Below are 72,089 nucleotides of genomic sequence, written 5' to 3' on the forward strand. Positions count from 1 at the left end.
CCGAAAAAAAAATGAATGTAACTTTTTCGTGAAGTTTTCTTAATGACGTGAACCGTTAAGGGTTCATGGTGTGAGACCCTTTCGTTCACGTGACCCAAAAAAAAAGTCAAATTTAACTTTTTCGTGAAGTTTCGCTTCATAACGTGAATTGTTAAGTATTCATGGCATGAGACCCTTTGTTCACGTGACCCAAATTTTTTTTAAATAAAATTTGTGATTTCCACTTCACGGCTTGAACTGCACCCTGCTTGTTCATGACGTGAAAGGGGGTCCGTCGGCCAAAAAAACGATGACTCTGAAAAATACCCCTGTTTAGAGGCCCGTATCTCCTAAACCGTATATCTGATGAAGGCGCTCTAGGGCTCATCGAAAAGTTCACATCGAGCTCTTCGACTTTGGACTTGGCTGTCTAAATTCAAAAACGATCATTTTGGCCTCCGACCAGTAGCCTCGAAATTTGACCCAAAAATCGAGGCAAAAAACAATCCTAAAACTACAAAAATCGTAAAAAACAGTGCAAAAACGACAATGTGCCATATTCGGGCTACTTTTTGAGAGACTAAACGACAAAATCACGGACGACTCAGAAAAACAAAGTTGTAGGACTCCAAAAATACTACAACTCTCTCATATAGAGTTTTTCAAATTTACTTTTGAAACACCCTCAAAAACATGCTGCGAAACAGGAAAAAAATTCTCGAAACATTTTGTCGTCTTAAGACAATGATGGAAAATAGGTTTTAGGACCTCCTCTTCCATCTGGAAATTATATCTAAGAGGTTGTTTGCGTGCATATACCACCTAGCTAATTAGGACGAACGGACACCCGTTTGACCCAACGACCGAGGAGAACACCAAGCCTCTTGAAGATGTAATGGGCTCTGAGAGAATATAAAAAGCAAAAAAAAAAACTATCTTCGCTCATTAAGGAGCATTTAGGCACTCCGCCATAGCAATGCTACAGGGATTATCAGGGATCACACAAGGACTGGACCCAATGGCTGACATCTTCAAGCCATTGAAGATCTATGCCGCAAATGCACCTCCCAATACCATTGGCCATGCCTATAACAAGCATGTTATTGGGTTTTACACCCCCTGTCACTTCGATGCCACCAGGCTTTGGTACCTTATCTAACATCCCCACAAATCCTATAGGTACCAACCCTTTCCTGGATGCCCACACCGTGGACATACTGACTGGTATAAGAAGGTGGGTAGCCCACGGACTCTGTGAGTCTCTCCCAACAAGAGCACTCACATACAACCTTAGTGACTCATACAGAAATACGACCATACATATTTTCAAAATGATAAGCAAATACGATGGAACAACAGACCCTGTTCAATTCATTCAAATATTTGAATAGAGATGTGAAGCCTTTGGAAATCCCACATGTCCCACCAAGGTACATGCATTGAACCTATGCTTAGAGAGAAAAGCTAGTCGATGGTTTATCATATTGATGCCTGCGATTAAGACCAACTTCAAAACCTTGAAAATAATCTTTATCCATGGTTTTTCAAGACAAAGTGATCGGTGGAGTGCAGCAAGAGAACTCTATTCAATTGAGCGTCAACCAAATGAATCCATTAGAGATAAACTCTTGGACTCACGATGTGAGTCATGGGAAAAATTAAACGATATTCAATTGAAGAGATGTTTCATGATGGGCTTGAAGAATAATAACTTACACAGCTTAATCATTGTATCCAATCCGAAAACATTTGATCAATACTGTAAAGAAGCATTATGTTTAGATGACAACATGCTAGAAGATGATCATGCTATGAGGTGTTCCTCATCTAAACCAAGTGAAGCAATGGCTAAAGAAAGATGGATATATCAAAATTGTCATTCCCTAAATTCTATGCAGCCTTGCTTAAAAGCTTTCAATCAACATCTCTAAGAGAGGATGATAACCTTCAAAACCAAACATCCTTAATGCCTCTATAAGTGAGGAACAAAATTCCTTGTGTTGAGTGCAATCACTACCACCATCCTAATCCTTATTATGTATACAAGGCACATATTTTTCCATACTGCATATATTGTAAAACCTTTGATCATGATACCAAAAAGTGTCCCACTTCATCCACAATTGACTCAAAACCTTCATCTCTCATGCACCAAACACAAACAGTCCAAAGGGTAGAAATTGCTCTGGAAGCAGTTAATCAAACACTTCAGTGTTTCTATTGTCATGGACCTCACAAAGTGGTAGAGTGCATAGTTTGGAATACTTTCATGCCCATAGTCACTGTGACACCTTGCAACCCATGTGTGAATGATGTGGCATTGATCACATGTTGCAAGATTGCCCAAGATGACTTGCTTTAATGCAACTTGTCTCACAAAATGCAACTCTTAACAAGTGTACAAAATAAGTAATTGTCCATGGTAGCCTTGAATGTGCCTACACGCTTACAAGCCAAGGTAGGAGAAACACTAAAAAAGAACACAAAAGATAATACCTCAATATGGGTAGAAGAACATGCTTTAAATTAGAACCCAAAAGAAAAAGCAAAACCTTCTAAACCTAAGAAAAACAAGGGACAACAAACTATCGAAACCAAGGTTGAAGTAAAGGACAGGGAAAGGAGCCTATGGAGGACCCAATAGAGCCAAAAGCTACACATGATACAGAAGCATCCACATCAAAGGCCACCACACAAACCACAAAACCCATGTGTGGGACATAGGGTACAAAAAACCCAAAAGAAAATTCGATCTCGTCGCATGGGCAAACATAATGAAAAACTGACGATCCAAAGAAAGTCCGAAGATGAACCAAGTTGTAGTACGTCACTTTTAGTGAGGATGAAACAAGTAGTACGTCACTTTTAGTGAGGATGAAACAAGTTGTAGTACGTCACTTTTAGTGAGGATGAAACAAGTTCTGACTCTTCACTCAGTGCACCTCATAGACAAATTAAGAAACTAGAACCCACCTAACTACCCCAAATTGATAATCATGATCATATGATATATGCGAAACGCAAAAAGCAATCTCAAGAGAGCATGCTTAGCTTGGTTGAATGTCTTACAGGATCACCACTTATGATTGAGCCTCATAATGCCAATCCTAAAAAAACAACCAAAATACAAAGCCCAGAGGAGTACTGCCTCCCCTTTCAAGAGGAAGACATACTCTCTACAGAAGAGTCATTTGAAACAAATTGAACAAATTATACGCTTGAGAAAGCACGTGAGGAATTTGATATTTTCCTTACAAAATTAAAGTAGTCTCTCAAAACCTCATTTCGAGGAATGCTCTTCTTTCATTGAATCCAGCATAACATCAGCACTTGCACCTTTAAGGGCTCAACATGAGTTATACCAAGACATAAAGAACTCCATAAAACATGATTGTGAGGATTCACAAGTTTGCAAACAAACCTCATTAAGAATTGTCAGAGGGCCAAGTGTGCCAGTGTACACACTCTTGAAAAAGCTAAGAGCCAAAAAGAGAATGAAAGTGAATGGGAATATGAAACAGAAATGGGATCTGAAGAGCTGACACAAAAACTAAAACATCTATGGTTGTAATGGAAGATTCTATCATGGTATGGTTGGATTTCCTTACAAGCAATGATGTTATGAACGCAAATTGATTAGCCCTCTTTCTAGTCATAACATCATGACAATAGACATGGGTGTCATTGGGACAACCTAAACTCATCCCTACAAACAATAGTCTTGCAAGAGGAGCCAATGGACAAAACATTGAAGTTCCAAGCTACTTTAGCTACACTACTTAAACAATTGGTGGAGATATGGAATCTACATTCCATGTTTCCCTAGATTCCTCTGAGTATATTGTCATCCTTGGTGGAACTTGGATAGATGAATCGTTGTATTCAATAGATAAATCCATTCAAACACTCACCTTGAACACTCGTGCAGGAATTATACAATTTCTTTTAATGGCGGGGAGAACGAGACCATAGAAGAGATGGAACTTCTAACATATCTGACTATGTCTCTATGTGTGTGTGTGTGTGTGTGTGTGTGTGTGTGTGTGAGAGAGAGAGAGAGAGAGAGAGAGAGAGAGAGAGAGAGAGAGAGAGAGAGAGTTAACATTTGAGAGAGTCTAAACGTTGTGTGTGTGTGTGTGTGTGAGAGAGAGAGAGAGAGAGAGAGAGAGAGAGAGAGAGAGAGTTTTAACATTTGAGAGAGTCTGTACACAGTGTGTGTGTGTGTGTGTGAGAGAGAGAGAGAGAGAGAGAGAGAGAGAGAGAGAGAGAGTGTGAGTGAGTGAGATGGGGGGAGGCCTGAGGAGGGTAGAGAGAGAGAGAGGGGGGGACAGGCCTAGAGGTGAGAGAGAGAGAGAGGGGGGGACAGGCCTAGAGGTGAGAGAGAGAGAGAGGGGGGGACAAGCCTAGGGGTGAGAGAGAAAGAGAGGAAGAGGGCAAAGAGAGACAGAGAGACAAAGAGAGAGAATATATAAGTAATTTTAATAAAAAATATTAATAATAATCAAATTAAATTATAATTATGTATGTGTGTGTGTGTATTTTAATTTACATTTATAAATACCCATATATATGTTATATGTGTGTGTGATACACCTATCTATACTATTTATTATGTGCAAGTTTTTAGAAGGGGAGATGACACGTGACAGTTGGAAGACGACCAAGTGTTAGGGTAGGGAAAAGAGAGAAGGGGATGTGATTGGGGAGGAGACGAGCCATGTGTTGGGAGAGAAGGGGGGAGGGGGGGGAAGTAGAAGCCACATATTAGGGAAGGGGAGAGAGAGAGAGAGAGAGAGAGAGAGAGAGAGAGAGAGGAGTGTAGAGGTATGTTGAGAGAAAAAAATTAAATAAATAATATAATAAAAAACATAAAGATATATAATAAATAAGTACAAAATATATATAGAATAAATATATATATAATAACAATATGTAAACATATAATAAGTAAGGATATTAAATAGATAGATATTAAATGTATACTATATATTATAATATATTATAAATATATCTAAATGATGTAATATAATATATAAATATACATAATAGTATAATATAAATATATAATTAATAAATAAAAATATATAAATGCATAATCCCTACTTTGCGGCATAATCCATGTATACACGTACAAGTATTCTCTTGGCATTATCCCTACTTTATAGCATCACATTCCCTCTACTAGTATGGCCAACTTCAATAACTTGTAACATACAAGGATAAATAGGTTAGAGAGACATTACTATTGCCTTAAAACAATTAGTGGCATATATAGATTAGATAACTAGATTACAATGGGGCTAGATAGAAGCCTGTCATTTATACGTAGACAATTATGTGACTCTAGCATCACATATAATGATTGGAGGTTAAACAAGGAAAGATACACATTTAGCTTTGACACTTAGGCTTTTTGATACAAAGGTGTTTTTGCTTCTTTCCTGAGAGCGTCATCTACTACATCACGATACTTGACCATGGCAAAATGCCTCTATCATCTCCTCCATTATGTCCTATGTGTGTATTGGCTCTTCTTGTAGCTCGCGGCTTTAGGTTAGTACTCCATATCTTCTAGATCATCATCAATGCTTGCAAGATCTGCATGTCATTTGGAATGAGATATCACAACTCTTTGATTTATAGTAAATGAAAGAGAAAGTAGTTTAGAGAGAGCATATGAAATTGTTAGAGAGAGATTAGAGATCGACAGGGATTGATACTGGTGTTCTAAGTTGTAATATAATAGAAGGGATGGGAGAGAGAGAGAGAGAGAGAGAGAGAGAGAGAGAGAGAGAGAGAGAGAGAGAGAGAGAGAGAGAGAGACTTAAAAAGGTTGCCAAATGATCAATCATGATAGAAATATCGACAAATCTTCCATGGACATGATGGATTGTTGCTCGACGCTCATAGAGATAAGCATGCTTGCATCTTTTGTAGGGACAAAGAATTGGATGCAGCTCAGTGCAGAAAGCTTTATAACATGCAACATGAAGGCTGAATGATTCCTAATCTCCCTCTAATGCATCAAGTATACAAACTACATGTCAAGTCACACAAGTAGTGTTGGCATCAATGCTCAAAGGTATAGAGCATTTCTTAACTTCCACTTATGAGATCGTTCATGCTTATCTCATAAGTAATATCTATAAGCCACCAAGACCCATGAGAATTGGGTAGTAAACTACAACGTCCTTTCAGCATATCTCACAGTGGCAAGGAACCAAACACTACAGAAGAAAATGATAATTACAGTAATGAACCCCCTTAAAGAGAAAGATATGGAGCTTCAAAAGGCAGCACAACCACAAACAACTGAAGTCCAAGCCCTCAAGGTAAGATTCAAGAGTTAAAAGAGGATAATAATCCAATAAGTGCCAAGTTTGCTTCAAGGGAAAAGAACATTGATGCTCAAAGAGCTCATATACAAGATATATAAGGCCGACTATAGAAAAAAGAAGAAAGAGAGCTTAAAAAACCCAAGTGAAATTCAAAAAAGACCTCACACTTGAATAGGGTAGATTGGATATGATGTAGAAACGGGAAGGGCAGAGTAGAGATCTATGATAAAAGATTCATGAAGCTAAAAACCCAGGTAACAAGCCTCACCCAATATGTATTGGAGCAAAAAAAAGCTAAGGGAAATACTACATAAGTGCCATGCTCATAAGGGCACTTCATGATAAGCTAGCATGGGCACAAGAAGAAAAAGAGCATATTCTTAAAAGCCACCAAAAGGTAAGACATCTGCAGAGTAGGAATAGATACAAGAAGTACATGTAAATGCTATAAAAACTCAAGTTCAACTCACAAAGGAAAAGGTGATAAAGTACACATCTACTGAGAAAGCCAAAGAGGCTAAGGGGGACAAGTATAAGGTGATAAAGTACACATCTACTGAGAAAGCCAAAGAGGCTAAGGGGGACAAGTATAAAGAACTCCAAGAGACAAGGTCTACAAGAGAGGTGACCACCACTAATTGGCTAAAGTTTACCTAGGATGACATTATTCAACTATAACAATAGCTTGCTCAACAAACTCGGTCACAACCGACAACAAAGGCAATCCAGCAATTTGTCAAACTCATTAAAAGGGCCTCCACACTAGAAATTCAGTTGACAGCTCGTAAGGGCCTCTCCTTAAAATTTTCCTTGTATTTTGCTACACTGACCTACTTGCTTCAATTTAGTGTTGACGTTGTTAAGGACCTAGCCCCGATGGTATATTCAATATAGCTCAATATAGATATATGTATGCTAAACCTACCATAGTCATGTCTACTCTTCTTCATATTGTGTTGTAGAGTGTTACAAAACTCCACCATTTTGGGCTCCGTACTTTTTTATACATGCATACATGCATGACACCCACTCCTTGCCAAAAAAAAAGGATTTAGCCAAACTTGCAAAGAATCCAAAATTTTAATTTCTCTATGATAAGTTGCACAAAGATTATGAATTAGCACATAACAAGTGGACCTAGGCAAAACCATATGTTAAAGTGGTAGTGTAGAGAGAAACTATAATGCTTAAAGTGAAGAAATTTTCATAACAGGCTACAATATTGTTTTTCCCAAGACATATAACCTTAACGAAAGGGATATTCATCAGTGGCTTAACAAGATCTTGACTGAAGAATGTGTGGATGGATTTTACAATGCAGCGAGATGATTCTCATAAATCTTTCTTAACTCAGTGTGGGCAAAGCAAAAATTGTTTGAGATTGCATCCTCTTTTACGCTAGGCAAATAGTGCATGTGTTGTGTTGGGTGCATACTAGGTGACTATCAAGGGTTGCTAAAACATCAATGCCCAATATGGGTTAGTGGTGGATTTTCCCACTAATGTACACGATGCACAACTGCATATAGCTCAGACATTGGGAAAAGTACTGTGTGCACCCAGAATCGTGGGCAATAGAAACAAATTCTGTGTGCCATGGGATAGGATCGAGAGTGCTCGTGTTCCCATGGGGGAAAGCCATATGAATTAGAATAGTCTAATTTTGTTGGGTCATGTTTTAAATGTCACACGTTTGGGCATTTTTCATCATCTACATCGCAATGCCCGACATTGAAATTGCAGCCTCCTTAGGACTCAATTCCTTCCCCACTGATGCATGAATAACCAAAACTTCTAGAACAAATACCAATGCAAATACAATGAGTGCAAGTGCAAAAACTAAATGGAAAGCAATGCAACAAGCACAAAACAAAAGCAATGTGCAAAATAGATAAGTCAACCCAAAAAAAGATGATGATGTTTAGATAACATCAAATGCTTGAAAAAAACCAACAAAAATATGATGATGATGATGATGTTTGGATAACAACAAATGCTTGAAAAACACCAACAAGCACAAAATAAAAGCAATTTACAAAACAAAAAAATCAAACCCCCCCAAAAAAAAGATGATGATGGTTTAACACCAAATGCTCAAAAAAATGGCCTCGAATAATAAGCCATTTATTGTAAGGCACTATGATAAAAGTCTATGACCTCTACCTCAAATAATAAGCCATTTATTTTATAAGGCACTATGATAAAAGTCTATGACCTCTACCTTGAGTGAATCAGCCACATGTACATCCATGAATTGGTTGAATGCAATGAAGGGAGGGAAAAAATACTTGCAACAAATGCATGGAGAGCTACAAAAAGATCTGGTATTAGCAGGGCATGAGAAGACTGGTTGTGGTTGACAAATGTATTTGTATTAGGAGACTTTAATAACTCTAGAGAATACTGGTTGTGGTTGACAAATGCATTTGTGTTAGGGGACTTTAATAACTCTATATCCATGCAAGATAACACATATGGGGATTCACACATGACTGCAACATAAAAAGTTGTTTGGCATACATTTATAAGAGACATTGTAGAAATGGATATGTGGAATGTGAATTGTCCGAACAAAAGAGGATGCACACTTCAACAAAATGCTAGATCATGGTGTGAGGCAAAGGCTTAACAACTGCTATATGTTAAATGTGCCAAATGGGGATCCGAACCCTACAAAGTAGGCTTGATAGATGTTATGTGTTAAATGTGCACAATGGGGATCCGAGCCCTTTGAAGGTATGGGTGGATTATGCATCACGATTACTGGATCATTATCCATTATGGGTGGGATGCATTTTAAAATAGCTATGGATAATGCAAGGCTACCATGTAAATGAATGTGCATAATTAACAACTCCTACCTATCACATGATACACATCAAGGAAAGGTGTACAGAATCATTGCATTACTTAGGGAAGATGCCTTCTATGACTTGAACTTATAATGCAGAAACTTTGTGAGAAGGATGCAATCCATTATTATATAATATGGTAGATGCTATATCGGGCAGCAAACAAAGAGAGTAAATAAACTGATGCAAAGTGTACAGAATCATTGCATTACTTAGGGAAGGTGCCTTCAATGAATTGAACTTATAATGTAGAAACTTTGTAAGAAGGATGCAATCTATTATTATAGAATATGGTAAATGGTATATGGGAAGTAAAGAGAGTAAATAAACTAATGCAAAGTGGATATGCAGGTATTGCATGAGGTTGCACAAACAAGGCAATTGAATCAAGAGGAGAAAGAAAAGCTATTAAATGCATGATATATGATAGATAACAATAATCAAATGAAATTGTCTTACTAGATAAAGGTTTCTCGTGAAAATAAATTTTCAAAAGCTTTTATGCTAAGAGATAAAATCAAAGCATACATCGTGTGTAGAAGGCTAATGTGGTTAGTGGACCAATCATGTAAATGAAATTAAAAGGGAATGCATGGCAAATTTCCAATCAACCATTGCTACACTAGGGCACTTCTCACTTTGGGAAGAGTTGAAAGAGAAAGCCAGGATGATTATAAATGTGACACCAATTCTTAATTAACAAGAAGCTATGCAGATGGAATCCCCTTTCACAAACATGGAATTACAAAATTCTCTTGCTAGACAAGGTAAGTGGAAGAAATGGGATGGATTGGTTGTGGAGTTCTTTCAACACTTTTAAGAGGACATTATATTGGGAATGATAAATGTTGCATGGTTATAAGGAGTGATGCCTACTTCTAGGCAAGAGGGCCTTGTGAAAATAGCTTTAAAAAGGGATGTATGCCTAAATTTGGCTAATTGGAGACCTATCACTATAATGCCAATGCTATACAAATTGGTGATAAAGATGATCCCCAATAGAATAGCTACAAAGGGTTGCATCCTGTCCAATATGGATTCATTCCTAGATGACAAATAATAGACAACATATGCAATGCTTATGTGGGAATGGAGTATACTAAATATAGTGGTCATGAGGTGTTGCTACTGTATTTTGGTCTGATTTGGGCTTCGCATGCAAGAGCTTTGATGTGATGGACATTTACGTGCAAGAATATGTAGCTTTGATGGGCTCCTTTTGGCTTCTTTTGTTATGCACCACAAATGAGAATATATTTTTTCATGTGTTTGGGGTAGACCTTAGGCGGATTATTTTTCAAGTTATATGTATGGGTTTTTGGTATTTTTGGAAGTCAGTTAGCTTTGGGATCTTGGAAGGTAGAGAGTCGTGGGAAGTCTATATAGCTGGAGCCGTTTTGTTTAGTGGTACACAAACATAGTTCTTGGTGGTTAGATAAGAAGATGGATGTTCTTGATACTAGGCGGATTTTCTATGTAGCTATGGGGGATTTCTGAATGCAAGATGCAGTTTGTCAGTCTATCTGTCTTATTCTTGTTTCCTGTACTTTGCATATTCAGTGTCTTGAGTGTAGATACAATGTAGTAGTGATCTGAGAGGAAGGTGTGTGTTTTGAAACTAAAGTTCTATGTGTGTGAGGATTTTCTTGGTCTGACAAGAGTAGGAGTCATCTAAAATGACAGTTCCTGTGTGACAATTTCCTGTGCAAAAATTGCTTGGCTGTGAGATTAAAGTAAACACTGGCGATCAGTGTCTTTTAAACACTGGCGATTCACGGTAGTTTCAACCACAATGGTTGATTAGGATGGAGCCTAGAATATGAGCATACAAAGCAAGTGCTATAGATTCAGGCACTGCTGCAGATTTAGGTGCTATTTCGAAATCAGATTCAGGAGGCGAAATCAGATTTAGGTGCTATTTCGAAATTAGAGTCAAGAGGCAAAATCAGATTCAGGAGGCGAAATCAGATTTAGGAGGCAAAATCTGATTCAGACAGGCTGTGCAAAAGATTGAAGAAGAATTAGTTTGTCTATTTTTAAGAAAGGGTGTAATTCGAATGACGGTGCTTATCAAGGGTGTTCATGGTCGAGTTTGCTTTCTTTTGTAAGAGGGATGAGTGCCAAGAAGATGCCGAGCAGCAATTATGGTGGCGGTTACAATGACAGTTATGGTTCTTGGAAGTCAGATGCTGAATGGTAATACATTCTGGAGAATTCACAATAGCCTTCATATTCCTATTTTGTAAGATCAGTAGTAAGGCGGCAAGGTTCATAGCAAGGAGGATCATGGCAGATTTTAGCAGTATGGTAGGTTTTGACAGTGCAGTTTGACAACATAGTTTGATAGTTTTTCTGATTTGCAGACTGAATCTGCTTTGCAGCCAGAAGGTAACTTTTTATGGCAAATTTTTCAAGGAGAAATCATAGTATTATCAATTTAAAATATTTCAATCAATTTTAAGCAGCCAATTAAATGAACTTTGCAGATCTCGGTATAGCATCCGTGGCTCTCCGTTTAGCAAATTTAATGGGTCTCGTGTGGTGCATCTTTCTTGAGGGCTGAATATGATTGTTGTATTTTAATTATGTGAGTGTGTCATGGGGGATAAGAAGAAGAAGAAAAAATGTAAGGTTTGCATGAGTCGGAAGCATGAGGTAGAGGATTGTCCATGTGCAATTGATGAGTGCTCAAATAAAGATGCATGTAGGAAATGGTGTATGATACCTATGCACAAAGTTTTAATAACATCATCCATAAAGTGCATAAAGCATCATCTTGGGAGGAAATGGAGACTGCATTTGAAAGGTTGGCAGATTTTGAGGATGATTAGCTGATCACAAAGGAGACAGGCGAAAGTCATGTTCAAGTAGGAAAAGCATTGGGAAGTTACAAAGAGCATGTGAGAAGTTGAGGGATGCACATGAGGATGAGTTCAATGGGGAATCGAGTGATGATGATGATGACAGATGGGTTGGCATGGAGATTGAAATCCATCAAGTGGGGATACCAAAGATGGAGGAGAAGGAGGTGCAAAAGGAGGTTGGCCAAGAGAGCCTAGAAGAGCCCCTAGATACCCCTAACCTACCACTAGAGTATGCTCATGGAGTGGAAGAGGAAGATTCATTGCTCAACATTAGGTTACATATGTCACTTGCATCTGAGGAATGTTGTGAGGAGAAGCAGATCATACATAGCAATGATGTTGTTCATGTCATTCAAAGCGCAATTAAGGAGGCGGATACCAAGATGAATGAAGAGGAGGATGTGATTCAGTTGTTTTTAGGTTCCATGGATGATGTGTGTGGAATTACAGATAAAGAATCAAATCAGGAGGAATTCCCTGAAATTAGATTTGCTGAAGAGGAATTTTTGCAAATATGTCAGTTCAAGAAGAATTTCCACCAAAAAGATCCGCACATGAGGATTTGCAGCCGATATTGTAGAATTGATATTTGAACCCTATAAACAGATTTTGCAGTGGGAGGAATTTCCAGCAAGCAGGTGTATTTCAGAGGAATATGGCAAAACAAGAGCAAAATCCGTTCTTGTACATCAAAGCATGGTTGTTGGCAGATAATTGTTGTGGTCACATTTTAGGTGCTACAGGAATACCAGAGGAGTTCCCAGATGCTAATTTTGATAGTTGACGAATTCAAGCGGATTTTTCGACTAATATAAGTGATATTGCGAATGATCAGGGAAATCAGAATTTTGACTCTGAACGTTTTGAAGCACATATTTTGATGTCACAGGTTGATATTCAGCAAGGAGATGTTTCAGTTGCAAAGAATTTGAATCAAATACAGGTTTTATTGATCAAATTGAGCAGGAGGATTGTCAAGAGCGAGTCACTGAAGAGTATAAAGTAGGTTTGACAAGTTTGGAGGATCAGCATATGATGTTTGACATGCAGGATGATGCAATTTCAAGCTTTAGCTCGATGGATGTGCATTCTGAACGAGATGTGGGACAGGTTGTTGTCAACCCAAACATACTTTTGTCAGAGGATGTGTGTTTTAAAGTTGAGCCAATAGAAGTGGATTCTTACAGAATGGGTTGTCAGATGTGGATGACAAATTCTAAAATACAGATGATGGCAGATTGTCAAAATTCAGATATTCATGTGTTGCATATTTTGGAGTTGCAAATTGGTCAAAGAGGAATGCATTATAGGATGCATAGTGATTAGTTTTTATGGTTTGTGGATCAGATCACATCTAAACAGGTTCAGAGGATTCCAGAGGATTATATGTGGATTATTTGCTTGATTTTTATGGAATTTTTAGATTTCAGAGCAAACTTGGTTTGTATACATCTCAGTAGGTTTCTTGCATATTCGTCACATTTTCATAGCAGATGGCCAAATAAACCTACACAAGTTGATTGAGACTGATTTTGATAGCTGTAGGATTCAAACAGAATGTCAAACTCTTATGAGGGAAGTTGCCAAAGTTTTCAAGGGCCAAAGTTTTGGTTTTGAAGTATCTGAATCTTTGATGTTAATGAGAAATGTTCAGTCTAACTTTCAAGATGTTTTCATTGTGAAGAAAGTTGGTGATCAAATTGACTATTTGGCAGATTTGGGTTCAGATTTATTTGAGAAAGGTTGTTTTGATAGCATTCAACTTGGAGGATGTCAAGTGCAGATATTTGATGGATGTGAAGCAAGTTTTACAAATCTGATTATGTCAAAAAAGGTGTGGAAGATTAGATCGGATTCAAGGCAGAATTATGTGGTGAAATTTTCAAGTGTTTCAGAAGTGTTGTCTAATTTGCCAATCAAGTTTCTTTCATTCTGTTTAACAAGGGAGTATGGTCGGATTTTCAAAATGCAAAGGAAGCAATATTTCAATGAACGGATAGGAAGTCAAATCAGCAAAAAGTCAGTAGTGTAGTAGATTAGTCAAAAATCAGTAGAGCATTATGTTTCAAATGGAAAGGCAGCGGATATGCAAAATTTCAAAGAGGAGGATGTTCTGATGGCGTTGTATGGGTTTTTGGTATTTTTGGAAGTCGGTTAGCTTTGGGATCTTGGAAGGTAGAGAGTCTGGGAAGTCTATATAGCTGGAGCCGTTTTGTTTAGTTGTACACAAACATAGTTCTTGGTGGTTAGATAAGAAGATGGACGTTCTTGATACTAGGTGGATTTTTTGTGTAGCTATGGGGGATTTCTGAATGCAAGATGCAGTTTGTGTCTATCTGTCTTATTCCTATTTCCTGTACTTTGCATATTCAGTGTCTTGAGTATAGATACAATGTAGTAGTGATCTGAGAGGAATGTGTGTGTTTTGAAACTGAAGTTCTGTGTGTGTGAAGATTTTCTTGGTCTGACAAGAGTAGGAGTCATCTAAAATGACAGTTCCTGTATGACAATTTCCTGTGCAAAAACTGCTTGGCTGTGAGTAAAGTAAACACTGGCGATCAATGTCTTTTAAACATCATGTATGTTGTAATTTTTATTTAGCTTTCTTGGGCTTACTTTTTAGGCAGGTATAAAATCTTTAATGGATAGAATTATCAAAAATTGGGTATCTTTATTTACATCTAGCTAAACTTATCAAGCAAGTGTAGGATGATAATGGGACTTACACAATGATGGATTGAATGTATGTCATTTTGTTATAATTTGTAAGTTCTCAACTATCATGTTTTGGGATTTCTTCTCATATAAAGTGGAGACCTCAAAAACACTTGATTGGGTTTGATTTAATTGACATATATTTTCATGGGGTTTATTTGGTTATTTTAGCATGACACACGACATGCTTTAAACATATGACATGCATTTAAATATAGTTTGTGTTTATGGTTGTGATGCTACCTAGTGATTTGTGAAATGTGAAACATGATGATATTTTTTTATGAGACTTTTGTGATGAGGAGTATGATCTCACCAAACGTCATTGGGGATAATTTCTTATGAGACTTTTGTGAGGAGGATGATCTCATCAAACATGATTGGGCCTATTTTCTTATGAAATTAGATCTATGAATGAAAAACTTTTAGCTTTGCTTATTGGGATTTATTTAAAATGGCATTCAACCATTCAATGGCATATGGTAAACATTTTAGTTGAGTTATTTTAGGATTTATTATAGTGTTTTGTGATAATTTCTTATGGTATGAGAACTATATATAGAGATGGATATTTACAAAAACATTATTTTGTATTGTATATTTAGACTTCCTAACATGATGAAAGTAAAACATATATGAGATGTGATAAGAGATCTAAACCTAGCTTTTATACAAAAGATTAAAATTTGAGTATATATAGTTTTGTCATTTCAAGGTCTTAACAAGAAATTCAATTCTCTTGTCTTCATTGTAAAGTTACTATTTTCATATACCTTATATTATGCTATTGTTGGTTTGTAAAAAGGTAATGTAATCAACCTATTTGGATGTGAAAGCTGAGAATGCAAACCCACATGTCAGGAATGGTTTTTAGTGTGCTCCTATGAATTTTCTTGTCTAAAACCAAACCATATTTTGATTTATACATTAGTAAGGAGTCACTAATATTTTGATTTATACATTAGTGTGTTCCTATGCCTAAAACCAAACCATATTTTGATTTATACATTAGTAAGGAGTCACTAAAGAAGGGCTTGTGTAGATTGGTTTTTCAAATTATCATGTAGGATACCAAGGCCTTTCTTGAGTCAATATACTATGCTTGGTTGATGGTATTGTAAGTATTACATATACAAATGTTTCTTTCAAGAAACTATAATTTTTCCATATAGCCTAATCACTCAAGCAAGAGGGAGAGAAGAAGCAAGAGGAAAACATGAGAGAATGAGCAATTAGCACTAATCATACCCAAACCCTAACCCTAAGCATACCACACATGCTAGATTAGAGTTTCGAGAGAGAGGGAGAGAAAACACTCCACTTCTATTGCATAAATGGGAAAATATGAGTTACAAACAAGAGAAATTGGCTTTTATAGTTCCAATTCTTTTCCCACTTGGCCGCCCAGGAATAAGTGACCTAAGGCACTCAGAACAAAGCTACAAGGATTTTATTTATGGTTTAGCCAACTAGCTGAGATCCTCGTCTGTCTTTTGAAGTTCAAAATTTGGGAGCATATTTAGGGAATTCCCCCATCAAATGACGAGACTTACAATATAGTGTGGGTGCTTAGAAATCTGTTAACCAAATGTGGTTAGCATACTCCCCTTCCTAAGCTCGATTGTATCCTTATGAGATCAATGAAGAAGTTGTTGAGTCATGTTGGAAAGTGTCGCACGTCCTCTTGTCTCTCTAGAAGTGAGAGGGGGTGGAGGGGTTAGTAAGATGGAAAGAAGTTAGTGGAGTACTAGCGAGATTGAGTATCCTATGGGCTCTTATGAAATCGTTTGCTTGTATGTGCCCAATAGTACTAATTATTTTGTTTTTGTTGTCTTATTTATTGCCTTTACGGCTTTAACATCCTCATAAGAGGAAGCAGAGTACTTGAAGGAGTAGACTAGCACAGAATACCTAATGACTAGTATCCAAGTGATAGTAGGTGGTGGTGGTGGTGATGAGGGGTTTGTAAAACAATGGTGTTAATAATCAAGTGGTGAGGTGGGAGTTAAAGAGGGACAAGGAGGTAACTTGCATGGAAACTTTTTACACTCTGAGATGCTATATTCAAGTGGCGATGTACATCTAGCATGAGCATCATCATCAAAAAACCATAATGGGCATCTTAAATCCCTTGGGTGTTGATCTTTTGGTGGGTGGTATTCTCTCTTTCTAATTTGGTGGTTTGTCTTCTTTTGTCATTGTTGTAGATCATGTGACTAGGATCCTGTGTTAATAAAAGTGGAAATTGAAGGTGAGGATTCATAGGGGTAGCTGCTTTTGATTATGAAAGTAGAAGTGACTTTGGATCATGATTGCAATATGCATATTGCAGTAAACTTTTGGCTTCCAAAGCTAAGTAGCATGAGAAAAAGTTGTAGGTAGGGTCCATGAGGCACGAAGAATAATTATTTGCTTGAAGAGAGGGTGATCAACAAGATCCAGGCAATGGGTCATACCATTAACTAGGCTTACGCCCACCAAGGTCCCCCCATCCAGAGATATACCCAGATCGCTGATGAAGTTGTTTGTGGTGTGTGCACAAATGATACAACCCATTGAGAATTGTAGGTGTTGTGCATGGGTGAGGGAAAAAGGTGTGCCCATCATCCTAAATCACCTAGACATTACTAATCACCTAGAGACGCTTGAGTTTTTTTTAAAAAATTGGGATTCTCTTGGGTGAGGACTTGAAGGTTGTTTATTGGTCAGCACCCCAAAACAGGGTTTGTATTGATTAGCCCATTTGGCTAGATTTTTGAGCTTGCCTTTGAGGTTGTCTTTAAGGGGTTGTATAAGCTCAAGCATTTGTGGCACTGCCCCTTGGTTTAGTGATGAAGTGAAGGAGCACGTTGGAGATTCATGGACAAGGGTCTTTTCTTGAAAGGATTGGGAAAATTAAGCTTGTTAGTGCCCATGCTTTGTCTATGGGAAAGTCCGTGGGATTTGGTTTGATGAAGGAGTGACTTGCTTCCTCCAGGGCCAACCAACTGCGTGGATTGGACAGGTACTTGCTTAGATGTTATGGATTGGGCCAACTTTTGAGGGTTTTTCTATTGGACCCAAATGATGAAGTGGCCATCATCAAAGCATTAGGCTTCTAAGAGATGCTTGGGCCTGGTGGACGAGGCTTCTTGGGTTTTTGTCGACGAGGCTTTGAGTGATGAGAGTAGGTTATCAAACAAGCTTTGGATGTGGGATTTGGGAGCCACAAATATGTGTTTCCTTCATGGAAGCCTTGAGCTTTGAGCATGTTGGTAGGTACCAATTGTTTTTGGCTTTTTTGTGCTTGGGATTGCCGGCCAACTATTCTCATAACTACAACCTTTAGAGCATCGTTACATGACACTTGTTATGCTATCTCTCATGTGTAATAGAGAGATGCTAGGTTAATCCCAAAATGGGGTTAACATCCCCCTTTCTGATGTAGATTCCATGCTTCAAATCATTGCTATAGGGCTTGTTGTCCCAAATTGCTTGTTGTCTCAATTATTCTTTGTAGCAACTCTTTTGTGTCTGTAGGACATGTACTTTATAGCACAAAAAATACAATGACCTCTAGAAGCTGGTGTCGATCATGAGGTCGAAGTGCATACCTTCCCTGTTATAGCTATGGATGTAGTGGTCATGAATGTCCATGAGAAGGATTATGAGCTTAAAAAAGAAGAATGGTGCTACAATGGCTGGATCGGGGATGACTTGATATGCATGGACTGTGGTGAGCATAAACTTGCACTGCAGCAGCTTATCAATGGAGAGATTGGTTGTGCCACACTTCGGGGCAAACACCCATCTAAATGGGTAGGGTCGAGGGTTCAGCATTTAGGCCATAACATTAGTTAATCAGAACAAAAAAAAAAGTTTTTTCCTCTGATCACCTTAAATACATAGCATGGTAAAGTGCTCTCCGAACCGAGCTGGATAGTCTCCTCTCACTCGGCCTAGCACACATGGTTTTTGTTCACAGAGGCTGATATCATGGCACCATCCTCCCCTCTTATTGCAACCATTATCAGATCATGGAGAAGCATGAGAACCTTCTTGCAACAATAAAAGCTTCCTAGGTCTTTGGATGAGGCTAATCAACAACCTATTATGTGGAATGAGTTCATTAGGGATGAGGCTGGTTGGCCACTTGGTGCATCTCATTACATGAAGTGGTTAGGATGGGAGAGATGTGCATACACAATTCTTTCTTGGAAGACCTTTAAGAGTCTTCCGGTAGATTGGAAAGCTGCATCCATTCAACATATTAGGGGCTCTCGCATACATATTGGTCAAATTGATGTAGCTATACCACATGAGTGACTGTGGGACCTTTCATGGAGATTATCATCTGAGTTGGCTAGGAGTCTTTTTGAGGATAGGCATACCTTTGCACATCATTGCTCTCCTGGTGTCTAGGAGGCTACATATTTCATCATCTATTCTATCATGCCTTGAAGGAACCCATCCCAATGAGCTCAAAAGAAGAGGCTGACACTATAGCCAAAAGGCACAAGATTGAAGAATCCCACAGCAGGAGGAGCCATACAAGCCTCTTTGCATGCAATTGTAAGAGATGCATGCCATAGCCAAGCAAGTGATTATGCATGAATTAGAAAAGGGAATGCTACATTGCTTGAAGCCAAAATATTCAAGTGTTGAAGAATACATGAAGTAGGGGGAATGTGAGGACTTTGAAATGGAGTCTTACGTTTTGGATCTCAATATCCTATATGCCCAAATGATGGACCATAATTTCCACATGCAAGCCTTGGCAAATAGGATCTTGAAGAAGCATGCCAGCATCACAACAAAGTTTAATGCGCGCGGAATGGTGGAGATGGACTAGCTCACACTAAGGATGCCGAGGAGAAGAAAAAAGGCATCCTTGCAATGCTAATGCCATGTTGAATCAACAAGTCTAGAAATTACTACTCCTACAGCTCGAAAGCTAAAACAAGAAACCAAGGATACACAGGCTCGCCATGCAACTACAAATCCAAGTAAAGGTTGTGGAGGAGAGGTAGCAAGCTGAAGTCTCTGAATTATAGGCCTAGGCCTGCAAAGCACGAGATGGATCTGCACAACCAACTCTCAAATGCCCTTCATTATTCCCAAGCTTTGAAGAATTGGTTCAAAGAGAAAGAGAAAGATGGAAGCCATAGAAGCTGGATTGAGGGCTCACTTGAACATGGTGGAAGGGAAACTGGAGTAAAGCAAGGATATCTACAAATAAGCTGTAGAAACTATGATATCCAAGTTAAAGACCTCAAGGCCGTGATGCAAGAGCTACAAACAGAGAAGGTAATGATGTTTGCTAGCCACCAATAGATTATCTCACATTTGAATGAGTAAATCATAGATGCCCATGCCATCACCCACTAGGCTATACGTAGGGCATGGCTAGCTTGACTACAAAAGCCGACTTCATCCCCTAGGTCCTCCAACTCCAAGAAGCTCACCAACAAAGGGAGCTCTAGATTAATGAAGCCCTGTAGATTTAGGAGGCCTGCTTTTAGGCGCTTCAACAACTACTGAGGGCTGATCAAAGAACCTGATGTGTTCGAATACAATGATACTTACACTAAGCTTGTGGATAGAGAAGCCCCTTAGCTGACCTTCTAGTGGTTCCCTGAGCCCCTAAACAAACTTTCTCTTTATTTTTTTCTTCACTAAACCTCTCTCTTTGTCAATACATCATTAACCTAAATGAGGAACTAACTTAGGGGGACCTTGCATTAGTTTTTTAGAATACTACATGCTATGTAACCCCACTATAATTATGTCTATCTTTACAAAGGCTCTTGAACTTTAAGAGGTGCAATCCATGTATATATTAATATATCCCATACACTCTATAGTCCTTAATTTTCCATCTTGGTGCAGGGTGCTGATTAACTCTACAAACTTTAATGAAGGGGAGGAATCGATTAATCTAATGCTACCATCCCTTCGTAACACTTGTATAGCTCCTCCCCTTCCTAAATTACAAGATAGTTTACCATGGATGGTTACTCATAGCTGGGTAGAGACTTGGAACACCCACAAACACCTCCTCTTACATAATAGTAAAATGTATCATGCCTATGGAGTCCTTTGCCTTTTTTACATAATTTGTGTGCATTTACAAACTCTATTAACAAGCTTAATCTATGATTTTGCACACGTGTATATAGATTATCCCACATTCCTAGAGGAAGAAAATTTACATGCTTTACATGCTTTGTTCATCACCAAGAAGCCACCACCACCTTCGAATGACGGGGATTGGGATAAGAGGGATGACATAGAGGACAACATGCACTCGGTGTTTAGTTCTGTAACATCTTATCTATCTACTCTAAATGAAAATGAAAATATAGATGACCCTAACACACCACCAACTGAAAGAGATTTTTCAAACACTTATTTCAATTTTCCCACTAACCCTCCATCCCCTGAGGAACGATTGAATGGCCAACTAGATTCAAAAGCTGATCCCTCTCCCCATGACTAAGATGCGGCAAACTGTTCTACTCTGGATCATCCCATCCTGTATCTCCCAGCCTCAGTGTATAAGTAGATCATTTTGGCTAGGATTCCCCTAATGAAACTTGACCTTATGCACCAAGCCCTCATGCAGATATAACACCCCTTGAACCAACAACACATCTCCAAGGTGAAGGGTATGCAACATGAGTGTAGCCTTCAAATGTTTTCTACCCTTTAGTGGGTGATAGGCTAGAGGAGAGATAGCTAGGGCATACGGCACAACTAGAGACCTTATGGTCTAATGTCGCCCATGGGTCATGAATTGTCAACCCATGGTGGCTAGCGGATTTTCTTGAGATCCGAATTACCACTTGTATGATCACCCATGCATACAAGTGGTGGAGGTGCGAGCATTTAGTTGAGTCATGCCTGGGGAGACTATGAAGAAATTCAAGTAGGAAACCTCTAACCACAAGTTTGCAAAGCAATTCCCATTGCACTGAACATCTCGATCAATAATATTCAGCCCCCCCTCTCATCTGGGCTGAATATCTGTAAACCAAGCTACCTTGGCACGTGTGTCTATGGTGCCATCCAAACCTAGCCAAAGAAAATTGTGTATTGACAACCTCCACAATTGACCAATGCATGGACGAGAGAAGCACTAACAAGAAGCAATAAACCAAGCTGAGAGGTAAGCAATTCCTGATTAGCCAACCGCTAATGCTCTAGAGGCTAAATCTAATCTCTTGGAGCTCCAATGAAGAAATAGAGCAATAGTAAGAGATTCCCCTTCTTACACATCTTCTACTTGTACTTTCTTAGAATAAGTAGAGATAATAAGAGATGCCCCTTTTTTATTATTAAACATGGGGGAGGTTATAGTTAAGTAATACTATAGGCCACGTGCTCCAGGTGGTGGAATGTGAGCCAAACACCCATTGCAAGCTCAGGGTGAAGGTGGAGAGAATCCTATTTCAATTTGGGCCAGAGCTCCTCGATAGGCTTTGATGCTGTAGAATCTGTATGAGCATGTAATACACTATCTAAAGATTGATGGGGTGGAATGCATTGGGAAACAGACTTAGACTTAAACATGTGTTTAATCCTTGGGATAACTGGGAAATGTACTTAGACTTAAACATGTGTTGAATCCTTGGGATAACTAAGAAGTTTCTTAATATCTTGGTTGGGATGGTTGTGCCCATTGTCAATATCTACTCTGCCCACAATTTGGACAATTTATGAGGTATCACTAAACTCACATGAAAAAGGACACAATCATTTGGGCATGCATGTATGTAATTATAATCCATGCCTACACATACAAGTATTTTCTTGGCATCTTCCCTAGTTGATGGCATCACATTCCCCTGGTAGTATGGTCGACTTCAATAACTTGTAACGTATAAGGATAAATAGGTGAGATAGACGTTAATATTGCACTAAAATAATTAGTGGCATATATAGATCAGATAGCTATATTAGACTGAGGTTGGAATGAGGTTATAGCTATATATATATTAGATAGCTATATTAGAATGAGGTTAGATAGAGGCCCATCATTTATATGTAAATAATCCCTCTTACAACCATCTATTGATTGGAGGTTAAGGAAGGAAAGGTATGCATTTAGCTTTCACACTTGGGTGTTCTCATACAAAGGTGTTGTTACTTCTTTCTTGAGAACATCATCTACTACATCACCATCCTTGACCATGGAAAAATTCCTCTATCATCTCCTCCATTACGTTGTTTTGGTGATCTCATGGAGGAGCTAGTCAAGACACCAAGACTGGCATTAAGATGATGATGAGCCCTAGATGTACATACCTTTCTATCTAGGTGTGATGATGTTGGGTCTTTTGTGCCCAATGGATGAAGAATATTTTGTATGTATTCAATTAGTGTTTGTAGGTATCTTTAAGGGGTGTAAGCATTGCATCTTGTAAATTTTTGTAAATATATAGCATGGCTGCTTGTTAAGTTATGTGTGCACATGCATAGTGCGCACGTGCCAGTATTTTTTGTGTCCATTCTAGTGGGAATTCAAATAGTAAGATGAAGAGGCGTGTGCCTCATCCAAATCCGTAGTGTGAACCTACATTAGTGGAAGTGGCCCGTATCTAGGAGGTGATAGGTGTAAACCTGTGTTAACTAAAAAAGTACTTTTGATCTAAGAACAAATGGCCAACTTGTGAGCAAATATAGTATGTGAGACTTGATGCCATGTGGATGGAGAAAATGTTGTGATGAGAAGCCGTCAACTGCAGCCATTAAGCACACGTGGCATACGTTCATGGAGGCCACATCACAAGCACTTTTATATGGCCGATTCACAACACATATCTCTGATGTATGGGATGGGTATAGCATGGCTACTCTGTTGAGCATGCATGGAATCATTGATAGCACACTATCAACATGATTCTGGGGAGATAACCACCTTAATCTTGCTATAAAAAGAAACCTCATTGTATCTTCCATGCACCCCCTAAGGCTATAAAAGTTGTTGTTATCTGTATGGGCAACCAATTGGTTTTATCATGAGCTCATTTCTTATGTAAAATCAAGGATGCTTCAAGATGAAAATGGTAGACTGAAGAGTGCCCAAGTGGAACTAGAAAGTTGCAAGATTTCCAGATGAGCTAGCATGTGTTTGTGTGAGTATTGTCCAAAAACCTGTGTACTATCTATGGATCCTTGTACCAGCCTCATGGGTTTTCTTCCACTTGTCTTTACATCAACAATAAGGTAGTAGGGGAATGATTGATTTCCTTCTTGTTCCTCCAATCTTGGTGATGTACTGTGCAGTGACTCTATGTTATTTGGGTTTTCAAATTGAATGTGTGGAAGTTTTGTTTCCTTTGTGGATAGACTGAAAATCAAAGCCGATGGTGGTTGTGCCAATGTTGTATGGTGAAGAATTCGGAGTTGTGATAGTTTTTGGTGCTTTTGGAACCAAGTTTGGTTGAGTGTACCTCATCTCTCTCCCCATAGCATAGGCGTGGGTTGTGTGGTGTGCATTGGTGTCTGTCTATTTTGTTTTTGTTCTAGCATAGTGCTGGTGGTGCCCTTGAGTTTCTGTGTGGTTTCTAAGGCTGCTGGGTGGGTAGCTATAGAGGCCTTCTTGTTTTCCCAACCTGCCAGCAACGTCCTAAGTGTGTATTGGCTCTTCTTGCAGCTCATGGCTTCAGGTTGGTACTCCATATCTTTTAGATTGTCAACAATGCTTGCAATTTCTGCATGTTTTTTGGAATGAGATATCACAACTCTCTGATTTACAGCCATAGCCTCATGTGGTTGCAGAAACAAGTGATTCACATCCTCCATACCATCTTACAAGAAACGATAGAGAAAGAGAAAGCGGTTTAGAGAGAGCATATGAAATTGTTAGAGAGGGATGGAGAGAGAGATTAGGGATTGACAAGGAATGATATTGGTGATCTAAGTTATAATATTTTTGGAGGCATGAAGAGAGAGAGAGAGAGAGAGAGAGAGAGAGAGAGAGAGAGAGAGAGAGAGAGAGAGAGAGAGAGAGAGAGAGAGAGAGAGAGAGAGAGAGAGAGAGAGAGAGAGAGAGAGACTTAAAAGAGGTTTCCAAATGATCAATGATACAAATATCAACAAATCTTCCATGGACATGATGGATTGTTGTTTGATGCTCATGGAGATAAGCATGATTTCACCTTTTGTAGGGACAAAGAATTGGAGGTAGTAGCTAAGCGCAGAAAACTTTAGAACATGCAACATGAAGGCCGAATGATGCCTAGCCTCCATCTAATGCATCAAGTGGAAAAACTACCTATCAAGGTCACACAAGGAGTGTTGACATCAATGCTCAAAGGTATAGAGCATTTCTTAACTTCCTCTTCTAGGAACATTGATGCTTATCATAAGCCACCAAGACCCTTGAGAATTGGATAGTAAACTGTAACATTCTTTCAGCATATCTCATGGCAAGGAGCCACACCTACACAAGAATATGATAACTAGATTAATGAACTCCCTTAAAAAGAAAGATATGGAGCTTAAAAAAGCAACACAAGCACAAATAGCTGAAGTGCAAGCGCTTAAGGTAAGATTCAAGAGTTAAAAGAAGACAATGCGCCAAGGGAAAAAAATGTTGATGCTCAAAGAGCTCATATACAAGATAAATATAGAAAAAAGAAGAAAGAGAGCTTACAAAAGCCCAAGTGAAGTTCAAAAAAGACCTCACATGTGAACAAGGCAGAATGGATATGATGTGGAAATTACAGCTAACCCATGTTGAGAGTAGAGTAGAGATCTATGATAAAAGATTCTTGAAACTATTAACACGGGTAGGAGAGCAAAAAACGCTAAGGGATACTAGTAAGTGCCATGCTCATAAGTTGTGGACACTGCATGATAAGATGGCATGGGCACAAGAAGAAAAATAGTATATGCTTAAAAGCCACCAAGAGGTAAGACATTTGTATCAGGAACAGATACAAGAAGCACATGAAATGCTATAAAAGCTCAAGTTGAGCTCGCAAAGCTAAAGGTATAAATGCATGCATCTACTGCAAAATCCAAAGAGGCTACGGACAAGTATGGAGAACTCCAATAGGCAAAGGCTACAAGAGAGGTGACCATCACTGATTAGCTAAATTTTACAGAGGATGACATTATTCAACTATTAACGATAGCTTCCTCAACAAACTCAGCCACAACTCACAAATAGAGGTCACCGAGCAGTTAGACAAACTCATTATAAAAGGGCCTCCACACTAGAAACTCTATCAACAACTCTTAAGGGCCTCTCCTTAGACTTTTCCTTTGTATTTTAAGGTCAATATAGCTCAAAATATAAATATGTATGCTAATCCTACCATAGTTATGTCTACTCTTCATGCTAAACTTTACCTATTTGACCCCTCAGCTTTTTATTATTTTACTATCCATCCAATAATTATAAACCTCATATTGTGTTGTAGAGGTTACAAAACTCCATTTTGGGCTCCCTTATTAGGCCAGCAAAACCAGCCAACCTCCAGAGCGCAAAGAGCTCCTAAACCTCCACCCAACCATGCCTACTACACGACCCTTCCCACTATCCTTGGACACCCTTTTTTGCTATTCTAGGCTACCTAGACACACTTAGTCAACTGCCCCTTCAGCTTGGCCATGTTGGCTCCCACTGAACCCCGCTCGTGCCTTGTCCAGATGGTTAAGCTCTCGTGACATTACTCCCCGCTTAAGAGGAGTTTTTGTCCTCAAAAATGAAATTTGGGAACCTTTGTATGAGTGTGCTTACCTTTTTCCAAGTAGAACCTTCTTCTGGTCTATCCTTCCACTTGACTAAACACTCCGGTCATATAGAGTGTCGAGTCCTTTTCTCTTGGAAAGCCAATACGTTTTCTGGTTCATGTGGCAAGGATGGGGGTTCGATAAGCTCTACCAGGATCTCTTGACTGTTGTCGAGATTATCGTCATCTCCCAATTTCTTTTTCAGTCTACTGATGTGAAAATTTGGATCTACTTTAGAGCTTTCTCGCAAAGCTAACTTATAAGAAACACTACCTACTTTTTTAAGTGTTGTGAATGGACCACAATACCTTGGAGATAACTTTAGACTTCTCCGCATTTTCAAATATTTGGAGTGTTTAGGACCTTTAAAAACACTTTGTCACCTTCTTCAAAGATGATATGTCTACGATCTTTGTCTGCATAATGTTTAGCACAATCCTATGCTCTCTTAACATTATCTTTTGTGATTTTTGTCATTTCCTTGAGATCTTGAAGAAAATGTTTAACCTTTTGTATCTTTTTTTTCTTGAGTCCAATGGCCATTGGGGCTTATGGTTGAAAACCATACATCAACATGAATGGGCTAAATCACATTGTTGAATATTTGTCACTATTAAAAAGAAATTCCAATATGTGTAAATATTCTTCCCAATTGGTTTGCTTTTTTCTTACATATGCTCGTATAGCATGTCTTCTAGGACTTGATCAACTCTCTCAGTTTGACCATCAATTTGTGGATGATCAGCCGTACTCATACTTAGCATGGTGTCCAATCCCTTGAATACAGCATGCCAAAAATGACGATTAAACTTCGTATCTCTATCACTAACTATTTCGGCATGTAACCCATATAGTCAATAGATATTCTCAATGAATAGTCGTGCGAGCTCAGGCATAGTCACTATCATTTTTGTCGGAATAAACCGATAAATTTTTGTCAACCCATCCACGATTACCCAAACCGAATTGTGGCCTCTATTTGTTTTAGGTAATCCAACTATAAAGTCCATTGAGATACTATCCCACTTGCCATTTGGGATCTCTAGTGGACTTAGTAAACCACCTACTTTTAGGCATTTTGCTTTGTTGACTTGGCACTTTTGGCATTTTAAGACATAGTCCTAGACGTCCTTACTAACTAGTGCATATGTCTTCCGTATTCCAAGATGACCAACACTCGAACTATCGTGACATTCATATAAAATACGGTGCCTTATGTCTGAGTCCAAAGATATACATACTCTACCTTTGTAAAGTAACTAACTGTTGGAAGTGTCTATCTTGTTAACGGGGCTCTCTTTATTTATAGTCAAGGCATCCCTCTTCTCTATGACACTCCACACATGGGCATATAATGTGGATCATCAATGCACTTCCCCTTGAATGATTCTAGAAAATCACCAACTCAGCTTCTTGTTAACCATGGGCATGCGACTCGGTGAATCAGCTACCATATTGTAACATCCTTTTCTATATCTAAGTTGAAAGTCGAATTCTTGGAGCAGCTCTTCCCCCATCAAGCTTTGCGTCCTTTCAACTCTCTTTGACTAGATATCCATTTGATGCTCTTATGATCACAGACTATCTCAAATCTGACACCATATAAATAATGCCTTCACTTCTTTAAGACATGAATTATAGCATATAACTCCCTTTCATAAATTGAATAATTTTATTGAGATTTGTCCAACTTTTTACTTTCAAATGCAATAGGTTTCCCCCCTTGTAAGAGGACTGCGCCTACTGCATCATTACTTGCCTCCATCTCTACCACAAAGGGTTGGTTTGGATTTACCATTTTAGAACGAGAGTCATAGCTATATCTACCTTAAGTTTTTCAAAACTTCTTTGCTACTGGGAATCCTCCCAAACAAAGATGTTTCCATTTCCTTTAAGCTGATTTGTCATTGGAACAACTATCTTAGCATAATCTCAAACATACTTTCTATAGAATCTAAACAAACCAAGAGGGTTAAGAGGTGTCTGGAAAATCAGGGGCAAGAGGGTTAAGATGTGTCTTGAAAATCTGTTTCAGTTAGTGGTGCATTGGGGTTTTTTGTATTTTTATTTTCATTTAGAGTAGATAGATAACAAGTTATAGGACTAAACACTAGGTACGCATTGTCCTCTATATCATCACTTTTGTCCCATCCCCATCATTGGAAGGTGGTGGTGGCTTTGTGGTGATGAACAAATCATGTAAAGTGTGTAAATCTTCTTCCTCTCGAAATGTGGGATAATATATATGCACTTGTGCATAGATTAAGCTTGTTAATATAGTTTGTAAATGCACAAAGATTATGCCAAAAAGGGAAAAGATGCCATAGGCATGATATATTCTACTATTATGTAAGAGGAGGTGTTGGTGAGTGTTCCAAGACTCTACCCAACTATGAGTGAGCATCCATGTCAAACTATCTTGTAATTTAGGAAGGGAAGCTACATAGGAGTTAGGAAGGGATGGTAGCATTAAATTGATCGATTCCTCCCCTTTGTTAAAGTTAGTAGAGTTAATCAGCACCGGCACCAAGATCGAAAATTCAGGACTTTAGGGTGTAAGGGATATATATACATGGATTGCACCTCTTGAAGTTCGAGGGCCCCTGTAAAGATAAACATAATTATAGTAGGGTTTGCGTGTAGCATGTAGTATTCTAAAAAACTAATGCAAGGTCCCCCTAAGTTAGTTCCTCATTTAGGTTAATGCTGTAGTGACAAAGAGAGAGGATTAGTGAAGAAAGAAATAAAGAGAAAGTTTGTTGAGGGGCCTGGGAACCACTAGAAGATCAACTAAGGGGCTGCTCTATCCACAAGGTTAGTATCAGTATAATTTTCAACGAACAGGTTCTTTGATCAGACTGAGTAGTTGTTGAAGCACCACCAAACAGGCCCCCTGAGTCTACAAGGCTTCAGTAATCTAGAGCTCCCTTTGTTGGTGAGCTTCTTGGAGTTGGAGGACCTAGGAGACAAGGTCGGCCTTTGTAGTCTAGCTAACCATACTCTGCTTACAGCCGAGTGGTGATGGCATGGGAATCTATGATTTACTTTGGAGAGGCTGCAGATACTGGTGGAGAAGTTGGAGGAGGCAATCCAACTCTATGTAAGGGGCTGGACACAGCAGATATAGGGGCGGAATTGTGGGTACAACAGGCCAAATTGGTAATGGATGTTGTGAATCTAGCTAATAATATGGGTCATGGATGAGGCACCTATGACCCATCTATATATGCCTTTGAATCATTAGATAGGAGATCGAGAGACATCATGTCTAGTGACCAACGTTTTAGTGGAAAGGTCATATTGTTAGGTGGAGATTTTAGATAGATCCTACCAGATGAGAGGATGTTATTATTAGCATATATAGATGGGTCATGGATGAGGCACCTATGACCCATCTATATATGCCTTTGAATCATTAGATAGGAGATCGAGAGACATCATGTCTAGTGACCAACGTTTTAGTGGAAAGGTCATATTGTTAGGTAGAGATTTTAGATAGATCCTACCAGATGAGAGGATGTTATTATTAGCATATTATGTCACTTATAGATTTGGAGGGACACTAAAGTATTAAATCTTACACGGCATATGTAAGTTCTTCAAAATGGTAACAACTCAAATGAGCATGAATTCATAAGTGGATTCTAGACACATTGGCAAAAATGAGACAGATAAGGGAATTAAAAAAAGGTATTATTTCAATTCCACGAAAAATACTTTAGAGAGGGTCTCTTAAAGATTTTATTGAATGGTTGTATTAGAGGATTTTCAAGTGTTGTTGTGGAGTATTCATCATATTTTAGAGAGCATGCTATACTTGCACCTCAAAACCTTGATATTGATGCCAACCAATAGCACCATATTAACCACACTAAGTGCAATGCCTAGGGAGATGAAGGAGTACCTAAGTGCAGATTTCGTTAATGATATTGGTGAAGGTTATTTTTTGTATGCATCAAAGTATCTCAACAACCTTAACCTTAGTGGTGGGTATCCACATCATCAATTGGTTTTGAAAAAGAATGCTCTCAAATTTTGTTATGCAATCTAAATCTCTATGATAAGGTATTGTGAAACAAAACTTGATTGATATACAAGGAGTTCATCCTAAAGGTGTTAGAGGTATAAACTATTACTCGCAATATTAGAGATAGAGTATTTTGAGTATAAACTATTACTGGAAATATTAGAGATAGAGTATTTTGAGTATAAACTATTACTGGCAATATTAGAGATAGAGTATTTACTATCATTTTGAGTACATTGCAACTTCTGTTTGATATGAGACGGAGGCGATTCCATGTGTGACTTGTGTTTGGCATGGTAATAAACGAATTGCAAGGCCGAATGATGTCTTTTTTAGGATTATACTAAGTGAAACTTGTGTTTACTCATGAGAAATTGTATGTGTTCTTTCTCTGTGCATGTGTAGTCATAAGATATTAACAAGGTATGTGTTCTATCTCTGTGCATGTGTAGTGTTACGATGTTGTCAAGGTATTCCTTCATGATAATTCCTGTGAGACCAATATGAGTGCTTAGAACTTGTTTGTACTACAAATGTATATGCAAGGAATTTTTGAATTGGAAATAAAAATAACCTAGAAGCAATGTGAGTGCTTAGAAATTGTTTGTACTACAAATGTATATACAAGGAATTTTTTGAATTGGAAATATAAATAACCTAGAAGCAAAGGTATGTGTCATTATTATTTTTAATGAATTGTTTGGATCTACTTATAGGTGTTTACTGTTATTTGTGGAAAGTAACTTATTTTATATCGCTTCACATACTTTTGTAGAATTTTTCTTGACTTTATAGATATGCATCCACTCATCCCATTATACTATCCTTCATCATATTAGATATGGTGTTTTAAAAATTTATAGAGCTTGGTGCTTAACAATTCTATCTGTCGTACGTTGGCCCATTTGTTGGAGCACACTTGGCTAAGTGAAATTGTCCATCAAGATCTAATTTATTTGATATTTTAAGCATTAAGAATGCCACTCAATGCTATTTTGTGTTGTCACTCTTTAGAAACCTTAGCACTGTATAGTTATGTATGAGCTTGCAGATTCCTAATGGGTGGAGGTCCTTCAGTCTATGCCCAATTATCTGTGCCCAGCCTCGGCCCAGCTAGCAAAGGGTTATTAGCAATAGATCTACTTGAGAGTTATCGATTTACAATAAGAAACATTATTTATAAGGAGATATTAGATCCAACTGATAAATTTAGGTGTCTCATTATTTGTGTCTAGCTTTTTATATGTCTCTATATCTTCTTCTTTTCTATTTATAATCATGTTATTTGTGTCTAGCTTTTTATATGTCTCTATATCTTCTTCTTTTCTATTTATAATCATGTTACCTCCCCTTGCCACGTAGCATGAGGAGGTTGCATAGGGGCCTCCATATAAGGCCATATGGTACTTAATCCTTTCTTTTGTGTATGTATTTTGAAAAAACAAGTTTTATTTTAGGGATAATGATGTATGACATCATTTTTACTTTGGATATGTTGGTGTCGAGAGGGTTAAATGTTATTATTTTTTATCTTTTTAATTTATTTATAGTTTTGTAAATACATGATAATATATAACTTAGTTTATTTATAAATCCACCTCTTTTCATCAATGGACCCCATCCTTCTTAGCATGTTGCAAGAATTATGCTACACATCCACAAGGATAGGTACATAGACTGTAACAAATCATTACAGGTGTTATCATATGAATATTTTCATGTTTCTATATGTAACTTCTTAATTTCTACTTTTTTTAAGGATTATACGTCAATCTCAACAAATTCAATTTAAGAATATGTGAAATAGCATGAGAGTTGAACAGAAAGAATTAAAATAGCATGAGAGTTGAACAGAAGGAATTATACGTCAATCTTAAGAATATGTGAAATAGCATGAGAGTTGAACAGAAGGAATTAAAATAGCATGAGAGTTGAACTTATAGAAATATATTTGCATAAAGGTATTATTTAAAAGATTCTATTTTTTTTTGGTAAGTTTATAAATAAAAAGGGTTCATTTTATTTTTACCAAATTCGCAAATAAAGGATTTCATATATAGGCCTTGAACGCATGTGATTTATAAAGAGTTTTTATAAAGTGACCTCCCTCAGCATTTAAAGGATTTTTTCATGGTCAGATTCATGGATAAGGGCTTCAAGAGATGTGGGAGTAGTATTCCTATGATGAGGGATTTGAGAAATATTAGATAAGTATACTTGATGAGGGCTTCAAGAGAAATGACATTAGTATTCTCAATGAGGAGCAGGGGGTATATTTACATAGGAAAGAGTGTGTTTTTTACACTATCCACTATATAGAGACACATGTCACCTAATTTAAGGATTACTCTATACCAAAGGGTTGGGTCTTATTTATTGCATATAGGAGCTACTCATTTTGATATGAGTCCTTTGTTGCACCAACTAACATAGCCTTATCTAGGTCTTCATTTGTGTATATTAAGATCAACTATATGATTTTTATTATTTTTTTTCAAATAATCCACTTTGCATGCTCAATGTGGTGGAAATGCATCACCATCCTACCATGTTGGGCATCTTGCATTGCTCGTGGTTATTTCTGGTTATAGGAAGTGAGCTTCATTTTTCTAAGGACTACTAGATCAAACAATTGTTCTCACCTCTTTCACCAATTTTTTTGGATATTGGCCTTTTTCATCGCCAAAAAGCAAGGACATTCTTTGCATGTTACTTTAGATATTTTTTCTTATTCAATGATATTCTTATTCTATGTGCATGTGTGTGTTCTATGGGTGGGTATGTGGGTGTGTGTGTGTGTGTGTGTGTGTGTATGGGTAGGTGGGTGGGTGGGTGTGTGTGTGTGTGTGTGTGTGTGTGTGTGTGTGTGCTCTATGTGCATGTGCTATATATGCATGCATATGTGCATTTGACATTGATGAGCCAATTAGCATATTGCAAGAGAGGTCCAAATAGGCTAGAACGTCAGAATCAATATAGTGGTAAGATAGATACAAACATTTCATAATCAATAAAAAATAATGGTAAGATAGATCCAAACTTTTCACAATCAATGAAAAATGGGTTGAAAACCTAGATAAGGCTATATTATTGTGCTACATCGGATTCAAATTGGAAATCGTGAAATAGCTTAAGAGTGTTTGGGATGCTCATGTAAGGTGGTTGTTGGAGAGCTAAATGACCATCAAATTAGAATCTGATATACCAAAGGAGATTGGGATAGAGCCAATTAATAGATTGTATCCAATAACGAGGACAATTAGGATCCTTAAAAAAGAGTAATCACTAAGGTACGCTGAAGGTCACCTTCCCACCTATTGTGTCTTAGATCTAGAATTTCTAGGTGGGTGAATTGGGTGTTAGAAAAGGAAGCTTTGGTTAGCCTATTATTTTCGAGTAACAAAGCTAGTAGACATGAAATGTTTCCGATCTACTTACAAAAAAAAACTATAGAATTCTACTAACATGAGGGGGTTTTGAATAATGGCATAAAAAAAACATGAGTTTATAAAGAAAAAGGGGTGATTTTATTAAGTTAATATTCATAGTAAAGGGTATTTTTTAATACCCTTGGAATGCACGTTGTATGTAGGCCTTCCTAAAAGTACACCCCTCGAGTGTCCATTAGGACCCAATTTATTTGATATTATGGACATTAAGAATGACACTCGATGCTATTGTAGAACACATATTTTAAAGAGAAAAGTGAAAAATCGACAATAACAAATTATAGAACAATACTATGGTTGCCAATTGATACCTCGATGGCCTCCTCCCTTGTCGATCAAATTTGATTGGGAGAGATAAATGGTCGAAACAAGCAAAGCCCAATCATAGTTTACAAATAAAATCACTTTAATACACATAATCACATCAATAGGCTATTGCGAGTCAAAAATTAAAAGTAAGAAGAAAGAAGATGTATAAAACTATATCTTATATTCTATAATTTTGCCTTAACCCCATGGAAAAGAAGATAATAATATGATAGAACAAAAATGCCAAATGAGTTATCATTAAACCGCATCCTTGAATGTGCTTTTCAAGACTCAAATTGGAAAACAAATCCCTTGAAGCCCTTGCAATTAAAAATAAAAACTCAATCTTTTAAAAATTTCAGCTACCTAGGAAAGCAATTAATGTGCATATTTTATCGACTAACCGTGTAGCTAGGAAATCAATTGATGTGTAGAAAAAAACCCAATTACTTAATTTTGTATAAGAAAGTCCAAGTGTTACGAGGAAATGTCTTTAAAAGTCTATCATCATAATAATTGGTACAAGAAAGTCTAGTAGAATGTTCTTAGTATAGTGTGCATTTTGGTTCATTTAAAAAAAAGTATGGTCTTGGTCCTGACGTGCATTTTGGGTTATGTAAAAGGTTGAAAGCAAGGTATGTTCTTAGCCTAGCATGCATTTTGGTTCATTTTAAAAGACGTATGGTCCTATTTTGATGTGCATTTTGGGTTATTTAAAAGGTGTAAATCAAGCTAAGGTGGACAACAAAAAAATCTAAGCAATATGTTCTTAGTCTAGCATACATTTTGGTTCATTTAAAAAAAAGTATGGTCTTGGTCTCGACGTGCATTTTGGGTTATTTAAAAGGTTGAAAGCAAGGTATGTTCTTAGTCTAGAGTGCATTTTGGTTCATTTAAAAAAAAGTATGGTCTTGGTCTCGACGTGCATTTTGGGTTATTTAAAAGGTTGAAAGCAAGGTATGTTCTTAGTCTAGAGTGCATTTTGGTTCATTTAAAAAGAAGTGTGGTCTTAGTTTGAGTTGCATTTTGTATTATTTAAAAGGTTGAAAGTAAGGTAAGGTGGATCACATAGAAAATCTAAGTAGTATGTTCTTAGTCTAGCGTGCATTTTGGTTCATTTGAAAACAAGTATGGTCTTGGTCTGACGTGCATTTTGGGTTATTTAAAAGTTTGAAAGCAGGGTAAGGTGGATCACAAAGCACTTGTCCTAGATAGCCCTATTATATAGCACTTTTCTAATAGGTAATCAAAGTAAAGAAGTAATCCTCGTTAGCTTTTATTTAAATGCATTTCAATGGGACCCAATAGCTTTTTGAGTATGTCTCTCATGGTTGCTGTAATCATCATCATTTGGTAAAAGGTAATGTCTTCTTTCTAACATAGACTTTCCCTTATGGGTGGCCATTGTTTAAACCTCTTTCCCACCCTATCAATCTCTACACTCTTTTTCCCTTAGTATTGATCCCATTCTTTTCTTCCTCTTTCCCTCCCTTTCTGACCTCTTAACTCTTTTTCCTCTTTCCCCACAGTCCCTCCCTTTTCAATCTGTGTGTTGTTTTCCTCTTTCCCTCTCTTCTAATCTTTGTAGTCTTTTCCTCCTTCTTTATTGATTGAATACCTAGTTGGGTATGGTGAAGGACCATTGGAGCTCTCAGTTTCTTCATATGTAGCAAATAGAGAGGGGAAACTCCAATATGAAAATTGATGCACAAAATTTAAATTCACCTTATGGTCATCATGTCTCCAACTCTCTTAAACTTAAAGTCACATAGAATTATAAGTCAAAAAGAAAACATGCAGAGAGGAAAGTACACAAGCATGAAAGGAACATGTAGCTCTCTCCTCTCAACTCTCTCTCTCTCTCTCTCTCTCTCTCTCTCTCTCTCTCTCTCAAACACCATAGGCAAGCAAGAAAGAAAGGAGATAAAACTATACTTAATTGGCACAAAAGGGGATTCTATCTTTCATTATGAGAATACATATGGCCCTTATTCAGACTTGGGCACCTTAAACTTAATAAAATATGGACTCAATGGTTATAGGTTACATGGTTTTGTGGCATGGCCTACTATTCTCATAACTACAATGTTTAGAGCGTCGTTACATGACACTTGTTATGCTATCTCTCATGTGTAATAGAGAGATGCTAGGTTAATCCCAAAATGGGGTTAACATCCCCCTTATTCAGACTTGGGCACCTAAAACTTAATAAATGATGCACTCAATGGTTATAAATTACATGGTTTTGTGGCATGGCCTACTATTCTCATAACTACAATCTTTAGAGCGCCGTTACATGACACTTGTTATGCTATCTCTCATGTGTAATAAAGAGATGCTAGGTTAATCCCTGATGTAGATTCCATCCTCCGAATCATTGCTACAGGGCTTGTTGTCCCAATTATTCTTTGTAGTAGCTCTTTCATGTCTATAGGACACGTAGTGTACATAAAAAAAATTACAATGACCTCTAGAAGTTGGTGTTTGTCGATCATGAGGTCGAAGCGCATACCTTCCCTGTTATAGCTATGGATGTAGTCGTCTTGAATTTCCATGAGAAGGATTATGAGCTTAAAAAAGAAGAATGGTGCTACAATGGCCGGATCGGGGATGCTTTGATATGCATGGACTGTGGTGAGCATAAACTTGCACTGCTTATCAATGGACTGAAAGGTGATGTTCTCGAAGTATGGAAAGTTGTGGACAAAATGTGAGTCACAAGCATGCCTTTCTTTCAATTCCTTGGGCGTGAATCTTCTTTTGATGAGCATGTACAGGGGTTCCACTCGCAAATGTTGTGGAGATGCCATGTAGATATCATCATATTCTTTGATCGCGACGATGAGGAATGACAATCTCCAAGATGACTGGATACCAAATTTGGCAAGGTCAACCTATCTATCAGCTTCTACTTGAATTTTTTCATAGCCTCCCCAGCAATGAATCAGCTAAATGCTCACACCTCCACCACTTGTATGCATGGGTGATCATGTAAGTGACAATTGGAATCTCAAGAAAATCTGCTAGCCACCATGGGTTGACAAGTCATGAGCCATGGGTGACATTAGACCATAAGGTCTCTGGTTGCACCATATGCACTAGCTATCTATTCTCTAGCCCTACCACCCACTAAAAGGTGGGGAACATTTGACGGCTACACTCATGTTGCATACCCTCGGGGGGTTCAACTTAAAAAATGTTAGTGTACCATGTGAGTTCAATAGGAGGGGTTTTTTATTAGATACATTGAGAAAAAGTAACACAATTACATTAACAGGAGGGTTTTTTTAATTCTATTTTAGAAAAAAATCATTTAGTTCATAAGTAAAGAGGGGTTGTTTTATTGGGGGGAAAATTTTAGTTAAGGGGTTTTTAAAATACCTCTTGAACGGACGTGATACCTAGGGTTTTCTAGTAGTGCACCCCCCGAGTGCATACCCTTCACCTTGGAGAGGTGTTATTGGTCCAAGGGGTGTTATTTGCATGAGGGCTTGGTGCATAAGGTGTGTTTTGAGAAGGGGATTCCTAGCCAAAATGATGTACTTATACTCCGGGGTTGGGAGATCTAGGATGGGATCTAGAGTAGAACAGTTCGCCGCATCTTAGTCATGGGAAAAGGGATCAGCTTCTGCCTCTAGTTGGACATTCCATCCCCGTCATTTGAAGGTGGTGGTGGCTTCTTGGTGATGAACAAATCATGTAAAGCGTGTAAATATTCTTCCTCTATGAATGTGGGATAATCTATATGCATGTTTGCAAAATAATATATTAAGCTTGTTAATAGAGTTTTAAATGCACACAGATTATGTCAAAATGGCAAAGGATGCCATAGCCATGATATATTTTACTACTATGTAAGAAGAGGTGCTGGTGGGTATTCCAAGCCTCTACCCAACTATGAGTGAGCATCCATGTTAAACTATCTTGTAATTTAGGAAGGGGAGGAGCTACACAAGAGCTAGGAAGGGATGGTAGCATTAGATCAACCGATTCCTCCCCTTCATTAAAGTTAGTAGAGTTAATCAACACCTTGCACCAAGATGGAAAATTAAGGACTATAGGGTGTAATGGATATAGATACATGGATTGCACCTCTTGAAGTTCAAGGGCCTCTGTAAAGATATACATAATTATAGTGGGGTTCACGTAGCATGTAGTATTCTAAAAAACTAATGCAAGGTCCCCCTGAGTTAGTTCCTCATTTAGGTTAATGCTGTATTGACAAAGAGAGAGGCTTAGTGAAGAAAAAAATAAAGAGAAAGTTTGTTGAGGGGCTCAGGGCACCACTAGAAGGTCAGCTAAGGAGCTTCTCTATCCACAAGCTTAGTGTAAGTATCGGCGTCTTCAGATGCGGTAGGTTCTTTGATCAGCCTCGATAGTCACCAAGCAGCCCCCTGAGTTTGCAGGGCTTTAGTAATATAGATCTCCCTTTGTTGGTGATCTTCTTGGAGTTGGTGGTCCTAGGAGGCAAGGTCGGCCTTTGCAGTCAAGATAGCCATACTCTGCTTATATCCGAATGGTGATGGAGTAAGCATCTATGATTTACTCATTCAAATGTGAGATAACCTATTGGTGGCTAGCAAACATGGCTACCTTCGCCGTTTGTAGCTCTTGCATCATGGCCTTGAGGTCTTTAACTTGGATATCATAGTTTCTTTAGCTTATTTTGTAGATATCCTTGCTTTGCTCTAGTTTCCCTTCCACCATGTTCAAGTGAGCCCTTGATCCAGCTTCTATGGCTTCCAATTCTTTCTCTCTCTTCGAACCAATTATTCAAAGCTTGGAAATAATAAAGCGCATTTGAGATTTGGTTGTGTGAAGATCCATCTCTTGCTTTTGCGAGCGTGAGTCTGTAATGTAGAGACTTCGGCTTGCTACCTCTCCTCCACAACTTTTACTTGGATTTGTAGTTGCATGGTGCGAGCATGTGTATCCTTGGTTTCTTATTTTAGTTTTCGAGCTATTGCAGTAGTTCCTGGACTTGCTAATTCAACATCGCATTAGCGTCACAAGGATGCCTTTTTGCTTCTCCTCGGCATCCTTAGTGAGCTGGTCCATCTCCACCATTAGGAGCGCATTCAACTTTATTGTGACGTTGGCATGCTTCTTTAAGATCCTATTTTCTAAGGCTTGCATGTGGAAATTATGCTCCATCATTTGGGGCATAGAGGATATTGAGGTCCAAAACATAGGACTCCATTTCACAGTCCTCACATTCCACCTGCTTCACATTATTCGATGCTTGCATATTTTGGCTTCAAGCAATGCAATATTCCCTTTTCCAATTCATGCATAATCACTCGCTTGGCTGTGGCATGCATCTCTTACAATTGCATGCAGAGAGGCTTGTATGGCTCCTCCTGCTATGGTATGCTTCAATCTTATGCCTTTTTGTTGTAGTGTCAGCTGCTTCTTCTGAGTTCATTGGGATGGGTTCCTTCACATGCTTTTGAAGAAGAGGATGGTTGGATGGAAGCGCAGGTTTTGTAATGAAGCAATAGCTTCAATAGCTTAGGTTTTACATACGTAAATGGGCCCATGGGTCAAAAGGTCAAGGTTACTATAAATAGGACCTTGGACACATGGATAGGACCTTTTGTCACTTTTACTAATTTTGGACATTCCATTATACCTTTGGCTCCTACTATATGGAGATGGCCATCTATGGTAGAGGCTCATGGCTAGCTATCAAGCCATCCTCTTGTTGGTGAGAGGTTAACACACTTAGGCCATTGTGTATCTTTCTCTATTCTACATACACATATGGATTCACTCTCTTATTCATCTTTTGCTATGATGCTTGGGAATACTAATTTCATGTGTAATGGATGCTAGAAATCATATTTCATGTGTTTGAATCCATCTTTAACTCTAGGTCCATTCCATTTAGTATTAGAGCCTTGATTTTGATTCACTTTCAAGGTTTTTGGTGCATGAGATGGGTATTTCTTGATGGATTTCTAAAACTTTTACGATTCTTAAGGTTTTTGTGCTTAATCTTGATTAGCTTTTGATTAATCTTGTGGGATTAGTGGGGTTGAGGCTTGCTTTATGGGTTTTCAAGTGATTTTTGAGGAGATTTATTCAATTTGGACCAAATTTTGGAGCCTTGGACCAAATTTTGGGGCGGGTAGACCAAAAGTGAAAAAAACTTTGAATTGATCACATGTTAATCACTCTATTAATGACGATTATGAATTTGTGCTTCATTCTCAATCTTTTCATTTGTGCTTCATTCTCAATCTTTTCATCACATGTTAATCACTCTGTTAATGACGATTATGAATTTGTGCTTCATTCTCAATCTTTTCATCACCATTGCTCCTAAATCTATCACCGTTTTGCTTCCATTTCTTGGGGCTTTGATAGAGCTTTATGAGAGAATTAGAATGAGTATGTAACATGCCCATCTTTATTAATAAAGAAATGTCCATGTAATAGATGAATTTAAAAGTTTTTATGATGTAAAAATAAATGATTTTATTAAATGGTCATTTATACTTAGAATCTTCAAATTATGAGCCCAAATTTAGAATCTTGCGTGCAATTTTATCCTAATATAGGATTTTACAGCATCCAAAATGGATACCAAATCAAGCTTATATGCGAATTTTAGTTATTTTTAATGATGGTCTTTAAACCTTAATAAATGCACGACCGGGTGTCCAATTAATGGACGGTCTGCACCCCAACATTCAGATATTTTTGTCGAAAAATAAATTTCTCCTCCCCAGGTAGTTCGGCACGCAAATCGAGGCCGACGTCCCAAATTTACGGACCCTGTCCCAAAAAGGACCGTACACACTCACCAAGGTGCCCTTACAATGGCCGTGCAAGGACCAAAGGTTGGCCACCCACTATGTGGTCCACACGCACCACTACGTGGACACGCATGCTGCCCCTGACGAAAAGGGTACATGCGTACCACTCCTTTCTCTGTGCACCACCACTGTACCATTCCCCAGGCCCATGCAGACCACTCATCCGTACCCTTTAATAGTACACCGTCCTTTCGTCAGCACGCACACCCCTCCGCTATATAAACACTCGGGGTGCTCCTTGGCTAGCACGCATTCCCGTGTAGCTTATACCCTACATAAGGCCGTACCACCGTGTGTACTGCCCTTCTACCGTCTTCACCGCATTCCCGTGTAGCTTATACCCTGCATAAGGCCGTACCACCGTGTGTACTGCCCTTCTACCGTCTGCACCACCCTTCTGTGCTCGTGTAGTGTACTTGCTGCATGTCATAATAGTGGTAAGATATCGGGGTGCTTGTGGTGTGGATGGTCGAGGATTTAGAGTTAAGGGTGATTATCAATGACAAGTCTTGAATGTTTGTGTTGGATGGTATTGACAGTGCTTGTTCGATCAACTTTGGTTAGGCACGTTGTGTGTGGTAATAGGGGAGACTGTCAGTTTTGAGGATGGGACTAGAATGTGGAGGGCAGTTGAGGGTGAGACTATGTGTATGATTTTATCTTTTGGACATAAGAGGATTGTGGCTTTTTGCCATTGATTTCCATGTTAGCCATTTCTTCTTGCCAATCGATTTGGCAGTGTAAGTGGCATCAATCTAGTCTTTTCTAACAATAATGCGGCCTTGGAGTCCTCATGCATCTATGAAATGAATTTTGCACTCCAACTGGTTATTTACAATAGATATTTTAAGAATGAAATACCCCACACTCTTTAGATGCATTTCACACTCTTTAGATGCATTTCATGTGAGATTTGAATGTAAGTGCTCTCAGGTGTAAGTGTGGGTTTTCCAAGAGTTTTTCAAACCTCTAAGAATATAAGATTGGTGATGAGGACCATGGTATATCTATGGGCTTGGCATCTTTGTAGAACTTTTTGAGTCAAGAATCCAATCCATATTCTTGGGGGATTTGGTTCTTGTGGCAATTCGGGGGCGATGGAAGACTTACTAGGTTTTATGGGTGAAAGAGTACCCTTTGTGGAAGTAGTTGGTGTGCTGTCATAGGATTGTAAACAAGGGACTCCCCTTCCTAGAGGATCATCATTACCTTTCCCTTGGGAAGCTCGAGGGTAGCTGTGTTATTAGCCGAGTTGATTGTACATGGGGCATTCATTAGGGGTTGGACTCAAATTGACCCCTTAAAGGATTGTTACACATTCTCCCTCTGAGAAAATGGGCTCATGGTGAAATTTTTACAAATAAACTTGGAAGTGAGAGAAGTTTGGACATTTGGAATCTACTCTTTGAGACCTTTCCGATGATATATAGCATGTTAGAAAAATTTTCATATTCAAGAAGTCACCAAATTTGGTGATGATGTGGCACGCTACAAGCCACATCATCACCAAATTTAGGGACTTCTCGACTATGCAGATTTCCCATCATGCTGTATATCATTAGAAAGGTCTCGAAAAGTAGATTGCAAATGTCCAAACTTTGCTCTTTTCAGAGTTGATTTGTAAAAATTTCACCATGAGTTTATTTTTATAGAGAGATAATGTGTGGCAATCATTAAAGGTAAGTCCAAATTTCCCCCAATGCTTGACCTATCTCCCTCCAAGGATGACTGCTTCTTTGGTCTCACCTGGGAACCACATAAAACTTACAAGCCAATGGGTTACAGACAGTTTGTACCATTTGTGTAAACGAGTCAAGGCTTTATATCCATTTTCTGCCAGGTAGCTGAATTTTGGCATGAGCACTGTAAAAAGATGGTTTGCCTAGGGAGATCCCTGTTTTCCATGCTAAAAGATTGTGGCTAGCCAAGGCCAGCTTTCTTTGCATATTTTTACCAAAGGAAAAATATAACCATACCTGAAGGGTTACCGTTTTGTGTTGGAGAGCGGCGCTGACACTCATGGTGTTAAGCGAGGCGCAGGGCTTGTAGGGTTCATGAAGGTATTGGTAGGTTGGGACCACAAATGTTGCTCCTTGTTTATGATTTGAGAGTGTATCAATTAGAGCTAGGATTTTCATCCAATCTTAGTCAGCTTCGTTGTCCATGATAGAAGTGACTATGATTTGAGAGTGTATCAATTAGAGCTAGGATTTTCATCCAATCTTAGTCAGCTTCGTTGTCCATGACAGAAGTGACTGTGTCTAGCTCCCACTCTTCGTTAAGGATTTGATGACAATCTTAGAAAACAAAGATATCGTTAGTCCTAGCTGTGGTCACTGTATCTTTTGCGAAGGGATTGTACATCATGGGATGTGTTTTCCATGTACATAAGTTCACTTTGAGTGTTTGATCCCATTTGTAGAGGTAGACATATTCTATGTGCCAGTTATGGACCATTCATGTCAATTACATGAAGGGCCTTCCCAGGATGCCATCATAACCTCCTTGTTGTTGAGTAAAGTTCATGACTGCAAATGTGTGTTTGAAGCTCACTTCAATCTATGTCCCAATAATGGACCATTCATGTCAACCTCATGAAGGGCCTTCCTAGGATGCTGTCATAGCCACCCGGTTGTTGAGTAAAGTTCATGACTACAAATGCGTGTTTGAAGCTCATGTGAAGGAATTTAACCTCGAGGTCCTTCAATAGTCCAAAGGGTTTCTCAGTTATCCCATCCGCTAACCTTATCACCAATTTGGTGTCATATAGGATGGCTCTCTCCATTTTTCCTAGCACTTCCTTGTGATTATGCTTACGCCAACACCCCCATCCATGATGGTGGTGACATCATGTCCTTCATAGGAAATGGGATAGGTTGCATTTGTGTCATCACTTTCAAAGTAGTGAACCAGTGTATTTACTTGAATTGTTGGTGCACTTCTCATGAAGTAATTGAGGATTATGGGTCTCAGATTCATCTGAGAAATTTGAGTTGTTCATCTCCTCTATGGGATCCTATAGTTTCATTTCCATCCAATCCCTGAGGTCATTCCATAAATCTTTATTCCCTAGCAAGTAAGGCAAGTGGTGAAGGTTTGTGTTAAAAAGGCATCACACCAGGCCTTAGGCCAATCAAACACTGCTATGCACTGCTTCTCCTATTGCGAAACCTCTGCGTGGATGAGCACTGGGTGTCTTTAGAAATCAGGAAGCTCAATGGAGGCAGAAAGACACCGAAATGGCTGCCTATGTTGAAGCTTTCTTTTCTACTTTCTTCATCTGAGGGTTTCTGAAAACACTCAGAAATATTGCCTCTTCTATTGCCCTTGTGTAAAGCTCTAATTAACACCGAGCAACTTCCCACATTTTGTTTAGATCGAGCCGTAAGCAGACCATGTAAACTCACACGCAAAGAAAACGTATAGGGAAAATTTTAAAAAAATTTAAAAAATAAAAGAAAAAAATTATCAACGATTTGGTTCTTCCACCAAATTTGAACCTCCACTCTGGTCCATATCCTTCAATTGAAGCTTCCATTATCAACAATTTTCCCCAATTTCATCAAATCTTACTCAAATTTGATGCTATTTTCTCCCTCCAAATCAAGAGTCATCAAATATATGCAAATTTTGCCAAGAAACCAAGAAATCCAATAAATTTTCAAGAGAATCATGAAAGGTCAAAAGAATTAAGAAATCCTAGAATTTCTTAACACTTATATTGATCACAACATCCATACTTGAAGCATTTCCATATTAAGATCAATATTTTCAAGAAAATTTTGGAAAAAAATGAAGAACATTAAGAAGATCAAGAAAATCAAGAAAACTCAAGAAAATACCAGAAATGGATCAAATGCAAGGAGCATCTAGATTAGCCTTGCATAATGCCTAGATTAGGATGATTAGCCTAGTTTTAGAGAGAAGAGAGAGTAATTGACTTGTATTATGATGATTATCAAAAGGTTCTTATGACATTGGCCCATATTCACTTATATATTAGGCCATCCTTTCACACTACACTTATTAATGTCCATGGGCATGCTCAAGCAGCCTAGTCCTAACCCTTGGCCCCTTCCACATCCCCTTCATCCCTTGGCCTTCGGTCCAAATTGACTTGAGTCCTTTTTTACTTTGTTATAGTTGTTTCCTTCCAAAAGATGAAACTAGAATACCATAATGTAAATATGCTTTAAAGAAAAATCAAAAGCAACAAACAAGCACATCTAATGACTCCAAAACCTTATTTTTTGGAGTGTCACTTTCTAATCAACACCAAGAAATATTGGGTAATCCCAATAGCTTGGAATGTATGGATGGAAAGAGCTAAGCTCTAGGCTAGTCCCCCAATAAGTATCTTGAATTTTCTTCTTAGTTTTTTCCATTATATCCAGGGCTTTCTTTCTCATGCCAATGGTGCTAAATATGCTCAAGTCAAGGGCTTAACTTAGAATTCCCAATTCATGTGTCATTAGGTCTTGCCTTAGGACTACAACTTTCCTATGTGGGTGCACTAGCTTGTTCACTCCGTTGTTACACCAGAATGCTCTTTGCCAAAGGCAGTGAAGGGAGATCATGGATTGCCCGTGGGGTTATTGCTGGTTGTAGGAAGCGAGCTTCATTTTTCTAAGGACTACTAGATCGATCAATTGATTCTCACTTCTTTCATAAATTTTTTGGATATTGGCCTTTTTCATCGCCACAAAATCAATAAAATTCTTTGCATGTTACTTTAGATATCATTTTTTATTCAATGATAGTCTTATTCTATGTGGACGTGTGTGTTCTATGGGTCGGTGGGTGCGTGTGTATGGGTAGGTGGGTGTGGGTGTGTGTGTGTGTGTGTGTGTGTGCGCGCGCGCGCTTGCGCTCTATGTGCATGTGCTATATATGCATGTGTATGTGTATTTGGCATTGATGAGCCCATTAGCATATTGCAAGAGATGTCCAAATATGCTAAACGTGAGAATCAATATAGTGGTAAGATAGATATAAACATTTCATGATCAATGAAAAATAATGGTAAGATAGATCCAAACGTTTCATGATCAATGAAAAATGGGTTGAAAACCTAGATAAGGCTCTATATTATCGTGCTACATCATCACATTCAAGTTGGAGATTGAGAAATAGTTTAAGAATGTCTGGGATGGCACATGTAAGGTGATTGTTGGAGAGTTGAATGACCATCAAATTAGGATTTAAGAATGTCTGGGATGGCACATGTAAGGTGATTGTTGGAGAGTTGAATGACCATCAAATCAGGATTTGATATACCATTTGAAGGAGACTGGGATAGAGCCAATTAATGGATTGTAGCCAAGAATAAGGACAATTAGGATCCTTAAACAAGAATAATCACTAAGGTACATTGAAGGTCACCTTCCAACCTATTGTGTCTTAGATCTAGAATTTCTAGGTGGGTGAATTGGGTATGAAAAGGAAGCTTTGGTTAGCCTATTATTTATGAGTAACAAAGGTAGTAGACACGAAATGTTTCCGATCTACTTACATAAAAATGTTTTCGATCTACTTACATAAAAATTTAAAGAATTCTACTTACATAAGAGGGTTTTAAATAATGGCATTAAAAAAATGTAAGTTTATAAAGAAAAAGGGGTCATTTTATTAAGTTAAAGGGTATTTTTTAATACCCTTTGAACGCACGTTGTATGTAGGTCTTCCTAAAAGTACACCCCTTGAGTCTTCATTAAGACCCAATTTATTTGATATTATGGACATTAAGAATGACACTCGATGCTATTGTACATTGTGGCTCTTTACAAACCTTAGCATTACATAGTTATGTATTAGGTTAATTCCTAATCCTTCAGTCTAGTTATGTATTAGGTTGATTCCTAATCCTTTAGTCTATACCCGACTATCTATGCTCGACCAACTTGCCTCATCCCATGAGTTGATGTGTTAGCAGCAGTAGCTCTACTTGAGAGTTGAAGATTTACAAAAAGTAACATTATTTACAAGATATTAGATGCTTCCAAGTGATAATTTTAGGTATCTCATTATTTGTGTCTACCTTTTTATATATTTTTGTATTATCTTCTATTCTATTACGCTTGCTACCTTCCCTTGCCACATGTGGCATATGCGGAGGTTACATAATAGGGGCCTCTATATGGCACTTTGTCCTTTCTTTTATGTATGTATTTTGAAAAAAAAATGTTTTGATTTAGGGATAATGATGTATGACATCGTATTCACTTTGGATACATTGGATTCGAGAGGGTTAAAGGTTAATATTTTTATCTCTTTTTCTATTTCTATTTATTTTATCATTTTTTAAATACTTGATATTATATAACTTATTTCTTTACAAAGCCACCTCTTTGGTGTGCACTCCTTTCTTCTTGACATGTGATAATCATTATGCTAGGCAACCATAGGGATGGGTATGTAAATTGTAACAAATCATTACAGGTGTTATCGTATAAAATGTATGTTTCTTTATGTAACTTCTTAATTTTTACTTTGTTTTTTGGATTTTACATTCAATGGACTTTTTTATGGGTTAGATTCATGGATGAGGGCTCTGAGAGAGATGAAATTAGTAAGTAGGGGATATATTTACATAGGAAAGATTATGTTTTGGACATTGACCATGACATAGATACATGCTGCCTATTTTGAGGGTTACTCTATACCAAAGGGTTGGGTCTTATTTATTACATATAGGATCTAATCATTTTAATACGAGCTCTTTGTAGCGCTTGCTAGCATGGGTTTATCTAGGTCTTCATTTGTGTGTCTAGTAAAGTTAACTGTAAGATTTTTATTTTATTTTTAAATAATGTTTTATTAATAGTTCTCTCTTTTATGTGTAGGTCCAGATTGAAAGAAAAATACATCCACTTTTCATGCTCAATGTAGGGGAAATGCATCAACATCCTACCATGTTAGGCATCATGCATTGCTTTTGGTTATTAATGGTTGTAGAAAGCGCAACCTTCATTTTTCTAATGGCTACTAGATAGCGATCGATTGATTCTCACTTCTTTCACTATTTTTTTGAAATATTGATCTTTTTCATCATCGCAAATCAAGGGCATTCTTTACTTTAGATATTGTTTCTTATTCAATGATATTCTTATGATATGTGTGTGTGTTCTATGGGTGGGTGCGTGGGTGTGTGTTCTATGTGCATGTGCATGTGCATGCGGCATAGACGCAAAAAAAGGGAGAGATCAATGAGCTTTGTTTGCCAAGAAATCCCTTTAGAAACTACAAATAATAATACAACAAGTAGGTTTGACAAGTAGTATCTAAAAAAGAAAGAAAGACTAGAACATTATCTACCAATGCTGTATAAGAGAGCAAATTTGTGAAGACTAATATAGCCTACATGTTCTCTCCAAGGGTAGTAATACAACTGCATTACAATAGATTAGAATAGAGCATATATGATGATTAAAAGCTATGATTTGCATAAGCGTGACAACACCATTTTTTTAGTACTACACTAGTAGATATATGGGTTAAGCCTTTATACAAAACCTACTAGCATAAGAGACCAAACAGTCCCTCCAAACCCTAGAACAAACCCTAAACACATTCGAGGAATGGAAGCCCATTCATCAATCCACCTTAGAAGGAATGATCCTCCTTTGTCACCTTCCTCACTCAATGGAGAGGTAGCATCCATTCTATGGTTGGAGCAGACTGAAAGAGAGTTGGGTATCCACAGAGCATTGGGTCACCAACATAGCTGTTCTCCTCTTCAAACTGAGGTCCTCCTAGTATTTGCCCATTGAGTTCTTCATTGAAGGAAACATTGAAAACTGCTAGCCAACCCCAAAACCAACCTACAACTGACATGGATGCACATGACAACCATCCCATGGGACCTAAGCTAGCACCCATACAGGTGTCACACACACACACTTTCATTTGACTAGGCAAAGCAACATATAGAGCATACACACACACATGACTATTACATATACGGGGTATATGCTAGAGCGCATGGACATGCATGCACAAACACACTACCTACCCTAGTCATAATCCAACTTGAATTCCAAGCTTTAGTCCCCCTCATAGCCCTCTCAAATCCCAACTTCTTAACAATAGGTCCTTGCATAAACCAATAAGAAGTTAGCAAGCAAAACACAATACACAATTAACCTATAGGAGATCCCAACTCCGAACATCGGCTATGCATAACACCATAAGAAGCCCGAAATCCCAAACTTGAGCTCTGATTTGCTAAGAGTACGACCAAGCTAATCCAGACCTACAATCCCCAAAGTTTGTCATCAAAATCCGGACACGCAACGGGACATTAAGACCGGCCTCAAAATTGGCCACAAGCAAGCTATCCAACTTGGTCACAAGTCTGGTTAGAAGTAGCTAACTTGAATTTACCATTACTCCTAAGCAATCATGGAATATCGAGATCTACTCCAAGTCGAATTGAGCATAAACCACAAAGATTTGAATCAATACCAGTCATGCAAGAATCCACCAAGGTACCCCTTCACTCCATTCATGCGTACGATTATCACTTTGAAATAATCACATCCAAAATTGTCTCACTTACGAAAGCATCATACATCCCAAAAAAGAACCACAACCCTATTTTTGTAGGTAAGTAGGTAAGTAGGGGATCAACATTAAGCATGGTATAACAATGTGACCTACATGTGCATGTATTAGTTCCAAATAGTTCACTCAACATGAAAAAAAATGTTGAAGGGTCATTTTGGATCAAGGGATGAATCTATAACACAACGTTGCATACATAGGGAGTACATTCAAATTTTTCACTCTATGTGCACTGGTGTCCATGCACCCATTTGGGTGGGGTGCAGACATGCATGTCTGTGAAGAAGGAGAAACTTGTTGAAGATGAGTATCATTCAAAGGGAAAGTGACTACCTCATATCTTCAGCTATGTGTAGGCTTATTGACATCAGAACTTGAAGGTGCCTTGCTTGTTTTGAGAAATTTGATGCACGTTCATTTAGTTTCATTGTGTGTGAAGGGGAAGGGCAATGTGAAGGCTCTTTAAGAAAAAAGACATCGGGGTATGTGTGTGTGTGTGTGTGTGTGTGTGTGTGTGTTTATCTTTTCTCCACGTTATATGTTGGATAATAGGGATGGCCAATAATTTTCACATTAATAGGGAACACTCAACTTTAAAATTGCCACAAAAGTAAACTTCAACAGCATTGTTATGTGTGATAATGTAACCGTGGAAGACTTTTTGATAGACCACACACGCCCCCCGTGATCTTGAACGAAGGTAAAGTCTTACTCGGAATGGAGTGGATGTTGCTTCGCTATTAAGCCAGCTTTTAGGGAGCCTATCAATTTGAACACCTTAGAGAAAGAGACTTTGCCTTTAGCACTTGACCACCAAGGAGAGGGAGGCAGCTAATCAAGAAAAACCAAAGGCAAGATGTCCTTCTAGAAAGGAAACCCCCAAACAAAAATATTAAATCCAAGGTTAACCAAGAGTCCCTCATGGTGGCACTTGGGAAGGGTGTCTCAGTATACAATCAAGCCAATGGCAAATCCAAATGATCGATTTAGACTAGCACTAGGACGAAATAACTCGCTCAAAATTTGTTTGAAAATAGTGTAAAATGGTTAAAAAGTGAGGTTGTTTTTCCATTTCTCTGATTGAAGTTTTTCTAAAGAAGGAACTAAGCATGTTTTGAAAAAAAAAGTTCTCGTGAATACCCACATACGGTGATTAAAGTCTTCGAGTCCTTCTCTAGCAATTCTCTTTTGCATGTGGAGTCCTCACGGTAATACCCTTATCTAGGAATACCTTATTATTATTTTCTTCTTCATATTTCTCCACTTGGAGCTTGAGTTGGTGGCGTCTGCCCTCCCCTTCTAAGCTCTGTATCGATCCCAAGATGAATGGTACCAGCCCTCAATCCACCAAGGCTCTTAGATAATTTTCCCATACTCTGATTCAAGGTTAAATAGATATCGAGATGGGGGAGGGCCCTTACAAATTTCTTCAGCTACTTCACCTAGGCCAATCACATAAAACTTACAAGGTACAATGACATTTTAAATTTTCAAATTAGTGTACAAGACTCTGGGGGGGTGCACCTCCAAGAATGTAAGTGTCTCACGTGAGTTCCCCAGGAGGGATATTTTATTTGATAAAATTTGAATAAGTTTACAGGATTACATTTACAGAAGGGGTTTTTTTTATTGCACTTTGATAAAGACCCATAAGTTTATTACGAAGAAGATGGGTCATTTTATTACCTCATAAAATGTAAGTAAAGGGGTTTTTTAATACCCTTTGAACATAGGTGATATGGAGGGTTTCTTACAAATGCACCCCCCCGAGACAAGGCTTGAAAATAAGAATAAAGATTGGAGAAATTTTTGAAAGGAAGGGAGTCCGAATTAGATTTGGTTTACCCATAGCAATCGATTGTTCAAATGAGAGAATACTCCAATTTTCTCTTGAATCAAGGGTAGCTTGCATGTACACTCAATTCCGCATAGTCCTATTCTTCCTTTGTAAGCACATATTTTCCATGGTGGGACCACTTTGAATCTACACTTCCTCTTTAGTCTTCTTGGTTTATGTTTGTTGTTCACATGGGCTCCATCTTTTTCATTCCATTCATTCTCTCTCGCTCTATTCTTAGCATATTGCTCTCTATAGCAATAGGTTGAAGAGGTTTATCTTTTAGAGGGGGAATCTGAGAGTTAATTTGCTTTTTGTACATTTTTAGGCCTCTCTATTGGAAGAATTAAAGTTTGAATATTTAGGTGGGGTGGTTCTAGATCGACAACATGTTCGGATTCTCCTTGCCTTCTCTTGGCTTCTGATTGATTTTGCACCTCAAGCTGCTTGTTGGTAGCTGCTTTGCGAAAAATCACTTTCTTGTTTTCTAGTGCTTGCATGTAGACAAGGTTTAACTTTTTTATGATCAATTACCATTGACATAACAAGTCACCTATGGTTTCTAACTTAGAATAGGTGTCTTGATTGCTAGAAAATTTTGTTGATTTGTACATGGAATTAAGGCCTCTGCATCATTCACCTTCTATGATTCGACCAAAATTTGTCTTTGATGGTGGGACATCCTTTTCAGGTAGGATTTAGGGAATATTTTTTAGGGGTGACATTGGTTTTGGTTGTGCATGTGAGGTGGACTTAGGTGTGAGTTGAACTTGGGGGGGCCTTTCTATGGATGGAATTTTCGCCCATGGGTTAGTGTGTTAGGAGTAGCTCACTTGAGAGTTGTAGATTCACAAGTAACAATATTTACAAGGAGATATTAGATGCTTCCAAGTGATAATTTTAGGTAATTCAATATTTGTGTCTACCTTTTTATATATCTTTGTATCTTCTTCTATTCTATTAAGCATGCTACCTTCCCTTGCCACACGTGGTATGAGAAGGTTACGTAGGGACCTCTATATGGTACTTTGTCTTTCTTTTGTGTAGGTATTTTTAAAAAGAAAAGTTTTGATTTAGGGATAATGATGTATGACATCATATTCACTCTGGACATACTGCAGTCGCGGGGGTTAAAGGTTAATATTTTTATCTCTTTTTCTTTTTCTTTTTATTTATAGTTTTTTAAATACTTGATATTATATAGCTTATTTTCTTTGCAGAGCCACCTCGTTTGTGTGCACTCCTTTCTTCTTGACATGTTACAATCATTATGCTAGGAAACCATAGGGATAGGTTTATAAATTGTAACATAAGTACATGTGTTATCATATAAGCATTTGTATGTTTCTTTATGTAACTTCTTTATCATATAAACATTTGTATGTTTCTTTATGTAGCTTCTTAATTTCTACTTTGTTATAGGATTTTACATACAGTGGACTTTTTATGGGTTACATTTATGGCTTCGATAGATATGGAATTAGTATTCCCAATGAGAAGCAGGGGGGATATATTTACATAAGAAAGAGTGTGTTTTTTGACATTGTTCATGACATAGACACATGCCCCCTATATTGGGGGTTGCTCTATACCAAAGGGTTGGGTCTTATTTATTGCATATAAGAGCTACTCATTTTGATATACAAGCTCTTTGTAGCACTTGCTAGCATAGTTTTGTCCAAGTATTCATTTGTGTCTTGGAAGGATAACTTTACAATTTTTATTATTATTTTTAAATAACGTTTTATTAATAGTTGTGTGTTTTGTGTGTAGGTCCATGAAACAACAAGAAATCCACTTTGCATGCTCAATGTAGTGGACATGCATCAACATCCTACCATGTTACTCATCATGCATCGCCCAGGCTTATTGATGGCTGTAGGAAGCACAAGCTTCATTTTTCTAATGAGACTACTGGATCACGATGGATTGATTCTCACTTCTTTCACTATTTTGTTTTTTTTAGATATTGGTTTTTTTCGTTGCCACAAAGTAAGGACAATCTTTACTTTAGATACCGTTTCTTATTCAATGATATTCTTGTTATATGTGCAAGTGTTTGTTCTATGGGTGGGTGGGTGTGTGTATTCTATGTGCATGTGTTATATATGCATGTGCATGCAGCATAGATGTAAACAAAGGGAGAGATCAATGAGTTTTGTTTGACAAGAAGTCTCTTTAGAAGCTACTACAAATAATAATGCAGCATCAGTGCAGGTCCGACAAGTAGTATTTTTTTAAAAAAATAAGACTAGAACATTATCTACCAATGATGTACAAGAGAGAAAATTTTTGAAGACTAGTAGAGCCTATATGTGCTCTCCAAGAATAATAATACAACTGCATCACCATAGAGTATATACAACGATCAAAATCTATGATTTGCATGAGGGTGATAACACCATTTTTTTAGTACTACACTAGTAGATATATGGGTTAAGCCTCTATACAAAACCTACTAGCATAAGAGCCCAAATAGTCCCTCCAAATCCTAGGACGAACCCTAAACACATTCCAGGAATGGAGGCCCATTCATCAATCCACCTTAGAAGTAATGATCCTCCTTTGTCGACACCTTCGTCACTCAATGGAGGGGTAGCATCCATTCTATGGTTGGAGCATACTTGAAGAGTTGGGTATCCGCAGAGCATTGGGTCACCAACATAGCTTTCCTCCTCTTCAAACTGAGGTCCTCCTGGTATTTGCCCAATCAGTTCTTTATTGAAGGAAACATTGAAAACCTCAATCTTTGTGAGTTCTATGAATTCTATGGGGATTGATCCGTGTAACCTATTGAAGGACAAGTCAAGGGTTTCTAACATAGAGAGCTTGGCAAGCCTAGAAGGAATGAGACCTGATAGGTTGTTTCTTGAGAGATTAAGGTCTCGTAACATGGACAACTCCCCCAGGGATTCAGGAATGGAACCAAGTAGCATATTGCAAGAGAGGTCCAAATATGCTATAGTGTCGGAACCAACATCCATGTAAGATAGATCCAAGGTTTTCACAATCAATGAAAAATTGAAAAAACCGTAGTCCGCGTAGGGCACTACATCATCAGATCGAAGAGCGGGAAGTAGCTTAAGAGTGTCTGGGATGGCTCCTGTGAGATTGTTGTTGGAGAGTTGAATGACCATCAAATAAGGAGCTGAGATACCAAAGGAGACTGGGATAGAGCCAGCTAATTGATTGTAGCCAAGAAGGAGGACATTCAACTTCCTCAACACAGAATAATCACCAAAGGTATGCTGCAGGTCACCTTCCAACCTATTGTGGCTTAGATCTAAAATTTCTAGTTGGGTGAATTGGGTCTTAGAAAAGGAAGCTTTGGTTAGCCTATTATTTCCGAGAATCAAACCTGTTAGAAATGAAATGTTTCCGATCTCTTGAGGAATCTCCCCATCTAGATGGTTGTTGCTGAGGCAAACAGCTCTCACTGGGGGGTAGTCAAGATCTATATTGGTCGATATGTTTCCTATGGAAGGAGGGATAGGACCTGTGAAATGATTGTATGATAAATCCAAATAAGAAACACTTGCTAAGCTTCCTATCTGCGATGGTATGTTGCCTACAAAGTGATTGTATGATAAATCCAAATAAGAAACACTTGCTAAGCTTCCTATCTGCGATGGTATGTTGCCTACAAAGTGATTGTATGATAAATCCAAATGAGAAACACTCGCTAAGCTTCCTATCTGCGATGGTATGTTGCCTACAAAGTGATTGTATGATAAATCCAAATGAGAAACACTTGCTAAGCTTCCTATCTGCGATGGTATGTTGCCTACAAAGTGATTGTGGTCCAAATAAAGCTCATTAATTGATGAGAACATTTCGAAGAGGTTGTTGCTCAGCTGTCCGTGGAGCTGACAGAAGCTCAAACCAAGAGTTTGCAGGGATGGTGGAAGAGTACTAATCAGACTAAAGTTGAAAGCAAAAGGATTGTTAGAGAGATCGAGATATATCAAATTGGTGAAGTTGTTGTGTGCGAGGCAATGCAATGCGTCGCCACCAGTAATATGATTGCCTGAGAGGACTAAAGATTGGATTGTTTTGTTGAGAAGAGACAGTCTAGTTGCACAGTGGAAATTTTCACCGCCCAGACGCATGGACCCAAGTGTGAGGCTTTGCAGCGGTAATCTAAAAAGCCCGGCTGGGATTTGTGGGCGGGAAAGGTGAACAGGAGTGAAGGGTGAGTTAGGATCACCCACACCAAGGGAGAGGGAGGTGAGTTGAGTTAGGTTTTGCCACTCTTGCGGTATGGAGCCATAGAAATAGTTGTAGGAAAGGTCCAAAACTTGTAAGTTGGAGAAGAGGCTCCCAATCAAGGCTGGGAATGGGCCGGTCAATTGGTTGCCGGACAAATCCAAGGAGGTGAGGTTAACTGAAGGCCTCTCACACTGCGGCGGAGGAAGTACCCCTGACAAAGCACCGGAAGATATGGATAATTTTTGGAGAGCTTTGAGCCCACAGAACAATTCTGAAACGTTAGCTCCTCTGGCAGACACTAGGGTATCATCGAGAGACAGAGTGCGTAGGTGATGGAGTTGTGATAGAAAGGGAACCGGGATATCTCCCGACAATTCAGAGTTACCGGAGAGATCCAAGCTTTGTAGGCTTTGGAGGTGGGAGATGGAAAAATTGCCGAAGCTGGTAAATTGGTTTAAGGAAAGGTTGAGGACTTGTAGGTTTGGGGTGTTGGCGAAGGAGGGGATGGGACAGGAGAAATTGTTATAAGTTAGATCCAGAAATTGTAAGTTTGTGGTGTTGGGGAAGGCGATGCAGCCAGAGAACAGGTTAAAAGAGAGATTGAGGTGCTGTAAGTTAGGGGCGTTGAAGACCGGGATGGAGCCAGAGCCGTTGTTTCCAGAGAAATCAAAGTGAACGAGGTGGGGGAGGGCGCAGATGGGCATGATACTGGATCCCAGTCCACTAGGATTATTGCTTAGCCAATTCCCTTGAAGGCTTAAGACCTTGAGGCTGCGCAGGCGAGAAAAGGATGGCGGGATGGCGCCGCTCAGAAGGTTGTACCCCAGGTGGAGCTCCTCGAGGTTGGTGAGATTGTCGCCGAGGCAGCTGGGGATGGGCCAAGAGAGGTTGTTGGAGGAGAGGTCTAGGGTGGAGAGGGCGGAGAGGCCGCAGAGGGCGTGGGGAATGCCGCCCTGCAGATTGCTATTCGCCAGCAAAAGCCCCGAGACACGTGAACTGTAGTTTGAGGCGGGATTTGGCGGCGTAATTCTATTGCAGCTGACGCCCACCCACGAGCAGCACTCATGGCCCCTCCAATCCAAGAAAGCTGAAGTGGACGCGTTCGACCTATGGGCGGCGAAGTGGGAGGCGAATTCTTGCAGGGCGGCCACATCAGGCGGGAAGCAGGAGGCGGACAAGCCGCACTGAATGACGAGGCAAGCGACACTAAGTACCAAGAGAGCTTCCAAAAGGAAAAACATTGTTAGGAAGAACACTAAGAGCCAGGAAGTGGTTCACAGTTTTTATGGCATTTCCTTCATAGGCCCAGCACATTTTATAGCGAAAAGTAACGAATTATTGTAGAACAACATCAACCACCATAGCGAAAAGTAACGAATTATTGTAGAACAACATCAAAATCATGGTGGTTGCCGCCGATTGATACCTTTTTGATGGCCTCCTCCCTTGTCGATCAACTTTGATTGGGAAAGATACAGTATTTTATGGTCGAAACAAGCGAAGCCCAATCATAGTTTACAAATAAAATCATTTTAATACACATAATCACATCAATAGGCTAACATATTGCAAGTCAAAAATTAAAAGTAAGAAAAAAAGAAGATATATACATCTATATCTTATGTTCTATAATTTGGCTTCAGGGTTGTTGCAAGATCAGGGTGTCCAGTTTTATCCAGTTTATGCTGGACTGGGACAATGCTTGGAGAGCAAATTTTGGGGGGCAAGGTACTTAAAATGAGATCAAGCAAATAATAGAAAATATGTTTGCCCTTAAATTAACCTAATATAACTTAAATTAATATAAATTAGTCTAATTAATCAAAATTAATCAAAAATATGATGAAATGATAAACAAATGATCTTTCCATACTTAGAGTCATCCAATTTATTTTTTCCATAGATGCACCATTACAAGTACACTAGTCCCTATAGGTTTTAGATGATTCATATCAAAAATGTAATTTTACTAATTAGATTATTAATATTTGCAGGCCTTCTGATAGTCTGGAAGAATTTTGAAAAAGAAATCATTAAAAATCCAACCATTAGATTTGCAATTTTTACTAACCACCACATTCTACTAATGTCTCAGTATCTACCCACTCTTTTGATCTACAAGATTAAGGATTTTAAGTGGTAGCTATTGTGGGTACAAAAAGTGGCGTATATTATAACACTTTAAAGACCTTGAAATATTTAAAGAAAATAGACAAATATCTTAAAATTTTCTTGAAAAATCAAGTTACGCTCCATATTATGTGAAGATCTAAGATACAAAGTGGGAATCTCATATGAGTTTATATGTAAAAGATATTAGCATTTTATGGAATCAGTTCAAATTTGGGACAGGGTGTATACATTGACTTTGTACCTAAGAAAATGAGGACTTTTGACTATCTAATGGTTAATCAAATTATGCAACTATATTTCCAACTTTGAATATGATGTTCCAACAAAAGAACTTGAAACAAAATTCCTTCATTTACTAGGAGAGATTAGCCACTAAATGTAAACAAATGCCTGTTTTTTTACTGTTTACAGGGTGCCTGAGTGGACAAAACTGGGTACCCTAATCTTGCAACCACCCTTCAACCCTATTAGAAAAAAAGATAAGACCATAGCATGAAAATTGCAAATGAGTTATCATTAAACCACGTTCTTTAAAGTATTTTTCAAGGCTCAAATTGGAAAAAAAAACTCAATATTTTGAAAATTTCAGCTAGGAAAGCAATTGATGTGCATATTTACCGATTGATGTGTACTTAGGAAATCGATTGATGTGTAGGAAAAAACCCAATTACTTGATTTTGTACAAGAAAGTCTAAGTGTTACAAGGAAATCTCTTTAAAAGTCTATCATCATACAAATTGGTACAAGAAAGTCTCGCGGTGTGTTCTGAGTCTAGCGTGCATTTTCATTCATATAAAAAGAAGTATGGTCTTGGTCCCGACGTGCATTTTGGGTTATGTGATTAAAGGTTGAAAGCAAGGTATGTTCTTAGTCTAGCGTGCATTTTGGTTCATTTAAAAAGAAGTATGGTCTTGGTCCATGGTCTTGGTCCGACGTGCATTTTGGGTTGTGTAAAAGGTTGAAAAAGCAAGGTAAGGTGGACCACAAAGAAAATATGAGCAATATGTTCTTAGTCTAGCGTGCATTTTGGTTCATTTAAAAAAAAGTATGGTCTTGGTCTGACGTGTGTTTTGGGTTATTTAAAAGTTTGAATGCAGGGTAAGGTGGAAGACCAAGCACTTGTCCTAAATAGCCCTATTATATAGCACTTTTTTAATAGGTAATTAAAGTAAAGAAATAATCCTCATTAGCTTTTATTTAAACGCATCCCAACAACTTTCGATTGCATCTCTCATGGTTGGTGCAATCACCATCATTTGGTGAAAGGTAATGTCTTCTTTCTAACATAGTCTTTCCCTCATGGGTGGCGATTGTTTGAACCTCTTTCCCACCCTATCAATCTCTGTACTCTTTTTCCCTTAGTGTTGAGGCATCCTTTTTTTTTTTGTCTTTCCCCCACTTTCAACCTCTTAACCCTTTTTCCTCTTTCCAACAATCCCCTCCTTTTCAATCTATGTGCTATTCTCATGTTTCCTTCTCTTCTAATCTTTGCAATCTTTTCCTCCTCCTTTGTTGCTGATTGAATACCTTCTAGGACGTAGACTGAGATAGGAGCTTCAAAGAAGCCTTGAGGGGGACCAATTGATGTTTTGATGTTGTAGGAGTACCACCTGTGTGAGAGTAGGGTGTGGAGATGCGGTAGGATATATATATATATATATATATATATATATATATATATATATATATATATATATATATATATATACATGCATACATATACTGTATTTGTATATATATATACATATGTATGTGTTGTTTGAGATATATATATATTTAAATCTTTGTTTGATTTTAAGTAAGAAAGCAAGGTGTGTGTGTGTGTGTGTGTGGTAGTTGTTGAAGCGCCACCAAGCAAGCCTCGTGAGTCTACAGGGCTTCAGTAATCTAGAGATCCCTTTGTCAGTGAGCTTCTTAGAGTTGGAGGACCTAGGAGAGACAAGGTCGGCCTTTGTAGTTAAGCTAGCCATACTCTACTTATAGCCCAATGGCGATGGAGTAGGCACCTATGATTTACTCATTCAAATGTGAGATAACCTATTAGTGGCTAGCAAACATGGTTACCTTCTCCGTTTGTAGCTCTTGCATCATGTCCTTGAGGTCTTTAACTTGGATATCATAGTTTCTTAGATATTCTTGCTTTGCTTCAGTTTCACTTCCACCACGTTCAAGTGTGCTCTCGATCTAGCTTCTATGGCTTCCAATTCTTTCTCTTTCTCTTCGAACCAATTCTTCAAATCTTGGAAATAATAAAGGCCATTTGAGAGTTGGTTGTGAAGATCCATCTCCTGCTTGTTGCAGGCGTGAGTTTGTAATTCAGAGACTTTGGCTTGCTACCTCTCCTCCACAACTTTTACTTGGATTTGTAGTTGCATGGTGAGAGCCTGTGTATCCTTGGTTTCTTGTTTTAGCTTTCAAATTGTTGCAGTAATTCATGGACTTGCTGATTCAACATGGAATTAGCATCGCAAGGATGCCTTTTTGCTTCTCCTCTGGATCCTTTGTGAGCTAGTCCATCTCCACCATTAGGCACGCATTCAACTTTGTTGTGACGCTAGCATGCTTCTTCAAGATTTTGTTTTCCAAGGCTTGCATGTGGAAATTATGCTCCATCATTTGGGCACAGAGGATATTGAGGTCCAAAATGCAGGACTCCATTTCACAGTCCTCACATTCCACCTGCTTCATGTACTCTTCGATGCTTGCATATTTTGGCTTCAACCAATGAAATATTCCCTTTTCCATGAAATATTTTGGCTTCATGTATTCTTCGATGCTTGCATATTTTGGCTTCAAAACCAAAGAAATATTCCATTTCCATATTTTGGCATACAGAGAGGCTTGTATGTCTCCTCTTGCTATGGGATGCTTCAATCTTCTGCCTTTTTGTTGTAGTGTAGCCGCTTCTTCCGAGTTCATTGGGATGGGTTCCCTCAAGTGTTTTTTCGAAGAGGATGGTTGGATGGAAGCACAGGTTTGGACACAACCAATGAGCTCTTCTAGATCAAAGGGGTCAACTGACTCCCTTGGACTAGAAAAGGTATTTGGTGGTGGGGAAAAGAGAGGCTTGGGGGCAGACTTTAAACCTCAGTGGTTACTGTTGGTTCTTGTCGATGTATAATTGTCCCAACAAGCTCTTACACTTCAGGGATGGTGGGCTCTTTGGGAACTTGAGAAGATGGGGGTGGAAGGCTTAAGGCTTCTACTGCTAGTGTGTGCTTTCTTGGGCCTCATCATGAGTTGAAGATGTTAGGGAAACGGAGAGGGGTCGATGTGGTGTGCTCTTGACTCTTTTCTTGGGTAGCTATTCTGAAGAGGTGAGCTTGGCCTTAATAGGCTCAAAGGCTCAACACTAGCATGGCTTAGATTCTTAACATGCACTAAGGTTCATGTAACTTCCCCCAATAGAGACTCGGAGACCAAGGTTACGCTGGAGGTCAATGGTCCCTGTCCTACATTGGTTTCAATCATAATATCCCCACCTTCTTGCCTTAAATAGAGGTAAATCGAAATAAAGGAGAATTATAAACATATAAGAGAAAAATGCACATATATTATTTTTTATATTTTGGGGGACATCCCAGGCTGAGAACCCTTGACACACTCACATAAAAATTAAACACATAAATTCTTAGGCAGAATTCCTCCTTAATGCTAGTGATGTTGCCCTTTTTATAGCGATGCCTCCAGGACTCAATTGATTCCAAGTGTATGACACACACTTGAGAAGAGAATCTTACTGAGACACTAGTTGTGGTGAAACAATTTATCGATGATGCCCCATCTGATGATGCAAACTTTGATGAAGACAACTATGACTAGACCTACAACCTCTAAGAATTAATCATTAACGACGTATGAAAGACTTAGTTTGTTTATATGTCTAAGGAAGGGTTGTTCAAAACTTATACCTAAGCATTCTTTGTAGCCTGTAAAGTCATGCATTGTCCACATAAGTATGCCCTTGATGATGGAGGATCTATTTATCTTGTTGCTTGGACATCATGTCCTAGATTTGAATTTCTTCCCACAACTTTTGGAGGTCTTCAACCTATGGTATTGAAACACGTCCATATTTTTTCCCCATGAAAGAGACGTCTATTAAGTATGAAAAAAGCATACAATAATCATGCCTATAAGACAAAATAAAATAGAATCACCCCAGTATGTAAGGGGATCTCAACGACTGAGGAGCATCATGATGCCTTGATACGTGTGGGACTAGGGGAAAAGGAAATGCCATGGTCCCACTCCTACATAAATATAATGTGCTTTGCCTACATGGAACAAGAGGACCCCTGAATATGAGCCCAAGTAGCCATGAGAGTAGATGATATCACCCCATATAGTACTAATGCACTGAGACTCAGAAATATGGACACCTTAATAGCCTAGTGCATCTAGCTCTTCAAATCTACCATGCTCTAACATTGGCAACAATCTCCCAATTGGTATCAATCCTCTATTTGGGGGTTTTACAATCAAAGTGAGGGACATCCTCTAATAAACCATGCTCGGCAATACCTCTATGAATGAAAATAGCAGAGTTTATATCATAGCTCTTGTTGAAAATCTACGAACTAGATTGGGAAAGCCAAGCAATTTCTCCCCAAGTCACATGCATGGTGTAGCCACTCAATTTGCCCATAAGTTGGGATATAGAACCTCAAATATGTTGTGCAGTGTCGCATCCCCATAGATAATGTTGTACAGTCTTAAAATTTGTTGCACATCTCAAGCAAGTAGGTGTTACACCGAAAACCAATCTCCACTGATTGGTAGGGAGACCACCATGTAAAGATAACCAAAAGAAATTAGAGATCTGGCTCCTTCTGTATGAATGCCAAACAGGGATTTCATTAACGTCTTCACAATTTCGTGATCACGTTAACAAAACCTGTTGTTAACATAAAAATTCTTGTGATCACAATGTATATTCACGGGCATTTTTTATGACCTGCAAAAACCTTCTCTGCCAGTAATCCCGCCGGGAAAATGTCATAAAAAATTAAAAAATAAAAAAATAATAAATAATAAAAATAATAAAAAAATCATGTTCACAGTCATTCTTACCATTTTTGGGCCTTCTGGACTCATTTATGATGTCAAAAGTTCAAAATTCTTGGCACAAAAAAAGTTTTGTATAATTTGTTGGCCTTAAGTTCAATTGACACACCAATTAAATCTAACTATACTTACATCAATTGACTCAATTGTCCATGACATCATTGCACTCAATTGAGCCCAATTGGACTCAATTACACTTGATTTACACTCAATTGATATTAATTGGGTGTCAATTGATGTCAATTGTGCCTAATTCGACGCAATTGAGCCCAATTTACACCCAATTTGCATAAATTGGGTGTAAACTAAGTATCAATTGAGTCGAATTGGACTCAATTGATAATAATTGAATGTTAATTGATATTAATTAAGCCCAATTGACTTCAATTGGGTGTTAATTTATTATAATTAATGTCAATTAAGCTCAATTGAGCTCAGTTGACATCAATTGGGTGTCAATTGATATCAATTGAGCTCAATTGGGCTCAATTGCACTCAATTGGGTGTTAATTGCATCCTATTGTGCTCAATTGAGCCCAATAGGATGCAATTAACATCAATCGGGTGTCAATTGATCACAATTGATATCAATTGGGCTCAATTGCACTCAATTGTGTGATCGATTGTGTGTCGATTGATGTCAATTGAGCCTAATATGATACAATTGAGCTCAATTCACACCCAATTGGATGTAAATTGAGTGTCAATTGAGCCGAATTAGACTCAATTGATAGCAATTGGGTGTTAATTGATATCAATTAATATCCAATTAACACAATTGAAGTCAATTAAGTCTAATTGACTTCAATTGGATAATTTGGGTGTCAATTGAGCTCAATTGGACGTAAATGACATCAATTGGGTGTCAATTAACATCAATTGAACCTTATTGACATCAATTGGGTGCCAATTAACATCAATTGGACTCAATTGACATCAGTTGGGTTTCAATTGAGCCAAATTGGATGCAACTGACATCAATTGGGTGTCAATTGATTACAACTGAGCTGAATTGGGCTCAATTGCACTCAATTGATATTAATTGGGTATCAATTAAACCTAATTCCATGCAATTGAGCTCAATTGACATCAATTCACATCAATTGCTCTCAATTGATATTAATTGGGTGTCAATTGATGTCAATTGAGCCTAATTCGTGCAATTGAGCTCAATTCACATCAGTTCACATCAATTGGGTGTCAATTGATGTCAATTAAGTAAAATTGAGTCTAATTGGGTGTCAATTGAGTCAAATTGAGTCTAATTGGGTGTCAATTGATATCAATTGAGCCAAATTGAGTCTAATTGAGCCCAGTTAGACTTAATTAAGCCAAATTGAGTCTAATTGGGTGTCAATGGAGCCTAATTGACATCAATTGGGTGTCAATTGATGTCAATTGAGCCCAATTGAAGCTAATTGTGTATCAATTGACACACAATTGATGTCAATTGGGCTCAATTGACATCAATTGGATTCAATTGACACACAATTGATGTCACATGGGCTCAATTGACATCAATTAACACCTAATTGATGTCAATTAATATCAATTGGGTGTCAATTGATTATAATTGATGCTAAATTGAATGAATTGAGTCCAATTGACATTAATTAAGTCTAATTGATGCTAAATTGAATGAATTGAGTCCAATTGATATCAATTAAGTCTAATTGGATATTAATTGATCAATTGGGCTCAATTGATATCAATTGACACCCAATTAGACTCAATTGACATCAATTGGACTCAATAGGGTGTTAACTGATGTTAATTGAGTCCAATTGACATCAATTGGGTGTTAATTGAGCTTAATTGGACACAATTAATAATAATTGGGTATGAATTGAACTCAATTGACATCAATTAGGTGTCAATTGAGCTTAATTGCATCCAATTGAACTCAATTGACATCAATTGGATAAATTGCATCCAATTTAATTCAATTGACATCAATTAAGCCTAATTGCATCCAATTTAATCCAATTGGACTCAATTGAATCCAATTGGACTCAATTGACATCAGTTAGGTGTCAATTGAGCCTAATTGTATCTATTTGGACTTAATTGACATCAATTGGGTGTCAATTAAACCCAATTGGAGTCAATTGATATCAATTGGGTATTTATTGATGTTAATTGAGTTTAATTGACATCAATTGGGTGTTTATTGATGTCAATTGAGTCCAATTAGATGCAATTGGACTCAATTGGGTGTGAATTAGACTCAATTAATATCAATTGGGCTCAATTGATATCAATTAGGTGTGAATTGATGTCAATTGAGCCCAATTCGATGCAATTGATATCACTTGGGTGTCAATTAGACTCAATTGGCACCCAATTGATGTCAATTGAGTCCAAGTGGATGTCAATTGATATCAATTGAGCCCAATTAATCAATTGATACCTAATTAGACTTAATTGATATCAATTTGACTCAATTAGGTATTAATTGATATCAATTAGACTCAATTGGGTGCTAATTGATGTTAATTGAGCTCAATTAGACTCAATTGACATCAATTAGGTATTAATTGAGTGTAATTGATGTCCATTAAGCCCAATTTGGCTTAATTGACTGATATCAATTGGGTATCAATTGACTACAATTGATGTCAATTGAGCTCAATTGACATCAATTGGGTGTTAATTAATGTCAATCGAGTCCAATTAATATCAATTAGGTATCAATTAAGCCAAATTGATATCAATTGGGTGTCAATTGAGCCCAATTCACATCAATTGGGTGTAAATTGAACCTAATTGGACTCAATTAACATCAATTAGGTGTGAATTGATGTCAATTGACCCCACTTGGATGCAATTGATATCAATTTGGTGTCAATTGGACTCAATTGGCACCCAATTGATGTCAATTGAGTCCACTTGGATGTCAATTGATATCAATTGAGCCCAATTGATCAATTGACACCCAATTAGACTTAATTGATATCAATTTGACTCAATTAGATATTAATTGATGTCAATTGAACTCAATTGGATGTTAATTGATGTTAATTAAGTCTCATTTAACATCAATTGGGTGCTAATTTTGTACAATTGATATCAATTAAGCCCAATTTGGCTCAATTAACATCAATTAGGTGTCAAATAACTACGATTATTGAGCTGAATTGACAGCAATTGGGTGTTAATTGATGTTAATTGAGTTTAATTGACATCAATTGGGTATTAATTGATGTCACTTGAGTCCAATTAGATGTAATTAGACTCAATTGGGTTTGAATTAGACTCAATTGATATCAATTGGACTGAGTTAATTGGGTGTCAATTGAGCCCAATTGACATCAATTGGGTGTGAATTGAACGTGATTGGACTCAATTGACATTAATTAGGTGTGAATTGATGTCAATTGAGCCCAATTGGATGCAATGGATATCAATTGGGTGTCAATTGGACTCAATTGACACCCAATTGATGTCAATTGAGTCCACTTGGATGTCAATTGATATCAATTGAATCCAATTGATCAATTGACACCCAATTAGACTTAATTGATATCAATTTGACTCAATTGGGTATTAATTGATGTCAATTAAACTCAATTAGATATTAATTGATGTTAATTGAGTCTCAATTGACATCAATTGGGTGCCAATTGAGTATAATTGATGTCAATTAAGCTCCATTTGGCTCAATTAACATCAATTGGGTGTCAATTAACTACGATTGATATCAATTGAGCTGAATTGACATCAATTGGGTATTAATTGATGTTAATTGAGTTTAATTGACATAAATTGGGTGTTAATTAATGTCACTTGAGTCCAATTAGATGTAATTAGACTCAATTGGGTTTGAATTAGACTCAATTGGGGCTGAGTTAATTGGGTGTCAATTGAGCCCAATTGACATCAATTGGGTGTGAATTGAACGTGATTGGACTCAATTGACATTAATTAGGTGTGAATTGATGTCAATTGAGCCCAATTGGATGCAATGGATATCAATTGGGTGTCACTTGGACTCAATTGGCACCCAATTGATGTCAATTGAGTCCAATTGGATGTCAATTGGTATCAATTGAGCCCAATTGATCAATTGACACCCAATTAGACTTAATTGATATCAATTTGACTCAATTAAGTATTAATTGATGTCAATTAGACTTAATTAGATATTAATTGATGTTAATTGAGTCTAATCAAACTCAATTGATATCAATTGGGTGTCAATTGAGTGTAATTAATATCAATTAAGCTCAATTCGGCTCAATTAGCATCAATTGGGTGTCAATTGACTACGATTGATGTCAATTGAGCTCAATTGACATCAATTGGGTGTTAATTGATGTCAATTGAGTCCAATTAACATCAATTGGATGTCAATTGAGCCCAATTGATATCAATTGGGTGTGAATTGAACCAGATTGGACTCAATTGACATCAATTAGGTGTGAATTGATGTCAATTAAGCCCAATTGGATGTAATTGATATCAATTGGGTGTCACTTGGACTGAATTGGCACCCAATTGATGTCAATTGAGTCCAATTGGATGTCAATTGATATCAATTGAGTCGAATTGATTAATTGACACCCAATTATACTTAATTGATATCAATTTGACTCAATTGGGTATCAGTTGATGTCAATTGGACTCAATTGGGTGTTAATTGATGTTAATTGAGGACTCAATTGACATCAATTGGGTACCAATTGAGTGCAATTGGTGTCAATTCGACTCAATTAGCATCAATTGGATATCAATTGACTAGGACTGATGTCAATTGAGCTCAATTGACATCAATTGGGTGTTAATCGATGTCAATTGAGTCCAATTAAGCCCAGTTGTGTCCAATTGGGTGTCAATTGATTGAATCCAATTAAGCCCAATTAAGCCCAATTGAGTCCAATGGAGTGTCAATTGATGTCAATTGAGCCCAATCGATCAATTGACACCCAATAAGACTTAATTGATACCAATTGGACTCAATTGGATATTAATTGATGTCAATTAGACTCAATTGGAAGTATAATAAGATCTAATTGATGGTAATCGAGCTTAAGGTGATAAATTTAGAGATAACTTTTTTTGTACAAAGAATTTTGAACTTTTGACATCATAAATGAGTTCAGAAGGTCCAAAAATGGTAGAAATGACTGTGAACATGAAAATATTTTGACCATTTTTTTAAACTTTTTTTTCGCCGGAAAAATAGATTTTCTCGATGGGCCCGCCGGGAAAACAAAAAGCCCGGCGGACTTCGGCAGGTTACCAGGTCACTGGTAACCTGCTATTTTGAGAACATGAAAACATGTGAACATGTGAATAACATGTTCACAAGTGTTATTAACAAAAAAAATCTTGTGATCACGTGAATATAAAATCCCTGATGCCAAAGCCTATGCCAATATCTACGCTGTATCACTTGACAGATATGATAACTCTCCTAAATGAGGCCTACGAGTAGGGATCCTATGCATCTATCAAGTGATGAGAAGCTTGGCGTTTTTCGGACTGTGAAACTAAAAAAAGGGAGGCTTTAAATGGATCGAATGCATCAATCCACTCCCACTCACCTGGATCCCACTGAAGATATTTAATAGGACTACCACCATATAGCCACAAACACCAAGGGCCATGACTCACTATCTGAGGAGAATAATCAATGAACCAATGCTTCCCTGAATGGCCAACAATCTTCATTGGACTAAGCCTAGTATGTGGAATGATCCCCTCCATGCTACATTTACTCAATCTCCCTCCATGTATGATAAAATAGATGATGCCTCTTGGACCAGGAGAGTAATGACCTGCACAGATATGCCTATCCTCAAACAAACTCCTAGCCAAATCGGATGATAATCTCCATGAAAGGTCCCAAAGCCACTCATGTGGTATAGCTGCATAAATATGATCAATACGTATGCGAGAGTCCCTAAGATGTTGAATGGATGTAGCTCTCCAATCATGACATTTGAGTAAAATATTCTTGAGTACCTCGCACTTGGATTGTCATGATATTCTAGTAAAATATTCTCACGAATATTTTCTTCTTTGAGTACACAAATGTGACCTTTATATAACAAGTATCCATTATCGATGAAATTTTTTTTCCAATGATATTTTTCACTTAAGTCCAACTAAATTGTTTTCCATTTCCTTTAAGCTGGTGCATCATTGGAACAACTATCTTAGCATAATTCCTTATAAACTTTTGATATAAACTTTTGATAAAACCTACCAAGTCCTAAAAAGGTTTGTAACTCATCTATATTAGATAGGGCCTTCCATCTCAATATAGGTTTAATTTTATTAGGATCCATACAAATCCCTTCCTCGAACACTATGTGTCTAAGATATTGCACTTCTTTTTTTAAGAAATCACTTTTAAATTTTTTAGCAAATAATTTATTTTTCCTCAATAACTAAAATACTTTTCTAAGGTGCTCAATATATTCTTGCCCATTTTGACTAAAGACTAGTGTATCATCAATAAAAACCATCACAAATTTTTCTAAATAAGGATAAAGTATAGTGTTCATCATGGTCGTAAAACTAGTGGGGGCATAAGTTAGTCCAAAAGTCATAACTAAAAACTCATAGTGCCCAAAAGATGTCTTAAATGTTGTTTTTGGCACAATGTCTTCAATTCTAATTCTTACTTGATGATATCCAGACCTTAAAGCTATCTTACTAAAATATTTAGCACCTTTGATTTGATCAAACAATTCATCTATCCTGGGAATATAAATTTTATTTTTTATTGTGATTATTCAATCCATGATAATCTATGCACAAGCGCATAGATCCATATTTTTTCTTCACCAATAATATTGGTGAAGCCCAGGGAGATTTACTTGGCCTAATAATGACTTGTTCTAAATATTTAGCCATCTGCTTTTTCAACTTCTTGTGTTTCAGTCAAACTTGCTCTATAAGGTGGCTTACTAATTGGCTTTGAATCCTTTAAAACTTCTATGGGACGATTTATCCCTTGCTTGTTTATGCAGGTCTACTGTTACCTGTGTTCTATTTGGCCTTTCTTTATTTATAACAAGCCTTTGCCTCTGTTTAGGTTTGTGTGTGTGTGTGTGTGTGTGTGTGTGTGTGTGTACTAGACATCACTTTGATCCCAAGGAAATAGAAGCGAAATGAGCCAAACTTGTAGAGAATCCAAAATTTTAATTTCTCTATAATGTGTTGCACAAAGATTATGAATTAGCATAGAACAAGTGGAGCAAGGCAAACCTGTATGTGAAAGTGGTAGTGTAGAGAGACACTATAATGTCTGAAGTGAGGAAATTTTCACAATAGGCTGCAATATTATTTTTCATGGACATATATCCTCAGCAAGAGGGATATTCGTTAGTGGGTTAACAAGCTCTTAGCCGAAGAAATTGTGGATGGAGTTCACTATGCAGCAAGAGGATTCTCAGAAATCCTGCTTAACACAATGGAGGCAAAGTGAAAATTGTTTGAGATTACACCTCTCTTTATGCTAGGCAACTAGTGCATGTGTTGTCTTGGACACATACTACACTATCAAGGGCTACTAAAACATCGATGCCCAGTATGGATTGACCTGGTGGTGATCTAGAGGATGCACAACTGCAAATAGCTCATACATTGGGAAAAGTAGTGTGTACACCCAAAATCATGGGCAATAGAAACAAATTATATGTGCTATGGGATAGGTTGTGCCACACCTGAAAGCATTGAAATTGAGATTTCTAGTGTTCCCATGGCCCTCATGTGAATTAGCCACATGTACATCCATGAATTGGTTGAGAGCAGTGAAGGGAGGGATGGAATACTTAAAACAAATACATGGAGAGCTACAAGAGATCTAGTATTTAGCAAGGCATAATTATAGAGAAGACTAGCTATCTATCCATGGTTGACAAATGCATTTGTGTTAGGGGACTTTAATAACTCTCCATCTGTGCAAGATAACACATTTGGGGATTCACACATAATTGCAATAGAAGAAGTGGCCTGGCACACATTAGAGACACTGTAGCAATGGATATATGGAATGTAAATTGTCCGAACAAAAGAGGATTCACACTACAATGTAATGCTAGATTAGAGTATCAATACAGGCTTCACAAATGCTATATGTTAAATGTGCACAATGGGGATCCGAGCCCTATGAAGAAGGCTTAATAGATGCTATATGTTAAATGTGTACAATGGGGATCCGAGCCCTATGAAGAAGGCTTAGTAGATGCTATATGTTAAATGTGTACTATGGGGATCTAAGCCCTATGAAGGGATGTGTGGATTATGCAACATCACAATCATTGGATCATTATGGGTGGGGATTCATTTTAAAATAGCTACGGACAATGCAAGGCTACCATGTAAATAAATGTTCATAGTCAACAGCTTGTACCTATCACGTGATGCGTATCAAGAAAAGGTGTACATAATAATTGCATTACGTAGAGAAGATACCTACTATGAACTAAACTTACTAGGGCAAAAACTTTGCAAAAGAAGGAAGCAATCTATCATTATAGAATATGGCAAATGGTATATGGGGCAACAAAGAGAGTAAATAAACTGATGCAAAGTGGATATGCATGCATTGCATGAAGTTTCACAAACAAGACAATTGAATCAAGAGGAGGAAGAAAAGTTGTTAAATGCACGATATATGACAAATAACAATAACCATAGGAAATAGAAAAAATGGAAAATAGGAGCAAGGTAGAGGCCTTTACCAGATAAAGGTTACTAATCAAAATAATTTTTCAAATGTTTGCATGCTAAGAGATAAAAGCAAAGAGTACATCGTGTGCAGAAGCCTAATGTGGTCAGTGGACCAATGATGTAAATGAACTCGAAAGTGAATGCATGGCACATTTCCAATCTATCTTTGATGTATACACTAGGGCACTTCTCACTATGGGTAGAGTTCAAAGAAAAAGCCAAGATGCTTATAAATGTGACAATTCTTAATCAACAAGAAGCTATGCAAATGGAATCCCCTCTCACAAACATGGAATTACAAAATGCTCTTACTAGACTAGGTAAGTGAAGTCACCAAGATGAGATGGATTAGTTGTGGAGTTCTTTCAACATTTTTGAGAGGACATTCTATTGGCAATGATAAATGTTACATGGTTACAAGGAGTGGTGCCTGCTTCTTAGCAAGCGGGCCTTGTTAAATTAGCTTTAAAAAAGGATGTATTCTCAAATTGGCAAGAGGGCCTTGTTAAATTAGCTTT

Source organism: Cibotium barometz, chromosome 55 (assembly GCF_041138505.1).
Source record: "Cibotium barometz isolate CiBa-2024 chromosome 55, ASM4113850v1, whole genome shotgun sequence".
Lineage (NCBI taxonomy): Eukaryota > Viridiplantae > Streptophyta > Polypodiopsida > Cyatheales > Cibotiaceae > Cibotium > Cibotium barometz.